This window comes from Onychomys torridus, chromosome 6 (genome assembly GCF_903995425.1).
Source record: "Onychomys torridus chromosome 6, mOncTor1.1, whole genome shotgun sequence".
NCBI classification, from domain to species: Eukaryota; Metazoa; Chordata; class Mammalia; order Rodentia; family Cricetidae; genus Onychomys; species Onychomys torridus.
This window is the reverse complement of record NC_050448.1, coordinates 68,609,885-68,681,973: the sequence shown is the minus strand read 5'-3', so window position 1 is coordinate 68,681,973 and position 72,089 is coordinate 68,609,885. Positions and strand designations below refer to the sequence as shown.

The window sequence follows — 72,089 nt, the reverse complement described above, 5'->3', positions numbered from 1 at the left end:
AAGCTTAGTGTAGCAATACACACTTGTGATCTTTAGTATTCGGGAAGCTGAGGCAGGGTGGTTGCTCCATTCCCTCAAATCCAAGTCTAACCTGAGATGCATAGTAAGACTCTGTCAAAGAAGGAAAAATGTAATTGCATTTCTATCCTATTAAAATTCCAAATTGATTGGAAAATATGCCATCCCTCACACCCCAACTCCTACCAACCTTGTGCTCAAACACCCACATTTTAACCAAGTGGGGTGTGGTATTGTCTCTTATGTTCATGACTTTTTACAGTCCTTCCAAAGCCAGCCTGGGGCCAGGATCCTTAATAGACGGTTTTTATAGTGCAGAGATAATGGGTGAGAGGCTGTACACAAGTGGGTGAGGCATGGCAGAAAGTAGAGAAGATAGGGACAGAGTGGATATGTCTCAGGGACACTCCTATCAATACTCCAACTAGCCTGGAAAAGAGATGTCTTTTCCCTCTAGGGGGTAAACTCCCTGCTTCCTACACAGACTCTATTTATTTAGTGTTCCAATCTAGAGAGCTATTTTCTGAGGGACATTCTGGAATATTTCCTTCTCCATGCTTCTTTCATGACTATCCTCCCTTGGAGACCTAACAGCCTTCAGCGGGAAGAGTAGAGGAAGTAGATCAGGGCAAACCATCATCTCCCAGGAAAGTTCAGAGGTCGGGGTACTCTGACCCCCCCCCCCCTTGGGAACAAAGTCTGAGGTGATTCTGTTGTTTGGGGCAAATGAATGAAGAGCAGTCCTGCCTCATGGTATGGTACCACACTCACTGCCTTGCCTGTCAGGAGGCAAATTCCCAGAACCCAAGACAGACGGGAGAATCCTGGAGATGAAGAAACCAGCCCCTTGAGAGTCCCTGAGCATGCCACAGGACCAACCTAGCTTCATGCTGAACTCTTGCAGGAGTAGAAGACAGTGGGCTTCTTGTTCTTCAAGGCTGTAGTTGCAGAATGCCTAGAGAAGAAGGCCAGAGTGCTCTTGACAGATGCAAGCTATGGAGGTGGGCACTTAAGTAACATGAGACTTTACGGAAGATGGGGGGTAATAGATTGCTTTAGACTGTTAGGATCTGTCTGTAGTCCTGAAAGGGAAACTGTACCCCAAAAGAATGATGATGCCCACCAGGCACAGTGCTAGTATTAAAATCTTGATTCTGTTTATTCCTTAAAACAGCCTTATGTGGTGGGTGCTGCCCTTCCATGCTTTATAACAGAGGACAGTTAGACTTCCACAAGGCTTGCTATCCAGACTTGGGATAACAGAAATGTGTTGGGAGTCTGAGAGAGCTATGGGATGATGGTGTAAATGAAACCTTCAGGTGACCTCATTCTGGAGATGCGGCTCCCCCAGGGAGATGCCCTCAGGTAGAAGGGTGGCCAGGCAAGGAGTAGGAACCTCACATGGGATCAAGAAAGGGTATAACAAAAGCCCCTCCCCCAAAAAATGTGAAAGAAAGATCTAACTTATAGAGAGACTGAGTTGGGGCTAAGGAGTGAAATCTTACTTTGGACTGTGAAAGTGTACTTTTGTAGTCCAAAATGATGGGTGAGGAATGTTTTGTGTTCAAGTTAATAAAAGCTTCCTGGATCCATACCAATCTTCCATATTACTCATGAAATCTAGATAAGAGTGAGTAAGCCACATACCTGATTTTGGCACCTGGGTGTACAACAGTCTGCAAATATATCTTCAAGAAGGCACCTGTTAAAACATGCACATTGTTACCTAACACTCTGTATGATTAGTTTTTATCACAACAATTTGTCATTTACCCAAAACAATATATGCAGTGTTGAAGTCAGCATTTTGATCACAAAGACACTTTGATTGGCTAGAACCTTTGTGGAGAGAACTGCTTGGCAATAGCTTCTTGGACAAGAAGAGTAGAGAGCATTGAGAGAGAGTGATGTCTCCCCACGGAATGATGTCGGCCAAGCTTGGGATTCTGTGGTACTCTGGCTCCCTCTTCAGGGAACGTCCTGAAGTGCACAATCTTTCATCAAAGGTTGCAGATTGGAGGGAAAAATCAAATGCCTGCTGGGATGAGCTGGGTAGTGTCCACCACTGTGGCTGCTTTTCAGTTGTAGACATCAGATTCAGAGTTAGCCATGATCACAACTCAATGGTGCCAGCGTTGGGGTTGACCTCTGTGTTTGCTACTCTGAGATGAAGGAGAATCTCAGGGCAATGACCAGTTTTGACCTTCTTCCATCTCACCAGACTATAGCTAAATCCAGTTGACAGAGGCCCTGCCTAGGCACCCTACCCTTGGAACTTCTCACCAGAGCCAGAACTCCAGAACTAAGCAAATTCCCATCCCACTGCACAGGGTGAGTCTTAAACACAGAAGGTGTGTGTGTGTGTGTGTGTGTGTGTGTGTGTGTGTGTGTGTGTGTGTTTTGGGGGTGCAGCCCTTCTGTTCTGCACTCATTCCATGGTGTCAGCTTGACTTGCTCTCCAACCTCATTTGTGTTCTTGGAGAGCAGCTGGAAACTGTCTTTGTAGGCACTGCTTCCTCTTCCTACTGCCTTTCCTGCAGGCAGTCAACTTTTGTTTCACACTTATTCTCTGTTTGACAGGTGAGCAAATCTGAATTCTAGAGATGGAAGAGCACCTATACAACCATCAATTCATTTCTAAAACCAAGTAAGCCTTTAATGTGTCTCTTTGTATTGTCCCTACAGTGTTGTTGACAGGAGGTAAGGCTTGGGTGGCAGCCAGTGAACAGCAAACCCAATACATAAATACAAAACCTAAGGAGACAAAAATGACTGTAAAAGTAGAGCCACATAAAAAGGCTTGGGAGTGTGAGAGGCAGAGGCTAAATTTTAATTTCAATGGGCTAGAGTGATCAGCTTTATTAAAAATCCTGCTTTGGGGCTGGAGAGATAGCTCAGTGGTTAAGAGCACCAACTGCTCTTCCAGAGGTCCTGAGTTCAATTCCCAGCAACCACATGGTGGCTCACAACCATCTGTAATGAGATATGGTGCCCTCTTCTGGCCTGCAGGGATACATAATAAATAAATGAATTTTAAAAATTAAAAAAAAAAAAAAACCAAAACCCTCTTTTGAGTGGATCCATGAGTGAGGTCAGGTGTGATCCAAGCAGGTAACTTGGTAAGTGGATTCCAGGAAGCCAGGCAGTGTTCTGTCGTGAGAGTGAGCCTAACTCACACAGGCAGCGAGTTATGGCAGGCAGGCTATGGAGGCTGGGAGGCAGTGAGAAGGAGCAACAGACTTTCATTTTCACTACTGGAGTATTTATTACAGGCTTGGCCTCACCAGGCACCTAAACATGCTCATCTATCACTCCTCTGGGATGGTTTTGAATCCATTTACAAGTCGAGAAGTTGAGACCCTGCAAGAGTGTGTTACTTGCTCATGGTCAATGGGCTAATAAGTTAGATGTTCTGTGTCCAAGGACCAAGTTCTAGCTACATCTATTGCCTTCATGTGTATTCCTCTTGTGGATGAACCACTCTTGCTTCCAACAGCTGCCATGCTTTAACTGGCCTCTCCTGGTGTGTGTGATGCATGGCTTCATGGCTATGGACGGGCCCTGAGAAATCACAGGCTTCCACTGTGTGCTGATTTCTTATATCTGGTTTTAGGTCCAGCTTCTACGCTAGCTACTCTGAAATCAGTTATTACATTTCCAACTCTCTTAGCTGGATGGATGTGCATAAGGTAGATTTTTTTTTTTTAGTTTCTGAAAGATAATGTACAGAAATTAAACTCTTTTATAAAATGGAAGCAAATATGAAGCTGTTAAAACTATACTGCTTCCTACGTGCACCTGCTCCCATGGCTGATGGGGGGGCAAGAGCTCGGGAATATTTGTGGAAGACTGCACATTGTGTTGTGTGTGTTGGATGTGCTGAGATGTACAGTAGAGTCTGGGTACAGTAGACAGGGTCAGTATTCAGTTCCTTCCGGGCCTTTGTGCCTGGAAAGGATCCTGCCAGGCTGCTTGTGGGCACCACATGCTGTTTACATGTAGAAGCTACCTTTGCTTTTCTTTAGGTCTATCTCAAAGTGGCATACAGAGTCCTCCTGGGTATATGAGTCTAGCAAATCAGTTCTTGTTTGCCTCTCAGAACACTTTGTGTCTATAATCCTTTGTGGTGTCATCATTCGAACGTCCTTTGCTTGTGCTCCCCACCATCAGCTAAACTATCAAGACTCAAAACATACACTCCAAACCATCCCCAACAGTACACAAACACCTTGGTCCTTCTCATGCCCAAGATGCCCTAGTTCCACCTGTTCTGCATCCGCTGTGTCTGTCTCCCTCCAGTGGAGGATCAGGGAGCCAGCACCATTTGTCTCTGATTTCTAAGATGTGCCCAAGGCCGAGGGTATAAGGTGTTGGGTACTGTTTTGAGAAAGAGTATGTGGGAAAATGCAGGAAAGTCCTACACCTCTGTCAGTGCAGTTTGTACAAGTAGAAAACGTCTTCCTTTAATGACAACCTTCTAAAGAATGATTGCATCTGCAAACTTCTGCCACTGAAAATTGTTGCTGGCAATGCAAGCGCATCCCTTTTTAAAAAGGCTTCATAAATATCAAAATTCACAGAGACACTCTAGGTGTGAAGGTGTTGACTTTCATATAGGACATCTGCATGCATTTTGAGTTTTGCTAACACAGGATCACCTTGTTTTTCCTTTTATTCAAATTAATACATCCTGATTACAGATTCCCCTCCCTCTACTTCTCCCACTTCCTCTCTACCTTCCCTCTCTCACTCTCTGCATAATGTTTGGCTGGGTCTCCGTGTTTGTTCCCATCTGCTGCAGGAGGAAGTGTCTCTTATGGTGAATGAGATAGGCACTGATCTGTCATCAGGAGTCATTTTATTGCTACATTTTTTTTGAGCATTAGTATTGGTTTTTTTATCCTAGATCCCTGAGCTATCTAGTCTTAAGTTCCTGGTCACCATGCAGTGAGGGGTGTGGGTTCCATCTCATGGAGTGGGCCTTAAGTCAAATCAGAGAGTGGTTGGTGACTCCCACAAGCTTTGGGCCACCATTGCACTCACATATCTTGCAGGCAGGACACCAAAGGGTTGTGGCTGGGTTACTGTTTATGTTTCTCCTTAGTAGCATGTAGAGTAGCTTCCTGTACCCAAGATGCTAGCACACAGGAGTGAAGGCTCTGTATAGGCACCAGCTTGACTTCTTCATGTTCAGTGAGCTGTATAGGCATTGTCTTCAGCCTATATTTGGGGCCTTGTCATCAGTTTGTGGAGAGCAACCTATGATCTTGGCAAAAGCCTGGGTTGTTTTGGAGATTCTAGTAGGACCCCTTTGGCCAACAACTCAATTATACATAACCCAATCCTAGTACTGGAAGCTTCATTTGGTGACAAGAGATGGCCATCTGAGGCTCTGTCTCCACCATTTTAGGAAGTTTCTACTATATTAGGTTTCTTCTATACTACTCCTTAAATGGCCCTTACTTTTAACTGTCTCTTCTTGTATTTCCTCCCTTGTCCTCTTCTACTCACCCCATCTCTCCTTTCATAATTTCATTTTTAATGGCTGAGTAATACTCCATTGTGTAAATGTACCACAATTTTTCTTTATCTATTCTTCCATTGAGGCACATCTATGTTGTTTCCAATTTCTGGCTTATGGAAAGAGCAGCAATGAACATCGTTGAGCAAGTATATCTGTGGTAGGATGAAGTGTCCTTTGGGTATGTGCTCAAGAGTGGTATAGCTGGATCTTGAGGTAGATTGATCCCTGAATTTCCTGAGAAACTCCTGTACTGATTTCCATAGTGGCTATACAAGTTTGCACTCCCACCAGCAATGGATGAGTGTTTCCCTTACTTCACATCCTCACCAGCATGAGCTGTCACATAACTTGCTTTATTATCTTAGCCATTCTTATTATGTTTCTCCTTAGTAGCATGCAGAGTACCTTCTTATTGGTCTAAGACAAAATCTCAAAGTAGTTTTGATTTACATTTCTCTGATGAGTAAGGATGTTAGACATTTAAGTGTTTCTCAGCCATTCATATTTTATCTCTTAAGAACTCACTGTTTAGATCTGTACCCAATTTTTAAATTGGGTTATTTTTTCTTGAAATCTAGTTTCTTATTCTTTATGTATTTTGTACATTAACCCTCTGTCAGATATGTAGTTGGTAAAAATCTTTCTGTAGGCTGCAGCTTTGTCCAAATGACAGTGTCCTTTGTCATACAGAAGCTTTTCAGTTTCATGAGGTCCCATTTATTAATTGTTGATTAATTGTGCCTGTGTTAATGGTATTCTGTTCAGAAAGTCTTCAAAGTTCAAGGCTTTCTCTTCTATAGATTCAGTGTATTTGATTTTATGTTGAGGTGTTTGATCCTTTTGGAGTTGAGTTTTGTGGAGGATGTAAGTACAGATTTATTTGAATTCTTCTACACACAGACAGGCTCACATTTTGCATAGGCAGCTTATCAAATATTACCTAATTATTAGATTTCCTTCCTTCCTTCCTTCCTTCCTTCCTTCCTTCCTTCCTCCCCTCCCTCCTTCCTTCCTCTTTTTCACCTCTAACTATATGTCATTGTGAATGTGTGGCAATGAGTTTCCCATGAGTAGTACTTTCATAACTATGAGGAAATGTTTGAAGAGCCAGGCTGCAAAGGCAAGCATTAGGTGACTAATACTCACTCTTTGAAAGGGCACCCTCTTGTGGATAATCCAAAAATGAAAAACTTTAAAAATACTTTTTACTGTATGGAATATCTCAATGTCAATTAAATCATCTATGTTTTAACCATTATACATGCACACACACACACACACACACACACACACACACACACACACACACACATCAGTACTCATAGATACTTCCCATGAGCAGAGATTTAAATATGTACACACTCGTGTAATCACACTTAGGTTAGCATACAAGGTATTTTCAGTGCCTGAAGAAGCTACTTCATGCCCTCTTTCCTGTAGTACATAGGAGAACCACTGTCCTGGAATTCATTTCCACAGATTTGTTTTATCTCTTCTTCAACTTCATGTAAGTAGAAATAAATGGAGCCATAGGCTCCATGCTATTTTATATCTTAATATTGTACTGGTGATTCATTTATGTTTTGGAGTTTGTTCTTAGTTAACTGGGAATATTTTATTTTATGAACACATCACATTAAAAATTCCATTTATCCTTTTATTATTTTACTATTGGTACTATAATAGATTAACACAAAGTCAGTGACTAAATGGCCACATGTAGTGGATAGCTATCCCAGCATTGGCCTAGAAGTTCCAACCCCCACTGAGGCTTCGGTAATGGTCACACCCACAAGGCAGGGCGGAGGAGGAAGCGGAAGACCAAGGATCGGGAGGAGGTCTCTCTCTTGGTTCCGGGACCCTGGACGCTGGAGGTAGACCGAGCAGAGTTTTCCAGAGGACACCGCCGGACTATGCTATACCTTTGCCAGACCCTGCAACCTACCCCTTCATTTGTAAGTTACCCCACAAAATAAACCTTCCTTTTAACTACATTGAGTGGCCTTAATAATTTCATCAATACCCACATTTATTACCTTTCAGCTCCGTGAGTAGAGACCACAGACTCAGTGTTAGCAGGATTGTTTTAGGGAAGCCTTGTCTCTCTAGCTCCTAGAGGATCTGTACCTGCACTACATCTCCCTCCTAGCACAGTCAGGGAAAGTTTTCTTATATAAAAGATCCATGTAGCTCATCTGGATAATCCTAGAAAATCTCACTCCATCCCATCACACTCTCTTTCTCTCTCTTCTTTAGTCTTCTTCTTCTTCTTCTTCTTCTTCTTCTTCTTCTTCTTCTTCTTCTTCTTCTTCTTCTTCTTCTTCTTCTTCTTCTTCTTCTTCTTCTTCTTCTTCTTCTTCTTCTTCTTCTTCTTCTTCTTCTTCTTCTTCTCCTCCTCCTCCTCCTCCTCCTCCTCCTCCTCCTCCTTCTCTCCCTCCTCCCCCTTCTCCCCCTCCTCCTCCCCCTCCTCTTCCCCCTCCTCCCCCCCCACTTCCTCCTCCTTCTTCTTGAGACAGGTGCCCAGTGGGCCACGCCTGTGCACACAGGCCCATGTGGCTATTCCACGCATGTGTGTAGATCACATGGTTGTGCTGTGTGCTTTATGCAACCATGCAAAGCCACGGGGTCCTAGTCACGTCAGACGTTTTGACCCAGAAATGACTAGGCAGAAGTGACTAGGTTCTGCCAGGCATGCCCAACCATGGGGGTGTGTTGTGAATCCATATCAAGAAGTACAGGTAAGCTTCCTGAGTCTTGAGGCTACATGTGGTGGCTAGAGAGCCCCTCCCTGGTAGGGATCTGCCTGGCATCTGGTGAGTCTCAAAGAGAGGGAAATGGGCCAAGAGGACAGATGTGGCATTCACTGGCAAATGGGGTGGGGTGGGGGCTGGGAAAAAGAGAGCAGATAGCTTACCCGGGTCTCCAAGCCACTTGCTACAGCTTACTTTAGATTAGTGTTTTATTACTTTCCAGATGATTTCAGAACTTTAACTCTATGCCTTTTGCTATTATTTAAAAAACTTAGTTCCTTGTGTTGTGGGGTATCCACCAAAGAGGACTACTCCAACACGGGTTTAAGCCGATAGAAAGTCTTCGTTAGCCAGTCGGTGACTACATTGGATAGTGTATATAGCAGTAGGTAGTGGGATCCCAGTGTAGCTCTGAGCCTTTCTGTGGGTGAGCTTTTAAGCAAAAAACCATGTCCTACTTGACATACTTCAGTTAACAAGAACAGTAAGCCAGAAGCAGAGCTACAGAAGCCAAAAATCAAGGTTAATTCATGTAGGTATTTTCTCAGAACTACGGCCTTTGATAGATTAGGTCTTTGTTTTTGTTTTAGCAGGTGGTGCTATGTGCTGAATTTTAAGGCCTGAATGGTACTTCCACCATGGAGTCAGTTGTGCTAAGGTCTGGGGGCCTGTTACATTGTTGGCATGTTTTGAGCAATGTATAATGTATGTCTAATCATGTAATATAATTGCTAATGATCCAACCATGAACCTAAATTGAACTTGAATATCAAATAGTCAGGTGTCTGGAGAGAAATGCCCAGAGGAATGTTCCTTGGTTCCTTGGAGGAGGGGCCCAGAAAATGTCTGTAAAATGTCAGTACAGCAAATTACCCAGACTTGAAATAAAGCCAGATCCATCCTTTGCAACGTGTTTAAAATCTCACCATAGAACATCTCTAGCAATATTTTGGATGATTCATGATTTTATGCCAGTCATTAAAATGTAGTCCTTATCAGGCCTACCCATTGATATACCATCCAGATATCACAGATGTGAACCAGACCTTGGCTATTTCTCCTGAACCTCCCAAGCATCCTGTGACCTTCCTCAGAAGAAGCTCTCATAGGAAGAAGAGAAGCAGAAATTGAAACAGATCGGCTGGCTGGTGGGGGAAGGGAATGAGATGGGGGCACTCTTGAACCCCCTTAACATATTGCTCCCTCATTAGGACTGCATGTGCATTACAGCTATAGCTAAGCACTGACTACACAATAGGCACTCTCTTGGTATTTACACTGTCTCATGTAATCCTCTAAACAGTTCTGTGGGAGGATACTGTGATTTTTCTCATCTCTTATGGAAGAAACTAGGAGTCCAGAGCAGGTTATGCTACAGCTTGTGGACCAAAGCTAGCCTCGATCCATAAGTAGTTTTATTGGGACATAATGCTATCATTTGCATCATCTGGCTGCTTTCATACTACAGTGTGGTTGCTGCAGAGACACAATGGTTTGTTGAGTCTAAACTGTTTACTCCCTGATCCTTTACAAGAAGAGCTTGTTGACTCCTAACTTGTTTGTGACATCTTTTTAGAATGAAGTTGAGCTTGGATGGGATTGAGACTGGACAAATGATCGAGCCTATAACCACATGCTCATCTGCCTTAGGTCAGCACTGACTTCTTGGGTATGCACTTTGCACAGCCACAGATACCCTGTATTGAAAAGGTCTCTCACTGCTCTCAACTGTTTGGAAATTCTGGGTCTCTTTATCTTGTTTTCCCTTTTCTCCTTTGTCCCTTTATTTCTTTTTTGACACAGTTTTATGTGGCTAAGCCTGGACTCAATCTTGCTATATGTCTGAGAATGATGACATTGACCTCCTGATCCTCTTGCCTTTACCTCCTGGGATGACAGGTATGTGCTATCATACCTAACTTGAAATGCTTAGTGATTTTTAGCACAGGGTTTTGGGTTATATTATCATTTACACTGGGCCCTGAAGATTACAGAACGATCCTCCTGCTTAATAAACAACCACTTTTATGGAAAAAAATGGATGAGAAAACTGTCCCTTAACTTCCAATTCTCTTTTCTTCTATCTCTGAGCCTGGATAATGCTTATGGTCCAGAAAGACCACTCACTGCCTCACTCCTTCATCCTGAGCCCATCCTGAAGACACCATGAAGGCATGAACTCTGATGCCCTCATTGATCCACATATAGTCATCTGGGGCAAGACTGGGTTCTGGTGTGGAAGAACCTTATATCTTTCCTTTATACTTATTTCTTCCTTCATCACTTTTGAAAACGTATAGGGGTCCTAGTTCCTTAAATACACCACAGAATTGCTTCTCGGCCAGCTTAAATATTTCAGATTATTACAGTTTCATGGTCCTCCCTTTCATATTTGCCTCATTCCTCATAGTTGGTTGTCACCACTGTGGCATTTCAACACAGTCAGAAATGTCAGAAGGGAGGGAGGGGCCAGAAAGATGATACAATTTAGAGTCATGTGCTCTAAAGTCATCCATGCCAGAGAGCAATTGGGGATCTACATATGAGGGAAGTCCAAAGGAGAACTAAGATTTTTTTTTTTTAAAATTCTAGGTGGGTTATTATTTGAACAAGAGTCAGATTTATTATCAGTGGTTGGACAGGTGCAACTGTGCTGTGGGCAATGGGCAGAGGCACAATATAATGAGGAAGAATTTTTGAACATATTGCCTCAGAAGAGCAAGATGATGATGTCTTGGGAACTGTCTTAGAGTTTTATTGTCGTGAAAAGACACCATGACCATGGCAACTCTTATAAAGGAAAACATTTAATTGGAGCTGGCTTACAGTTCAGAAGTTTAGTCCATTATCATCATGGTGGGAAGCATGGCGGGTGGCATGCAGGAAGACATGGTACAGGAGTGGTAGCTGAGAGTTTTACAACTGGATCAACAAGCAGCAGGAAGTAGCTACCATACGGGGTATGGTTTGAGCAAAGCCCACCCCCATAACACACTTCCTCCAATAAAGCCACACTCCAACAATGCCATGACTCCTAATAGTGCTACTCCTTATGGGCCTATGGAGCCATTATTATTCAAATTACCACAGGAACTATGAGCCTTTTCCCACACCTGGGAGATATTCAAGCAGAAGATGGGAAGCCAGAGGATCAGGGATGTCTGCAGAAAGAGGAAGATTGCTTTCAAGGACTCTGAGCTTCAGAGGTCCCCATCCTAATCTATAGTGAGCTCTGAATGATGATGAGGCCTCCATGTGATCAGAGACTGCACATATGTGGCACTACATTCTATCTGCTGTCCAGGACAGTCTTTAAGCAAAAGGAGATTTGGTTCTAGGGTTGCCTTCCACTTTCCCTGAAGCATAGACTCCGGTTGACCCTGCACTGTCACCTTGTGCCATCCTAGCCTGGTTCCTGTCCATCAATCACTCTGCCTAACTGAGGAGGGCAGAGAAGCTGTAGTATTGACTCTCTCTGTTGCCACTGCCCTTGCTGGCTACATCACCAATTCTAGCAACTCTAAGGCTCTAGTCTTTGTGGTTTTCTCATATCTCATACTCAGGGAAGCATGGGAGAAAGATGAACGAAGGAGTGGAGGCTTCCACTCCCACACAACTGCCAACCAGTTCTGCGCAGCCTCAGTTGGTGTCTAGAGCTGATTCATAGCTGCTCCATGTGGATCTTTGAGGGATGCTACTGTCCTCAGATCTTTCTTCTCAGGGATATTCTTCTTCCCAGGTCTGTGAAGCACCTATTTATTCATAAAGTGCTGTTTGCTGCACACCAAGGCCAAGGATCTCTGGACTGCAATACCTATCTGGGAGCATGCTCATATGGTAGAACAGTCAGTGACAACAAAGCTGCACAGGAGGTGCCCAGAGAGTGCCCAGCTGAGCTTCTAGAGGTTGGGGAAGGCTCTCATGGTTTATTTCCAGAAGTAACATCAAGGGATGCTAGGCAAAACAGAAAAAAAAAAAAAACCAAAACAAACAAACAAACAAAAAAACCCCAAACTAATTAAAGTAAGGTAAAGGAATGGTGGATGGTGTATCAAGGATGAAGAAGTTAGAGAGAAACAGAAGGGAAGGGAAAAGATAGCAAAGCCAGTGGAGAAAGGATTGACAAACAGAGAATGAGAACGAGCAGGGGAAGAGAGAGAAAGGGATAGGGAGAAGAGAGAAAAGAGAAGAGGAGGGGGTAGGAGGGAGGAGAGGTAAGGGATTAGAACAAGTTCTGTGGGATGAGGGCTCACTGTGGGGTCTGTGCTTGTTTACCAGCCTGACACCAGGCTCACACAAGGGTCTTCAGAAATATTTGTTTTAAAAAAAAGAAGGGGGAAAAAAGAAGTGACGGAAGAAACGGTGGGAGAGGAGAGAGGGAGGGAGGTAAGAGGAAAAAGAAAGAAAGAGGAGGGTGGAAAGAATGTATAAACACACAAATAAGTATACCCCGAGTGAGTGAGAGGAAGGAGGCCTTTGCAGGAATCCAGTACATGCTTCTATACCATCCATCTCCCCTATGACCACAGGACACCACTCAGCGCCCCCTGGTGGTAATTTTGGCTTTCTCTCTTTACAGGGGTGCTCCCAAGGTTTTCTGACAGGACTATCCTAGGATGCTATGAAAGTTAGAAGTTAGTCTCACTTCTCACATCTTTATGCTGTGTTCCTGAGAATGAGGTAACAGCTACAGAATCTCAATAACCTTTAGGGGCAGAGTACCTGATCAGTAGTTTGAAGCTTAGTGCCTGTTTCTGGGACTTTCTACTTTCTCTCCCCATGATGGAGTAAACTTGGGGATGAAGCCTAAACACTCAGAACTGCCTGGATTAACTTACTAGATATATCCCAAAGGGTGAGACCTTGGAGATAGTCTTGCCTTTGTGTTCAGCTAATTTCTTCACACACTTGACCTTATTTCCTTGCAGAAGAGGAGAGAGGCAGACGGTGTTGTGTTGTGGTCACACTTGCTTCACTGATGGCACCACAGGAAAGCTCTCTCCAGAACACAGTAAACATCTTGGGCCCTGATTTCAACTCCATGTCTCAATTCATACCATTCACTTCTCTAGACACTGCATGAGCCCAGGGCTCTCACCCAGAAGCAGAACCTTGTCTTGCCATCATAAGATCTATTGTACCATAGAAATTTCCTGTATTAGTCAAGGTTCTCTAGATAAACAGAACATATATATATATATATATATATATATATATATATATATATATATATATATATATATATATATATATATGATTTATTAGAATAGTTTACAGGCTTGCAGGCTGTGGTTCATCTAGTCCAACAATGGCTGTCTACCAACAGAAGGTCTAAGAATCCAGAAATTGATCAGTCTATGAGGCTGGATGTCTCAGCTGGTCTTCAGTATATACCAAAACCCCAAAGAATTAAACTCTAATGCCAGTGAAGGAATGGACTTGCCAGAAAGAGTAAGGGTAAGCAGGCAAAGAGAGTAAGCTTTCTTCTCCAGTGTTCTTTATATAAGATGACAGGTGAAGGTGTGGCCCAGATTAAAGGTGGATCTTCCCACCTCAAAAGATTTAAGAAAAAAAAAAATCCCCAAGAGGTGTACCCAGATGCTTGGGTTTTAGTTGATTCCAGATGTAGTCAGGTTGACAATGAAGAATAGCCATCACAGCCTCCCTGCTACCATTTAAACTGCTCAGTAGCATCATGGGGTTGCTGAGGCCATATTGGGTAGAGAAGAGCAGCCAGCCTTCCGCTGTCCGACACTGACAGGCAGAAGACTTTAACAAGACTTTAAACAAGTATGCTAGGGCCTATTTAGAAGGGTTAAAGACAGCTGCTAGAAAGATTTCCTTTGTCATCCAGTCAGCCCCAGATTTAAAAAACAAAACAAAACTGTAATGTTAGAAAAATTTAAAGGCATAAACATGTCCCAGTTGCTGGAGGTAGCTCAAAAGGGATTTAACAACAGAGACTCAATTGAGAGATGAGGCCTTTTGCATACATTGAAAGTTGCTGTCACCTTCTCTGATGATGAGGCATAGACTTACAGATACCCAGCAAAATTTTGACCTTTTGCTCTCTGTCAGAAGAATATCTCCCGGCTGGAAGTTCTCTCAACCAAAAGATACAGTTGGACTATCTCTCAAATTTACAACAAAGATTCCTGGGGGTATGAGCAGAAACCAACCCCTCAAGGTTGGCCCAACACAAAGTTCCTATAATTGTTCAACTAACTCGTTCAGCTATCCCATCCAAATTAAACAATACCCAATGACCTTAAGAGGAAATTGCAGTCCATATTGCCTGGCTTAGAGAGACAGACATCTTGGTGCCCTAGCAGTCACCTTGGAATACACCTTCTGCATATGAAGGAATCTGGGCCCTCTGCTTCTCATGAGTCTGATTCCTCCAGAGAAACAGGGATATACTGTCTTGGACGTGGGAAAGATAAATTTTTCAACCTCACATTGGCAGAGGTGAGTCAACCCGTCTTTGCTTTTGAGTTGACAGAGGTTACAGTGGGCAACTTACATGGGCCAGGTCACCCAAAGGATTTAAAAATTCTTCAGCCCTGTTTGAAGAGACAATAAATGCTGACCCCTGGCCCTTCCAACTGAGTTTCCTGGAACCATACTCTTACAATACATAAATGACCTCTTCCTAGCCTCTAAACATAAAATAAATGATAAAAGGGCCACTGAGGGACTAATGCAAGAGATACAGGTCTTGGGCTACAGAATAGTGGCCAAGAAAGCTCAATTTTGTACATCAGAGACTATCTATTTTGACTATCAGCTAAGGGGAGGCAAAAGAAGCTTGCATCAGAATATGATTGCTGCCATCCTTTGGATACCAAAGATGAGTTGAGATCTGAGATAGGTTTAGGAGTTCTTAGGTATAGCTATGTATTGTTGCCTCTGGATACCAGAGTTTCTGGAACTATATAAACTCTGTACATCTATATAAGCCTCTATACATCAACACAAAGGGAGGCACTGAGCCCATAATCTGGACTGAGACTAAACAAAAGACATTTGAGACTTTTTTTTCAAAGAAACACATTATTTTAAATAGTCAATCATATTTGTAAGAGATTAAAGTAAAAATTTTAGACATAAAATATAACAGTTGAGACACACAACTAAAATGTGACAAAAAGTGACAACTCTAAAAGCTAACATTGGGAGAAAGATCATGAAGCATATGCTGTCTCTTTAACATTGTCATTTAACAAAATAAAAAAATAAACTTTACAATTGAGATATTAAAAGGTTTAGTATTTACTCTAATATTTGCTATTTTAAAGTTTTGAAAAAATGCATTTTTGCATATCATACAATGTAAATTGAAATTGGCACTGTGTATTTAAACCATTATACCATCACACAATAAACTTATTTGAATTACACATATGTAATAATTTGTAATATTAAATATTTTTATTGAAAGTAAATTTTTCCATACACTATATTCTGATCATATTACGCTTTCTCATCCCCCCTAGATCCTCTATATCTCCTTACTCATCCATTTTCTTTCCCCTTTTTTTTATTATATTTGTGTTTTAATTTTACACATCAGCCATGGGTTCCCCTGTCCTCCCCCTCTTGTCCCTCCCCCCACCCTCCCCCCATTCCCTCCCCTCCATTCCCATGTCCTCCAGGGCCAAGACTCCCCTGGGGATTCATTTAAACTTGGTGGATTCAGTACAGGCAGGTCCAGTCCTCTCCTTCCAGGATGAACAAAGTGTCTCTGTGTAAACTCAAGGTTCCAAACAGCCAGCTCATGCACTAAGGACAGGTCCAGGTCCCACAGCCTGGATGCCTCCCAAACAGTCCAAGCCACTCAACTGTCTCACTTATCCAGAGGGCCTGATCCAGCTGGGGGCTCCATAGCCTTTGGTTCACAATTCATGTGCTTCCATTCGTCTGGCCTTTCATCCCCGTGCTTTTTCCAATCCTGGGCTCAACAATTCATGCTCCCACAGTCCCTCCTCCTTCTTGACAACTGGACACATGGAGCTCCACCTGGGGCCTGGCTGAGGATCTCTGCATCCACTTCCATCAGTCACTGGATGAGAGTTCCAGCCTGACCGTCAGGGTGTATGGCCATCTGATCACCAGACTAGGTCAGATCAGGCTTTCTCTCAACCACTGCCAGCAGTCTACAGAGGATGCATCACTGTGGACCTCAGGGGACCTCTCCAGCACTCTACCTACTCCTGTTCTCATGTGGTCCTCATCCATCATGGTCTACCATTCCTTGTTCTCCCTTTCTGTTCCAGATCCAGCTGGGATCTCCTGCTCCCTCAAGCCTCCCTTCCATCAAATCTTGCCCTTCATTTCTCGAACTCTCGTCTAGGTTGTTCATGTAGATCTCATCCATTTCTCTGTCATTGGGTGATCCCTGGGTCTTTCCTAGGGTCTCGTTTTCTAGGTAGCCTCCCTGGAGTTCTGTAGCCGTCTAGTCATCTTTGTTTTACATCTAGTATCCTCCTATGAGTGAGTACATACCATGTTTGTCCTTCTGAATCCAGGTTACCTCACTCAGGATGATTTTTTCTACATCCATCCATTTGCCTGCCAACCTCATGATGTCATTGTTTTTCTCTGCTGAGTAGTACTCCTTTGTGTATATGTACCATATTTTCTTTATCCATTCTTCAGTTGAAGGTCATCTAGGTTGTTTCCAGGTTCTGGCTATTGCAAACAATGCTGATACGAACATAGCTGAGCAAATGCCCTTGTGGTATGATTGACCATTCCTTGGGAATATGCCCGAGAGTGCTACAGCTAGGTCTTGGGGGAGATGGATTCCCAATTTTCTAAGGAAGCACCATATTCATTTCCAAAGTGGCTGTAAAAGCTTGCATTCCCACCAGCAGTGGAGGAGAGTTCCCCTTGCTCCACATCCTCTCCAGCATAAGCTATCTTCTGTGCTTTTGATCTTAGCCATTCTGACAGGTGTAAGGTGGTATCTCAGGGTCATTTTGATTGGCATTTCCCAGATAATTAGGGATGTTGAGCAATTCCTTAAATGCCTTTCAGCCATTTGAACTTCCTCTGTTGAGAATTCTTTTTAGTTCTATAGCCCATTTCTTAATTGGACTGTTGGGCATTTTGATGTCTAATTTCTTGAGTTCTTTATATATTCTGGATATCAGCCCTCTGTCAGACGTGGGGTTGGTGAAGACCTTTTCCCATTCTGTAGGCTGTCGCTTTGTCTTGTTGACCGTGTCCTTTGCTCTACAAAAGCTTCTCAGTTTCAACAGGTCCCATTGATTGATTGATTCTCTCAGTGTCTGTGCTACTGGTGTTATATTTAGAAAGTGATCTCCAGTGCCAATGCGTTCAAAAGTACTTCCTACTTTCTCTTCTATCAGGTTCAGGGTAATAGGATTTCTGTTGAGGTCTTTGATCCACTTGGACTTAAGTTTTGTGCATGGTGACAGATATGGATCTATTAGCAGCCTTCTACACTCTGACATCCAGTTATGCCAGCACCATTTGTTGAAGATGCTTTTTTTTTTCCATTGTACATTTTAGGCTTCTTTGTCAAAAATTATATGTTCATAGGTGTGCGGGTTAATGTCAGGGTCTTCAATTCAATTCCATTGGTCCACATGTTGCTTTTTATGCCAGTACCAAGCTGTTTTTATTACTGTAGCTCTACAGTAGAGATTGAGGTCGGGGATTGTGATGCCTCCAGAGGTTGTTTTATTGTACAGGATTCTTTTGGCTATCCTGGGTTTTTTGTTTTTCCACATGAAGTTGAGTATTATTCTTTCCAGATCTGTGAAGAATTGTGTTGGTAATTTGATGGGGATTGCATTGAATCTGTAGATTGATTTTGTTAAGATCACTATGTTAATTCTGCCTATCCATGAACATGGGAGGTCTTTCCATTTTCTGACATCTTCTTCAATTTCTTTTTTCAGGGACTTAAAGTTCTTGTCATATAGATCTTTCACATGCTTAGTTAGAGTAACCCCAAGGTATTTTATATCATTTGTGGCTATTTTAAAGGGTGATGTATCTCTGATTTCCTTCTCAGCCTCTTTGTCTATTGTATATAGGAGGGCTACTGATTTTTTTGAGTTGATCTTGTATCCTGCTTTGTTGCTGAAGGTTTTTATTAGCTGTATCAGTTCTTGGATGAATTTTTGGGATCATTCGTATATACTATCATGTCATCTGCAAATAGGGAAAGCTTGACTTCTTCCTTTCCAATTTGTATCCCCTTAATCTCCTTATGTTGTCTTATAGCTCTGGCTAAAACTTCAAGTACTATATTGAATAAGTATGGGGAGAGGGGACAGCCTTGCCTTGTTCCTGATTTTAGTGGTATTGCTTTGAGTTTCTCTCCATTTAATTTGATGTTCGCTGTTGGCTTGCTGTAGATTGCCTTTATTATATTTAGGTATGTTCCCTGTGTTCCTGATCACTCCAAGACCTTTATCATGAAGGTGTGTTGGATTTTGTCAAATGCCTTTTCTGCCTTTCTAGTGAGATGATCATGTGGTTTTTTTCCTTGAGTTTGTTTATATGGTGTATTATATTGACTGACTTTCGTATGTTGAACGAAACCTTGCATCCCTGGGATGAAGCCTACTTAATCATGGTGGATAATTGTTTTGATGTGTTCTTGGAGTCTGTTTGCCAGTATTTTATTGAGTATTTTTTGCATCATTGTTCATGAGGGATATCAGTATGTAGTTCTCTTTCTTTGTTGCATCTTTGTTTGGTTTAGGTATCAGGGTAATTGTAGCCTCATAGGAGTTTGTTAATATTCCTTCTGCTTCTATTGTGTGGAACAATTTAAAGAGTATTGGTATTAAGTCTTCTTTGAAGATCTGGTAGAATTCTGCAGTGAAACCATCTGATCCTGGGCTTTTTTTTTTTTGGTTGGGAGACTTTTAATGACTGATTCTATTTCCTATGGGTTATTGGACTATTTAAATGGTTTATCTGGTCTTGATTTAACTTAGGTATGTGGTATCTATCCAGAAAATTATCCATTTCTTTTAGATTTTCCAGTTTTGTGGAGTAGAGGTTTTTGAAGTGTGACCTGATGATTCTCTGGATTTCCTCATTGTCTGTTGTTATGTCCCCCTTTTCATTTCTGATTTTGTTAATTTGGATGCTCTCTCTCTGTCTTTTGGTTAGTTTGGATAAGGGCTTGTCTATCTTGTTGATCTTCTCAAAGAACCAAGTCTTTGTTTCATCAATCCTTTGTATTGTTCTCTTTATTTCTATTTTATGGATTTCAGCTCTCAATTTGATAATTTCCTGGTGTCTGTTCCTCCTGGGAGACTTTGCTTCTTCCTGTTCAAGGGCTTTCGGGTGTGCTGTCAAGTCACTAGCATGAGATTTCTCCAGCTTCTTTATGTGGGCATTTAGTGCTATGAATTTCCCTCTTAGCACTGCTTTCATAGTGTCCCATAAGTTTGGGTATGTGGTGTATTCATTTTCATTGATCTCTAGGAAGTCTTTAATTTCTTTCTTTATTTCTTCCTTAACCCATTGGTGATTCAGTTCAGCATTATTCAGTTTCCATGAGATAGTAGTATTTCTGTAGTTCTTTCTATTGTTGAAATCTAACTTTAAACCATGGTGGTCTGACAGAACACAGGAGGTTATTCCAGTTGTTTTGTATCTGTTGAGATTTGCTTTGTGGCCAAGTATGTGGTTGATTTTAGAGAAGGTTCCATGGGGTGCTGAGAAGAAGGTATATTCTTTTTTGTTTAGGTGGAATGTTCTGTAGATATCAATTAAGTCCATTTGAGCCATAACAGCAATTAAGACCATTATGTCTCTGTTAAGTTTCAATTTGGCCGATCTGTCCAGAGATGAAAATGGGGTGTTGAAGTCTCCCACTATTAATGTGTGGGGTTTTATATGTGATTTAAGCTTTAGTAATGTTTCTTTTATATATGTAGGTACCTTTGTGTTTGGAGCGTAAATGTTCAGAATTGAGACTTCATCTTGGTGGATCTTTCCTGCGATGAGTATGTGATGTCCTTCATCATCTCTTTTGATTGATTTTAGTTTGAAGTCTATTTTGCTGGATATTAAGATGGCTACACCAGCTTGTTTCTTAAGACCATTTGATTGGAAAGTCTTTTCCCAGCCTTTTATTCTTAGGAAGTGTCTGTCTTTGAATTTGAGGTGTTTCTTGTATGCAGCAGAAAGATGGATCCTGTTTTTGTATCCATTCTGTTAGTTTGTGTCTTTTTATAGGTGAATTAAGTCCATTGATATTAAAGGCTATTAATGACCAGTGATTGTTTGTTCCTGTTATTATTTTTATTATTTGGTGGTAGTGTGTGTACTTCTCTTCTTTGGGGTTTACTGCTGTGGTATTATCTATTGCCTGTGTTTTCATGGGTGTATCTGACTTCCTTAGGTTGGAATTTTCCTTCTAGTGCTTTCTGTATGGCTGGGCTTGTGGATAAGTATTATTTAAATCTGGTTTTGTCTTGGAAGGTCTTGTTCACTCCACCTATGATGATTGAGAGTTTTGCTGGGTATATTAGTCTAGGCTGGCATCCATGGTCTCTTAGTGTCTGCATTATATCTGTCTAGGTCCTTCTGGCTTTCAAAGTCTCCAATGAAAAATCGGGTGTTATTCTGATGGGTTTGCCTTTATAAGTCACTTGGCCTTTTTCCTTTGCTGCCCTTAATATTCTTTCTTTATTCTGTACATTTAGTTGTTTAATTATTATGTGGCGAGGGGACTTTTTTGGGGGTCTAGTCTGTTTGGTGTTCTATAGGCTTCTTGTATCTTCATAGGCATTTCCTTCTTTAAGTTTGGAAAGTTTTCTTCTATGATCTTGTTAAATATATTTTCTGTGCCTTTGAGTTGGTATTCTTCTCCTTCCTCTATCCCTATTATTTGTAGGTTTGGTCTTTTCATGGTGTCCCAAATTTCTTGGACATTTTGGGTCATGACTTTGTTGGCTTTAGTGTTTTCTTTGACCAATGATTCTATTTCTTCTAACGTATCTTCAACACCAGAGATCCTCTCTTCGATCTCTTGCATTCTGTTGGTTATGCTTGCATCTGAAGTTCCTGTTTGTTTACTCAGATTTTCTATTTCTAGCATTCCTTCTGCTAGTGTCTTCTTCATTTTTTCTATTTCCCTCTTCAGGTCTTAGACTGTTTCCCTTGTTTTTTCCTGATTTTCTTTCAGGGACTTATGTTTTCTTCTGCTTTAATTGTCCTTTTCTCTAGTTTTTTTTTTTTTTTTATAACATTCTTCCCATTTTTTGTTTGTCTGTTCTTCCACTTTATTTTTGATTTCTTCTATATAACGCTCTAGCCTCTTCATGATGTTACTTATAAGGTTGTTTTCTTCTGCTTCTTCCATTCTGTGATGTTCAGGTCTAGCTGTTGGAGAAGGGCTAGGTTCTGGTGATCCTGTATTGCTCTTTATTTTGTTGTATGTACTTCTGCCTTGGTGTCTGCCCATCTCCTCTTGGGTTCGTTCTTGGTCTTATCAGTGTACTTGGTCCAGACAGAGCTGACAGATTTAGGCAGCCTCTCTCTGGTCCATATGGAAGCTCTGGGCCAGATGGGAGCTCTGGTCCAGATGAGAGTGCTGGCTGGATGAGAGCTGGGGGCTGGTCTCTGAGTCTCAGGAAGTCCCTGGGGCCTCCTTATCTCGTCCAGACGGGAGTTCCGGGACAGGATGGAATACTGGACACTGGTCTGTAAGTCTCTGGAAGTGGCTGGGGTCTCCAGCGGATGGGTGTGTGGGCAAGGCGTTGAGGTTGTAGTGTCCACCAGAGGGCCTCTCTGGTCTCTGGTCCAGATGGGAGTTCCAGGGTGGATGGGAGCTGAGGGCTGGTCTCTGAGTCTCAGGAAGTGCCTGTGGTCTCGGTCAAATAGGTGAGGGGGCAGGGTGTGGAGACTGCACGGTCTGCCTCGACATTTGAGACTTTAAAAACAGCTCTGACTTCAGCCCCTAGCACTTCTAGATGTCTCAAAAACATCTGTTTTATCAAAAACAGAAGATATCACAAAGAGGGTTTTAAACACAAACTTTTGGGCCATGGAAATATCCTGTGATATACCTGCCCAAATGATTGGACCCTGTAGCAACAGGATGGCAGACCTGTTTAGGAGTTATGGCAGCTAATATTAGTCTAATGAAAACAAACAAGTGAACTCTGGGTCAGGATCTTATACTCACAGCACCCCACAGCTTTGAGGCCCTCCTCCAAGGAACACTCCAAGGAACACCGGAACACTGGCTTTCTAATGCTGTGTAACCCAGGCCCTACTCCTGGATCACCCTCGAGTCTGACTTGAAAAATCCATTTCCATCAATCCTGCTACTCTTGCCTGATAATGACCCAAAGATGCACATCCATGATTGTAATGAGATGAAAGATGAAACTAGGTACATAGGAGCTGTAATAGTTACCTTAACTGAAATGATTTGGGCCCAAGCCAGGTAGTTCAGCCTAGAAAGCAGAACTGATAGATCTGACCCAAGTTTTCAGGTGGGGAAAGGGAAAGTCCACCACCACATACATGGACAGTTGCTATGCTTTTACTATGGCATGTGCCCACAGTATGATCTATAGAGAAAGAAGGCTTCTTGACACTGGGAAAGGGCATTTGGCTTCGCTTATGATTTGCTATCCCCAACTGCCAAGAACATCACAAAGATGACTCCCCTGAGGCAAGAGGTAACTGGGCCACTGACCTGGCTGCCCAATAGATGGTCCTAAGACCAGTGGTATCTATTGATATTCTGGTACATACGCCAACCTGGTGTTGCTTGAGATTCCATAGTATAACCAAGATGAAAAAAAAAAAAAAGGACAGCTAGACCCCACTGGAGGACACCAGAAGGAAAGATCATTCTCCCAGAAACAAGTGGCAGGACTCTGGTAACTCTCTTCACCAAGATAATCATCTAGGGTCCACAAAACTTTCTGAGTGGCTCAGACCAAGATGTCTCAGCCAGATGCCAGGTTTGTGCTCAAGTAAATCCAAAACAGTCCTTACCCAAGAAGGGGTCCAAATGAAAGACCAATACCATGAAAGCCCCATGTCTCTGCTCAGACCCTGCCCCTCCAAAAGCCCTGACAAACATGGCTCCTCCCCCAGAGATGCTCAAGACCATTCCCATAGGGTATTTAAACTGCACCACAGAAAACAAACCGGGGGAGGGGGAAGTGTAGAATGCTTTATTCATTCAATCAGGGCTTTTTCTAATTCAGCCCAGTTTGGTATAATTGGGATTGCTGCATTGGCAGAGAGGATTTTCAGGGTGCAAAAACTGTTCAAACATCCCAGCTAACTCTGGGAAAACTGACTTCACTGAAATCCCACCTGCCAGGGGAGGATAAAAGTACTTGCTAGTTTTTATAGATACCTTTTCCAAGTGGGTAGACGTGTGCCCCACCTGGACTGAAACTGTTCAAATAGTAGCTAAAAAGCTCCTCTAGGAGATAGTCCCGTGATTTGGCCTCCCCTTAGCAATGAGGTCTGACAATGGCCTGGCTTTCATAGTCAAAACCTCTCAATTTATATCTTTAGTTTTAGATATAGATTGGAAATATCATTGTGCATATGGACCTCAGAGTTCTGGCAGATAGAATAAACAGGACATTAACAGAAATTCTAACAAAACTCTCATTAGAGTCTGGCAAAGGATGGATAGACCTTCCCTTTGCTTTACTTCAGGCCCCACTGCATCGCACAGAGGGAGGAATTCACCCTCTATAAAAGTATGTTTGGAAGTCCTTCCCAACTGCTTCCCTGGCTTAGAGACTAGCAGTTGGTAGAACTCTAACCATTCCTTTCTCAAGTCACTATAGGCCCTCACAGTCCTCCATAAAGGCTATTCATTAGACTATCCGAGATACCTAGTTCTAGTCAACCTCCCAGTTCACCACCAGTTTCTTCTTGTTTGAGACCAGTGACACTGTCTCGGTCAAGTCAGTAGCCAAAGGGACGCTGAACCAACTTGGAAAGGACCCTATGCAGTAATTCTGTCCACTCAACATAGCTAGCATAATAGCATGAATCTGTCACAACCAGGTGAAGAAAGCAGACTCCACAGACATTGCAAGAGGACTGTCTCCTGGACTATGGACCCATCAACATTAAGGTTTCATCAGGTCCTGGACTCTTCCACTTCCTGCCTTTCTACCTCCTCCTGAGTTTTGTGTTTTGCACCATGAATATGAGTGTAGAGTCATGGTCCAACCCCCACTGCCCTCAGGCCTGGACCTGAGAACTAAGGAAGAGATACAGAAAAGGTATTAGCTAATATGACTACAACCTAGCAACCTATATTCATCTTGACCTATGCTCTCTGCTGCCCACTTTAAGTGTTGGAAAAAGGAAACATGTGGGGGTTTATTTTTTGAGATAGAAATAGAGTTTACAATTCTATGTATGCCCTGTGGCTGGGCCCCCTACTTGCCCAAAACAAGGGTGTTTACATTGCAAAAACTGGGGTTGCGAAACTGAGGCTTCCTGAAAATTTTCTTAAGAAAAGTTCTGGCCTTTGGGAAACAGGGAAGACCTGGAAATCATACTCTATTCCACAGGAAGGGACCTTGAGGATAGATTTACTATCCAGAAAATACTGTTCAGGAAGTCTCTAGAACTTTGATTTCTAACAAAGATCTCCTTCCTGTGTGAAGATCCCAAACAACTCTCCCTTCCAAAGCACTTAACACACCCAGGGCCAGAGTCCCACCTCCACTGTCCAAGGATCTGAGGGGGTCCCTGTTGCTGCCATGGGGACCAGCCTTCAGCAGCTCAGGGATTGTGGGGGAGCCACAGAGATAGCAAATCAGTCAGCTTGACTTTTCTATCTGAGGGAGTAAAACCTAATTCTCTGAGGATGGTGAAGGAGGCACAACTTAACTCTCTTGGGCTGGTGAAAAAGGGAACACACACACACACACACACACACACACACACACACACACGCACGCACGCACGCATGCACGCACGGGCACGCACACACACACACACTTAGGGTATCTCTATTTTCCTTCTCTATTTTTTTCTTTACAGCTTATATATCCTGACAAAATCTTTCAGGTAATATAAAAATTACAGTGTGATTACATTCTATTTTTCAAGTGAATGATTATAATGAATTTAGGTGAAAAGCAACATATTTTTCATTTCCCCTACATGATTAAACAAAACCATCTCAAGAACCCACATGCATTTATACCCAAGCAATTTTTTATAGATTAACAAGCAAACAAGGTATTTTTCTCAGCCAGTTCTTTTCTGGCAGGCTGCATTTTGCAGTTACAAAGAAAGGATCAATCACTTTACTATTTATCTCAAAAGGTAACCTTATAAAGAATCTTAAAAGAATCACAAATCTAAACTTCTATATCTGAAAAACAGTTAGTCATCTCTACTTTAAATCCTCAGGGTACATACGAACTCATCAACAGGTTTTTTTTTTTATAACTTTCATTGTATTTATTCTTTGTGTCTTTCACATCATGCATCTCGATCCCACTCATTTCCTGACCCTGGGTATTCGTTGCTCCTTGCAACACCCCAATCCCCATAAAATTTAAGAGAAAAAAGAAAAGAAAAAAAGAGGACAAAAATGTGGTGGTATTGTGTTCCCCAAAATATTGTGCACGCTGATAAACTTATCTGGGGTCAGAGAACAGAACAGCCACAATATTAAGCATAGAGGATAGGCAGTGGTAGCACACACCTTTAATCCTAGCATTCCAGAGGCAGAAATCCCTCTGGATCTCTGTGAGTTCAAGGCCACATTGGAAACCACCAGGCATGGTGACACTTGTCTTTAATCCCAAGAAGTAAGCCTTTAATCCCAGGGAGTGATGACAGGAAGCAGAAAGATATATTATGGCGTGAAGACCAGAAACTAGAAGCTTTTGGCTGGTTAAGCCTTTAAGCTTTTGAGCAGCTGTTCAGCTGAGATCCATTTGGATGAGGACTCAGAGGCTTCTAGTCTGAGGAAACAGGATCAGCTGAGGAACTGGCAAGGTGAGGTGCCTGTGGCTTGTTCTGCTTCTCTGAAATTCCAGCATTCACTCCAATATCTGGCTTTGGGTTTGTTTTTATTAAAAAGACCCTCTAAGATTCCTGCTACACAAAAATCTAGTCATGGAAGCTATAGTGTGACATAGTGAGTCACACAGTAAACCATTTTGTCCACATATCTTTACTTGCAAGTGTTCATTGCAAAGAGTCATTGGTCTGGTTGAGTCCTCTGGTTTCTGCTACATTACTGATGTTGGGCCCTTATTGGAACTCCTCTTGGTTTCCCTGTTGTTGCCCTGTGTTGTAGAAATCCTGCAGCGTTGGGTCTGCAGGACTGGTCCCCTCATGTGCTCCAGCAGATCACAGATGGGGTAGATGTTGGGTTTGGCCAACCTATAACCCTGGTTCTAGGCCTTTGTAGTTGCAGGGTTGGTCAGCCTACCAGCTCTCCTTTTCCTCACCACCAGGGTGAGCTCTCCTGCATTGCCTTGGTGGGTCCACCCTTTGATGCAATTAGTAAGTGGTGGGGCCAGTTCTCCTGCTTTCATGTACTCGAGTCAGATCTCCCACATCTACGTTTAAGGCAAGCTCTACTGTGTTGCCTAGGCATGGCATATGAGGTCACTCTCCCCAGTGCTGCAGCAGATGAGGGGCAGGACTAGCTCTCCTGCTCATACCATTTCAGGGCTAGCTCTCCCATCTGCCCCAGGCATTGATGGGTAGGGGACATCTCTCTCCAGCCCATGCTACCACATGGCAGTTGAGTAATGGCGACAGCTCTTCCATGTTCACAATATCAGGGCTGGCTCACTTATACCTCTGCCAATGAGGTTGGCTCTATTGAGCTGCCCATGCAAAGTGCAGGGCCTGCTCTCCAGAGTGTAGCAGCTGGTGGCAGCAAGCAGCAGCTCTCCTGCCCTTTTGTTATCAGGGCCAGTTCTCCCACCTGTCTCAGGCATTGATGGGTGGCAGAGGGTGGGTCATCAACAGTTTTTCATATAAGGACGCTGAGGGCAGAAATGGGTACAAGGAGTTAATTAATCATCATATTTGATCGCCAACCCATCCTAACAAGAAAGACAAATCAGCTAATAATAACCAGTCTGCTTTTTTTCTTGTTCCCTGACCTCAAGGAGTCCCTTGCTCAACTATGTGCCTTCCTATACTGTATAGACTATTACCCCAGGTTTTTCACCACAAAGCTATGAACAACAACGTCTTAACCTAACTTTAAGTCATATTTAAAGCTTTGTTTCAGCTATGGTGAATACCGAAACCCGTGAACACATCTCCCAACATTAAGATGAAAAGAACTTGAGCTAGTTTGGCTTCTGGAACTCAATTGTTTTCCTCAATCATTAATCTAAGACACAGTCTATACCACTTTTCAAGAGAAACTCCTAAGTCTCAGCTGTGTGACACTTCCTTGTTCTTATTTTCTATCCTCTGCAGCCCCTGCTTTATCAGGGACAGTGGCAACATCATATCTTGCTCTTACCTGTATTAGTCTTCCCACTAAGCTAACCTCTATCACAATCCCTTACTATATTTATTAAAAACACTAAATCATCAAAATCCTATTTAAACTAGCACTAGTATTGTGTAAAATCATTGCTTCAGCTAAACAGTACAGCTTAGGAGGAAATCATCTTCATAATAATCTACAGGTAAAAATGCCCAGTAGGATGGGAAATTTCCATGATATAATCACATTAAGCACTACACTAAAGTCAGTGGGGATCTCCCCATGCCCATTCACACCATGCCAGATACCAGAGAAAAATGGCAGTGGCAAACATGCAAAGACACAGCTGTAGTAAGAAACATTTTGGGGCCGAAGCTCTTGGGCCTCTTCTATCCAAGATTCACCCATCAGTGTCTTGTTTCCTGGTGGGCCGATCTCCTGAAGCTCAATTGTCACCTGCTGCTTCTCTGACATAACCACTGACAGGTCTCCATTCCTACTTTCCACTCTTGACAAGGTCCACCATTTAGTTAATCATTACCAGTCAAAAACCAACCAGGATTGTTGGCTATGCTTGGACCCCAGCCCCTATACTACATAAGGACAGGAGCTAACCAGACTGTCAGCCCAATGACTGACAGAATTCTTTATGACTGGGGGTAGCGCAGATTAACATCAGAGGACTTACAAAGGGGGTAAAACTAGTCTATTATCCAAAACCTTTAACCTAAGCATGTCATGACACCTGCTGTCCCTCCTTGAAGATTAACTCACCTGGAAAATAGCAGTATTACCAAGCTCCTGAGACTGCTTGGTGGGCATGCTCTAATGGTTTAACTAAATATGTCTCCTCTGATGCTTTGAGAATTTGAAATTGAGAAACTCATTTTATGCATCTTAGTACACATTCTGCCCTAGGTATACATACTTATATAATGGGCGAGTGGGGAAAATACATTTTAATATGGATCCTGACCAGAAAACAAAAAAGAAAAATAAAAAGAACTATACCTGTTCTCATCCTACTCATGGTCAAAGCAGGGATAGCTTACTCAATTCCATAAACACATCAGCCTTTACCACGGAATATATAAACTTCAAGAAACTAGTAGGCACGTTGATCAAGACCTACGGGTATTAAAAGTTTCCATTTCTAAATAAAAAAAAAACAGATTCTCTTGCAGAAATAGTCCTACAAAACCAGAGAGGCTTAGACTAACTTCTTATGATCTAGGGGGGACTATATGGCTTTGGTGAAAACCTGTTGTTTCAATACCAGCCTATCACAAGCAATTAGAAAAAAAAAATCCTGGCATGGTTGGGTAAAACCCAAAATAGAGAGAGGCAGACATGAATCAGATCACTGATACCATCTCTGTTCTCTTGGTCCCCTGGCTAACTGCTCTGCTATCAGCACTGGCTGGTCTTTAATTCTCATTCTGATTGGATTATGTATCAATTCAACAGAACAGGATGGGTACACAATTTGACCCATTCACTAAGACCAGTGGGAAATGTAACAGGCCCCCCAGACTTTAGATCCCTGGACCTTAGCACAGTTGACTCCATGATGGAAGTACCATTCAGGCAATAGAACTCAGCATGTAGACAACATCACCTACCAAAACCAACAACAAAAACTTAATCCATCAAAGTCCATAGTTCTGGGAAAATCCTTAAATGTGTTAATCTCTCTTTTTGGCTTCTGTAGTTCTGCTTCTGGTTAACTGTTCTTGTTAACTGAAGTATGTCAACCCAGGACATGGTTTCACTCTTAAAAGTTCACTCCAAGAAAGGCTCAAGGCTACAGTGGGACCACAAGCACCCAGGGTAGTTCTGGCTTATATCTTCTATTGGCTTAACCCATGTCCCAGCAGTCTTTTCTAGTAGACATGCTACAACAACTGTGCACCTCTCCCAAGCTTTCCTGGTACCCTGGAATGAAAGGGACTCAGGGATTCCATCTTCCTCCTCCACAGGGAGGAACTCTTGGCTGGAACTTCCAGCTCACTCTTGCTTGATCCAGAAAGTCCTATTCCTCTATCTCCAAATCCCACTCTTTCAGAGAATCTCCAACAAAGAAAAGGCACCAAAAAGCTCAGTTCCACATTCTTGGTGGCTGCTGCAGCTCTTCTCTTGAAGTTGCCAGAGGCCCAAGTCCCCACCTAAAGCGTTCAGCTTTTGATCATACTTGGGCACAAACCTAGACACATCATTACCTCTTGTCTACAGGGTATATAAGCTCCCTGCTTTAGTTCAGGCATGTGACTTCTCCAGCCCTGATCTCTGGGACTGGAGAACCCACCTGGGAGTTGCTTTGCTCAAATATGCCTGTTCTTTTGCTTTTTTAATTTTGCTTGATCTGGCTTATTGCATCTGTGGAGAAACCTATTGTTGGGGTCCAGAAAAACTATTCGTCTCCCCTTCCTGGGATGGAGGTAGTAGAGGATCATGTGTCTCCATAGTGAGATAAACAGAGTACACACTTCTGTAGATGAAAGCTGTAGAGTAAGTTTCTGGGCGAGGCTTCTTGGAGCCATGCATACTCTGGTTGCAGAGGGTCAGTCAGAGCTGAAGTGCTTGGAGGGACCCTAGAGGCTAGTGTACAGCCAGGCCATGGGAGCACAGCACAAGAACAGAGCTCACCAGTTCCCACCCCTAGAACACAGTCTATTCAGCTTCTGAACAGGAGGGGGCAGCAGAACACCAAATTCCAGTGGAGGAATCCAAGGTCTGTTCCAACCTGTCATCAAAGATTGTGTGCTTCTAAGCCCGAGGACATCGTGGGAAGAACAAAGGAGGAGATTTAAAAAGAAAAAAAGAGAGAGAGAGAGAGAGTGTGTGTGTGTGTGTGGGGGGGGTAATAAGGAAGTGAAACTTATATTGGCTGATTTCCTAAATGAATATTTTCTTAAAGGGTCAAAAATGTAGACATCAAATCAACTATGCTAATTATCTTTCCCTTTAATACTGCTCCAAGTGAGTTCTTTACAAAACAGGGTTAACTCCATCTAAACCAAAGCTTATATATGTTCCTTTGTGTTTGAGTTTTGGGTTACTCTACCACAGTTTGTGAAAGGCATGGTCTCTCAGCATCCAGTTAAGAAAAATCTCACTAGCCCAGAACTCTTGTGGTTTGGCCTGCCTCCTGTCCCCTACTCTTCCCCACGCCCTGCCCTATGTCACGACTTGCTGTGCCTCACTGTGTCAGCACAGTACCTCCTTGACATCCACCAGTGCTCATCTGCCCCTCAACTCCATGGATGCTTGGCCGCATTAGGAGCCAGATCAACCTTCTAGGAGACCTTCCAACTTCTGCCCGGTTTGTTCTCCACTCAATCCTGATGCTTTCACCTTTCTAACTAGCCTAAACACTCTGTACTCTGTAACCTAGCCCACCACCTGGCAATATTGTTTTGAAATGGTATTCACCTAGTATAAGTTAATAAATGTTCTTTGGTGCAATGAACAAAATGTGTTGTTAATATAACTCTTCATCTGAGATAGCAAAATGAAGGTTTTGAACCAGACCCTGCTAGACCTTAGTGAGGCCCTGGTGTCTTCATAAGACTTGAAGTGAAGTTCCCAGAAGAAAGGCCACAGCAATATTAAACAATCTGCAAGGGTGACTGGCAGCCTACAATTGCAGTGAATGTGGATAGGTTGGGAAGTTGTGGGTCCACAGCCAGACTCTTTGAGCCAATTACTGCCCACCTTTCTGTGTCACCTGCCATCTTTGGGACTATTAGTCAAATGACTATTAGGCCAAAAAAATAAAAAATAAAAATCACAACTATCTGTCTCTAGAAAACATCCATCACTTCCAAAGAAAACTGTTAGCATCCACTAACTCCCTGACACACCCTACTGCTGAATTTTGGGAACCTGGATTCTCCTTTATCCCTATGTTTCTGCCCCTCTGCAGAATGGAATGTGTGAACAGACTTCCAGACTCCAACCCCAAAGCTAAGATCATCAAGAGATGGCACCTGAAGCCTATAGCACAGGCCTCCCGGCCCTGCCATAACTGCTTACCTCATGTTTCTACCAATGTATTTTGAAAGTGTTTCAATCTACAGTTTTATTTTTCCTATTACTATAAAAATCATGGCATTGTTACTTCATTGGAACATGATGTTGGGGGATAACCTAAGTTTGTGTTCCCAGGCCATGGTTATTTATATTTGGCTCTAGAACAAACTGTCTCTTATCCCATTTGACCTAAGAGTTTGTCGTTTCTTCTTATGTCAATAAGACATAATTCATGGTCTATGGAATTCACCCTTTAAAGGTGTGTAATTCATGGGGGTTTAGTATATTCACCAGGTACTACAAACATCACAACTATCTGGCTCTAGAAAAATTTCGTCACTTCAGAAAGAAACCTCTTAGCATCCACTAGCTCCCTGATTCACTCTATCGCTGAAGCTCGGGAACCTGGGCTTTCCTTTATCCCTATGCTTCTGCTGCTCTTCATACTTCACAGAAGCAGATTAATAGTGTGTTGCCTTCTGTATCTGGAGCCTTTTATCTCCCCATAATATTTAAAAGTTCATCCAAGTTGGTGCATGTATCCATACTTAGACCTTTTTGTGACTGAGAAATATTACATATATGGATGTATTACATTTTGCTGATCTATCACTAGCCACATTTTGGAGTGGCTGCAATACATATCCATTTATATGTGTTTATGTTAATATATGAGTTTAGTTCTCTTGAATATATATATTGGATACACATATATACACACACACCCATAAGTGTAGGATGCTGGGTCATGTGCTGAGTCTTGTTTAGTTTTCTTAAAGAAACCATGAACATTTTTTTTTCAAATGGTAGCACCATTTTATGTTTCCACCAGTACAAGGTGAAGGTTCCATTCCCCCCCACCCATATCCAATACCCCATACAATCTGTTGGCCAGAGAGAGACCAAGACACCCCAAGCAACACAGGTCAGTGCCATGGGCTTGGTTTTCCATTGTAACTGGATAGTAAAACTTTGTCATTGAAGACACTACTCACTTTAGATGCAGAACATAAAGAAATCAACCTCAACTGACCGGGAATTTCTTCCCTGATGACTCACTAGCATAGTATCAGAAACTACTGTGTAGAGTTCTGGGAGAAAAACTACATTAGTGATTTCCTCTAGTTCTGGACCCTGCATGCTGTAATAGCAACTTGCCTGGCAAGATGCAGTAGTACCCAAGATGCAGTAGTGACATGATAGTTAATGGGAATAACTAACAACTCTCTCACTGGATATCAGGCCTGCTCCACAGGAGAGATTTCATGCATGGTACTATAAACCTGGTCAAAAGAGATCATAAGAACCTGCTGTTGTCATTATGTCAATCATGCTGCCAAATGTCCTTCTACACATTTATGTTTATACACATAGATATATGTTGCTCTCAACTCTGGTCAGAGAAACTTCTTTGGACAGTTGGTAGCTGATAATGCAGAGACTCATATCTGGTCAAAGTGACAAGTCTAAATAATTGTGAGAACTGAGTTGTAGATAAACCATCTATTTAAATACCCTCTGCTCCTACAGCCAAGGCTCATCAAACTTTGTGAAAGAGCAGGTGGAAAAATGTAAAACCGATGGGTGAGGAACGGAGCTGTCAAATGCAGACTTCTGGACGTTACTTGACTACTGAACATATCAACTCATAGCAGCTGCAGTTACCTGCGTGAGACACACACACGGTCAAGCCAGTCAGAACTCCAAAATGAGTCGGGGAGGGGCTCCTAAGCCACATGCTTGTCTGAGGAGCTATTGGAAACTGATGATTACTGAGGAAGGGAGAGTCTCTCTTTTTTGGGGACATGGCCACCGGTAGGTTGCTCATGCTCCAGTGAATGGCCCTGCCCCCATCCACATAAGGAGAGCACTAACTGGACTAGGGGTTATTAGCAACAACAACAAGAACAGCAACCAAAGAGGAAGACAGGAACTAAGCTAGGAAGGTTGTGGAGTGGAGGTGGGGTACCTGAGAGGAGCTGGAGGGAGGTTTGATCAAAATAAACGTATGAAATTTTCAAAGAATAAGTAACATATTTTAAAAAATGAAGATAAACATGTTGTTTTGTTAATAGCATCCCTTTTTTCCAGCTTTTGTCAGTTGGGATACAGTGGAAAAACTACAGTTCAGAAATATCAAGCATGCATTTTGCTTCATATTAAATTACACGATACATTAACCACGTTTTAGAGTTTTGTCTGACAAATAATTTTGTTCATGAACTTAATTACAGGTAATTTTCACCTATTTAAAATCAAGTCATTGTTATTTTATGCTTACATAAAATAACAATATTTTTATTTTATTTTTTATTTTAGACACAGGGTTTTTCTATGTAGCTTTGGAGCCTGTCCTGAAACTTGCTCTGTAGACCAGGCTGGCCTCAAACTCACAGAGATCCTCCTGCCTCTGCCTTGCTAGTGCTGGGATTAAAGGTGTGCACCACCATGCCCAGCTGCAAAAAACAAAACAAAACAAACAACAACAACAGCAAAAAAACAAGCAAACAAACAAACAAAAAAGCCCTAATTTTTAACAAACTTATTTGGCCAACATGGAAATTTTATGCAATTCCATCCATAATAAGTTTTTCTAATGGATTACTCATTCTGAACTATTGCTTTAAAATGTACATAAAAGGAAGAAAATGAAACTGGAATAATTATTACAAGGAGACAAGTTACTTGGAAATTAGTCTTTACTCGGTCTTTAATATTTCAAACACTAGGGTATGACAATGATTCTTTCAGAAAAATAAAGCCATAATAAATTCCTGGTACTTTATTGGATATTTAAAGTTGGGCTCTAGGGCAATTATTTAAAGCAAGCAGTGTAGCACATTTGACATCACATTTGGATTCTTTTAAAGTGGAGATAGATTTCAACAGCACACACCTCTGGGGCTGTGGAATGAGTGTGCACCACAGTAGGTACCTATGGCAGACAGTATTTGCTTTGCTGTGAAGGACAATCAAGAAAGTGTCTTTTCTCCTGTGCAAAGAAGAGAAATTAATATTATTCTTACAAATGAAACAAGGTAAGATTAATTAAAGAGGGAGTTATTGATCTTTATTAACAATCAAGCATTTCTCTATTATTAGGAATGATGTAATCTCAATCTTATGTATTTGAATTAGTATGTGTATAAAAATACATATTTTAAAGGCAATGCATAATAACAGAGCCACAAAGAAGTCATTGTATTCATAAATTATTTGGTTATGTTGTTTGTTTAGGAAGGGTCTTTTGTAGCCTAAGCCAGCCATATACTTATCATATGTCTGAGGATAATATGCATACCTGTTTGCAAAGAGCTTTAAAGTAAGCCAGACTTGACTAGATTAGAGCCTTCTCTGGGCCTCACTGAGCTAGCTTCTGATTTAAAGCCTTATTATTAGTCATCTGTCTGCTCCCACTGTTCCCCACTGTATTACACAGCCTGGAGTTAATATACTGCCTATAATGATGTCAATGATTATCTCCAGTTCCTTGGTAAGAAGACTTTTCCCATTGGATGAATTCTAAATCAGGTTAGCTACAAGCAGTCTTGCTGACTGGGGCTTCTGAAGAACCACCAGTCAGGTCAAGTGATGCTAATGTTCTAGAGATAAAATTTAGTATCATTCATCTCTGTTCTTTTCCTTCTTCATTGCTAGTTTTTGGTGTGGAAATCAGTTGTTCCTTTTCAAGGCTATCAGGAAGCTGTAGAGCAGTGGTTCTCAACCTTCTTTATGATATGACCCTTTAATACAGTTCCTCGTGTTGTGGTGACCCCCAACTATAAAATTACTTTCGTTGCTATCTCATAAATATAATTTTGCTACTGTTATGAATTGTAATGAAATATCCAATATTCAAGATATCTGACATGTGACCCTGTGAAAGGGTTGTTTGACTCCCAGAGGGGTTGCAACCCACAGGTTGTGGACCACTGTTGTAAAGGGAGTCACAGAACCAACAACTTTTGTACCATAGATAGGATGTGACTAACTATGTGGTCCTCAAAATGCAGGATCTTCAAAGCCATCCTCTGGGAGTGACCTAACCTTATTGCTCCCTTGAGATCTTGGTGATTTCTAATCACCCTGAACCCTTCATGGGCCATAGTTGGAGGATACTAGCCTACTTGTGCCCATCTATATCTCTATCTCTCATAGTCTCTGTGAGAATAAGGATCAGATTTGTTTCCCTAAGTAAGCTATCTCTCTTATCTATCATTGTAGGAGGAATTGTGGCCTCCTAAAATTTGCATGTTGAAATATTAACTCCAGTGCTACAGAACATGCCTGGATCCCAAAACAGAACTGCTAAAAGTGATTGAGTTAAAATGAAGTTATTAAGGTGGGCTGAACCCTGATATGATTGTTGTGCTTAAAAGATGTTTGGGATACAGACACAGATGGAAGATCTGCAAAGTTATAGGGGGAAGACGAATATACAAAATCCAAGGATAGAATACCAGGAAGGCACCAGACCTATTAACTTCCTGATGCTGGACTTCCAGACTACAGAATTGTGAGGAAACATCTCACAAGCTTTGTTATTTAGGATACTCTGTTGGTGATGCTTGGTTTATAGCAGTCGTTGCAAGTGAACTCGCTCACTGTTCCAGAGAGATCGCTACACAACCTCTCTTCCAGCTCTGATCCTTTATACTGTTCCTTCTTATTTCGCAGCCATGTTACACACTCCTCCAAGTCTCTAGGAATTGCCTGTAAACTCTCTGAATCAAGAGTTTAACCCGTCGTTGAGCACCTCATTTGCTTTGCATGCATAGGGGCACTAGGGGCACTAGGTGGCGACAGAGTCAACAACATGAGCCGGAAATTGGCACTGCGTCTTAGATTATGGGTCGGGGAGAAGGTTCTAGTAGCAGAGCTGCACATCAGGGCAGGAAGCTGTTGCTGGCCTGTGCAAAGCTCCTCCTCTTTTGAGATCTGATGTAATGCTACCAATTCCAAGGAATCAGAATTCACCATGCTTTTTTTTTTTCTCTATGGAAACTTCAGATTGCCTTCTATGTAGCTAGCATCTTGAAAATGAGTATTGATATGGTGATTACTATGTACCAGATACTATTTTAAATGTTTTACTTGATATATTTCATAGAATGTTTATTTTTATTACACTTTATATAAGTATATATACATTTACACAAATAAAGCAAAGGTGAAGCTTATCCCTATAAAATACTTCACATTCTATCTAATCTGTTTATTATCTGTCTGTCATCTTCCAATCTACCTACCAACAATCATGTCAGCTGACTCATCATGCCATTTTATGGGCCTCTAACCCTAGAGAAATTAAATATCTCACCCAAGGTTGAGCTGGGACTCCACTGGCTCCCAAATGTGTCTTTTCCACAGCTCTCTCTCTGTGTCTTTGTCTCCACATTCAGACTGTCTGTCTGTTCATAGGTAGCGAAGGTGGCAGCTTGTCCATGTTCAAGCTGATTCCTTTGGTCTTTCTCCTCTTGTTGTCCTTCGGGCTTGAGATTGGAAGACTATCAATTTAATAAATAGTTACTGGATTACTGACTTCTTATTTCAAAGACAAGAATTGAAGATGTAGGAACAAGGGCTTCAAGCACAAGCCCAGGACCCAAAGTCACCTACTCTCAGTTGCTGTAGAGAAGTGACTGGGCAGGTGTCTCAATCCTAAAGCAGCAGGGGGCTATTTAAATAGTTCCTCAGTGCCTTCTCTTTTGATATCGCCTCCAGTATATCTTGTCTACCTCACACCTTAGCTTTTTAAATTTTAATTAATTAATTATTTTTTAACAGACTCAATGAACAACAAGGGGTTATAGAAAGGAAGGGCAAACACTGGCTGAATGCTTTTCTTGTTGGGCTCCATGCTGGGAAGTTCAGACTTGAAGTCACCTTCTTAGACCAAACCCTGAACAATAGGCAGTATTTTTTTTTCATTATGCACACAGAAAGTGAGGTTCAGACATATTAAATAACTCCCCTCAAGATCCAGGCTCAAATGAATTTGACTTCAAAGGTGGACTTTCCTACCATACCATCAGGGCGCATTTCAATCAAAGAACGACACCTTTAGAGAGAAACCAGTATTATAGGGTCCTTATTATCCGTGTTTGTACTCAGCTTTTAGACATGCCATCTTGGGTGAATTTACTGGTTAGCCCTAGATGGAGACCAACATTCACACTCAATGCCTCTAGTCCTGGGAGAGTAGGCTGTGTTCTGCCTTGGTGTGTGAGGCAGGATTGTTGCCCCATGAGGAAGGATGTGATTTATTGGGACAGGAATTCAGAAAACACAGATTCCATGTTGGTAGCTTTCTATTAGTTTCTCTACTCTGGATCTGGTCCCCAGTTTACTAAAATGATAGAAATCTGCCTTGGTAGTCAATGCATTGCCTTATAGGACTCCTCCATCTATCTCGATGGTCACTGAATCACTGTGGAGGGTTCCTTTTGGAACCTAAATCCAAATCTGTCTTGGTGGTCACTGCATCACTGTACAGGACTCCTCCATCTGTCTTGGTGGTCACTGCATCACTGTACAGGACACTTCCATCTGTCTCCGTGGTCACTGTATCACTATAGAGGACTCTTCCATCTGTCTTGTTGGTCACTGCATGACAGTGAAGGACTCCTCTTGGTACCTAAACCCAAATCCCAAAGGTCTTTGCTTTATTGGGAAGTATGGCATGTAACTGCAAGTCTCAAACATCTTACAGAGGAACAGTAGATTCTGCCAGGGCAAAGAGAGCCTGGGGAACTCATGGAGTATGAGAAGCCCAGACATCAGCATGGGAAATTTGACATTATGGAACCATTCTACACTGTAGTGATGCCAGCAGGCCCAGAAACAGAGCCCTGGCACTCTTCAGTTTGTTGCCTCAGATATGCAGCTCCCCTCTGAACCTCAGTTTTTTGTTTTTTTAAATCTGTCCACCATAGCTGAGCTACACTCAGCTCATAGCATGACTGTACTTGTCTCCCATCAAGACACAGCCTTTGGAATAGGGATAAACATCAGAGGAGGTGGAGATGGGACTCTTTGGTACAGGACCACTCCCCAACTTATTAGCTACTCTTTCCCAGTAGAAACTCTCCGTTCTCTGAGCATCTTGGCTGGGAGTATGTCTAGTCTTTCCCAGATCACCAGAACCTGAGGAGCAGAGTGGAAGTGGAGGACCAAGGGGGAATCCCTGGCTTGTTTACTGGGCAGTGGCAAAGAGGCACCTGGTTGACCTTTGTGTCTGATCCCTGAGCTATGTCATTTGGGGCTTAGTAGTTAGTCTCCAAACATCCCATTCCTGGTCTGGTAAAATAATATTTACATTGGGAGAGACTGTGAAGAAGTATGTGCTGCATGATGCTATCTAAGTGGTTGCTTGTTTTCCTGTTTATCTTTCTCATATTGACTTCAGTTTTTGAGTGGGAGAGGTAACAGACACAGGCTAGATGGGCGAATGCCATTTATACTGTGCTTTGATGCTTAAAGAGCACTTTCACATCTATCTTCCAGCTGAATGCCCACAGTGCCTCAGAAGAGACCATGACTAGTCTGTCTCCCTGCAGTTCTTTAGCTCCTCAGACTTTGAGCTCATGCTATGTCCTTGCTCAGTATTTGTCCTAGTGAACCTTCAATTATGAAGATCAGCACACCCATCTCTACTTGCTACTGTGCCCACAAAGTGTGTCCTGGAATCCTAGCACACGGTTGTTGCTTTCAGGCAAAACAAAACAAAACAAAAACCTTGTCTTTTTATTGTTGTTGCTGTTGTTTTATTTGTGAGAAAATGATGCACCATAATTGTTCCCACTTTATGGATGAGGAAACCAAGGGTCCTAGAAGTTAAATAATTTGCCCAAGGTAACCTAGATACTTGATGCCAGCATGGAGAATCTAGCTCCTAGTTTAGAAAATTGGGGGTGTAGACAGGCTGCAGTTGGGGATGTAGACAGGGTGCTGGTAGGAAGGCATCTGTCCTCTGGCAGAGCAGCATGGGACTCTGAAAGGAGAACAGAGTGTCTTCTGTTGTCCCCACCACTGAGGAATTCTAGGAGCACCGATAGCACCCAGCACATTGTTTCATGTATGATTAGGCATCTGTACACTCAAGCCCCACCTTCATCCAGGGTCTGTACTAAGGACAGAGGCTGTACATTCTTCCCATGCATGTCTTTCAGATCCACATAATGCCTGGCACTCTTGGTACTTCCTTTGTTCTTGAAGACTGGTGAATAACCAGTGGATACACCTGCCAACAGCAGCTTCAGGTGCACTTTGTATGTGATTTGACTTGGTAGGAGTTGCTGATGTTTGGATGTTGGCCATAGTTTCATGGACCGTAGGTTCCCAAGGAGGGACCATGAGGGAGAGACAGTTCCACCAGGTCCACTCCAGTGGGGTGGACCTGCAGGGGTCATCTATCCTGCTTCTTCCTTGTCCACATGAGGTTACACTGGTCTTGGGAGGCAGGGCAACTTCTCAAATCCAGGTTCTCTCTCGCCTGATGTTCTGGTTCCCAAGGGCCTGTAGAACCAGCTACAGAGACTAAAGTGTTCATTCTCCAGCCACCAGAGTCATCTTGGGGGGGGGTCAAGGCTGGGTCACAAAGAATAGCCTCTAGATGTATTATTGCTATCTTTAGGCCAAGAGTTTTTTTTTCCTTAGTGCTGTCTTCTAGGTAGGCACCAGCAACTCCCAGAGTCTCAGCTCTCACCTGTCAGTCTCTTCTATTAGAAGATCTGCTACTCTCTGTCCCCTAGAACCAGTGATGTCACATAAAGCTTCAGGTTATGTGAGGAACACCACAGTTCACAAGTTGATTATCACATCATCATTAGTTGGTTGTGTTTCTGTCATTATTATTACTAGCTTGTATTTTCATAGTCCTTTATGGCTCACCAAGTACGTTGCCATGTGTGATCTCATTTGATTAGATAGCCGGTGATAAGCATTCATTTTGTTGGTGAAATTGAGGTTCAGAGAAGGAATGCAAGATGTTCAAGGTTGTGGTGCTGACAGGGCAGAACTAAGACTGGAGGGGAGGCTCCTCTCTTTCCTATTTAATCCTTATTTTACTATATTTACTCTGCTGAACTGGTTCAGCTTCACAGGTGAGTTGCTCCGCACTGGTCCTCATGTCTTACTCTCCTGATAGGAAAGCATTCACTCTCCCACATCCCGGTTCCCCATGAGAAACGCCACCGTGCTAACTGAGGCGCAAAGTGCCTTTGAGCCTGGTGCTTTGGAAACAAGGTCCTTCTGCTCAAGGGAAGACTGTTGGGGACGACGTTCATGGAAAATCCCAAGAAGGGACAGAGCTGGAAGACATAACAACCGAAGGTTGTAGGGTACTGGTTATGGATCACAACGGGTGCCTAAAGAGTGGCTTTTTCTGACTCTATAGACTTTCTACTCAAGTAAATGAGCATTTGTGCCCAAGAGCCCTTGCGGTTGGTAGGGGGTAGCAGATGTCTGAGAAGTTAGCTTCTGTCTCATGCATGGGTTGTGCCACGTTCAGACAGGCTCACACTGCTCCTCGGCCAGCTTGATGGCAGCTAGTTCAAGTACAGCACCCGAATTAGCTTCTCTTCTCCTTTCTTTCATTCTGTTCCACTTCCTTCTTACTGCAAATACTCTGTGAGTAGATACTCTGTGAGTAGATACTCTGTGAGTAGATACTCTGTGAGTAGATACTCTGCTCCAGGTATCTTCTGGGATTTACTAATACACCATAAATCTATTACTATCAGCCCTCTTTGGTGCATAAAGTTTGGTCAAGGATCCAAGCTCTGTCTTTACCAGAAGATTGTGGTCACCAGTGAATGCTAGGAAGTGACAGAGGTTCAGAAAGCTCATCCAAAGAGTGAGCACACAGCAACCTCCTCAGAAGAGTAGTAACAGAGCCACCAAATTGGAGGCCCATTTCTTGCTCACTACAGGCATCTGTCTGAAGTGTGTCGGGGGGGGGGGGGGGGGGGAGAAAATTCAGGCATTTCCTGCTTACTTCAAGCATCTGTCTGAAGTGGGTGTGTGTATGTGTGTGTTGGGGGGAGCAGATTCAGGAACAGAAATCTTTCAGGTTTTAATTTTCCCATAAGACTTCCCTAGATCTCCCCGACACTCAAATGGGTGAAATGGAAACTCTTTTGGGCACTGCAGGGTTTCATTTCATGTCACACCCTCGACTGCCTCCATCCTGATATGCTCAGTGAGACAGGGAGTTAAGAGTGGCGGTGGAAAGGACATGTTTGTGGGGGAGCACCCGTCCTCACTTCTTGAGCCAATCTCTAGGTAAAGAGAGATGGCTGAGATACCTGAGGGACTCCAGATGACCTGAGAAGTCTAAGAATAGCTCAAGCTGGACCTGATGTCACCTAATTTACCGAGGAAGAATTCAAACACCAGGTGTTTCCCCAGCATCCCTGGGAGACCAAGGCAACATGCTGAGGAGAAGTGACTTCAGTCACAATTTCCAACTGAATCAGGCTGAGTCAAGGTCAGAACCTGCTGTGCCACAGCCACACTGGCCCCATGTGGGCCTCCTCCCTCTGTGACAATGACGACAAGCTCTCATTCTTCCACTGGTTCTTTCTTCATCTGAGAACTATCTGCTGAATGCTATGAGCTGTGTTTGGCCTTGAGGATACTGTGATGAATAACCCAGGGCACCTGTCCTTAGCAAAGCCGAGGTCAGACCTTCATAGGATCTCTTTGGAGATTTAATGACATGCTAAGCCACGTGGAAGTAACAAGCCGGCCACCCTAAGCTGGGAAGGATCTGAATTCAACAAGAAAGGCTGGTGTGTACCAACTCTGACAGGCATTCCTCCAAGGCACAATCTGTAGCAGTAGTGCTGGCGTCTGCCTGGGCAGGTTTTCTAGATGCAGTCCTTGGTAGGAGCCAGAAGAGCACATTAAGAAATCAAGGCTATCCCTAAGGTGTAGATGCATTTGGGCTCATTTAAGGATGGCAAAAATTTGATCAGGCCATAATACCTACATGGTATGGATACTATAAGAGTAGGTTACTAGAAGATGTTAAATCATTAAGAACCTTGGTACCATTTGGAGGAATTTGATTTTTATTTTCCTCTGGAGATAGCATGGGAGCCATCAGAAGTTTCAAGTATGCTCAGACTCCTCATCTTTTAGAAATATGGGAAGAATCTGGAGAAAAGAGGGAATAAAAATGGGAGAGGAAAATCCATGTGTATCATTAGATGTGGGAATGAGGAAGAAGGAGAAGCTAAGATGGCTCCTAACCTTGGGTCTTGGGACCATTTACTGATAGAGTTGAGGCAGCTTGCAGGGAGACACTGGTAGTGTTGTCTACAACGACGGCAGCCAGCAGTTAACTGCAACCACAGCATGTCCTTTCTATCAATCTTCTTTTAACTGCCTACCCTATTGACCATATCAGAATTGAGGAGCCTGGGGGTGTGGCATGAAGTCGGAGCCTTGGAGAATTTAACAACTTGCCCACTCCACCCAGCTGAGAGGCAGTGGAGTGGTTCATACCATCAGAGGGTGGGGGGTAAAAGATGGGGACCTGAGAGGAGGGGAGAGAGGAGCTCATCACAGAGCAGCAAGGGGGTGCCTTAGGAAGACATTAAAAGGACTAGGAAGATTAGTGGATACTGAGGCAAGTGTTTGCATGAGTGTGTGTGTGTGTGTGTGTGTGTGTGTGTGTGAGAGAGAGAGAGAGAGAGAGAGAGAGAGAGAGAGAGAGAGAGAGAGAGAGAGAGGAAGAGTCGAAGGGAATAAAGGAAGAAGCTTGGACTCAAGCTTGAGTTCTTAGGTGGAATAGTTTGCAAACCCAGGACAGGGACAGTTCTCAGTAACTCTACTGGATTTTGATGGAAAGGATTCGAGCAAAGACAGCAGGAAATTCTTGGCCATTTCATCATTAATCCAAAGCCTTCAGGCATCTGTGAAATTGTCCAGATGCCTAAAACATGACTCACCCACACTCTGCTTGTGCTCCAGAGGCAGAAGCATGGCTGATCAGGCCAAGGAAGGCCTGGCATGGCAAGACAGGTTCAGCCTTGAGTTGGAGTGTGCATGGTGGGTGGGTAGCATCTGACACTGAAGGAAAAGAGGTGAAGAAAGAGCAGCTCCAATTGCAATTATAAGTCCTGGTGCTGGGATCTATGAGTATTTGTCTTTGTGTCAAGCAAAAGTCACTTTGGCTCACTTCTTAAAACCAACAGACTCTCCACTACCTGAAGTAGAATGGTGCACGATGGAAAAGCTGCTTGTCACTCCATTCCATCTGTTGTGTTCTAGCTTTCCTCTTTTCCCTTTTTCTTCTTTTCTTCCCCCTCTCTCTTTCTTCCCTTTATGAAGCCTGCCATGTACTCTGGAGATAGGCTTCAGGTGTACAAAGTCAAATTAAATATCTTTAACTTCTGGGGTGTGAACATAATCAATTGAGCTTTGGGGTCTCCAGGGAAGATGCTATCTCTGCGTGGGTTGAGGTGGAGAGCTAACTTTTCCCACTCCTAGAGCCAATACTTTAATTCAATCAATAACAAGCTCCTAGTATTATATAGCCGCGATTGGATGTACAAGGAGTTGGACCCAGCATCCTCAGTCCCTAGTCAGAGTCCAGGGCTAGGTTACATGAATTATCATCAGGTTCTGGCACCAACACTGCTCTTCTTGGTCCTCACACTCCTCTCTCCAGGTCTCTTTCTTGCAGCATTGAGGTTGTCTTCAGCAGGTGTTCCTAGGGTGTGTGCTGCATTTTAGCTCCATATTCTGGTACTCAACAAAAGGGCAACACACTAGAGGTCAGCTAGGCAGGGAGAGGGGTTCTGACCATGAGCGGCATGCTGTGGGTAACAACTCCACCCTTGTATTTCCAGTGGCATGCATGCTGTCTTGTGCTAACAGATACGCCAAACAAAAACTGAGTAGAATCTCAAATGCTAGTCTGGTGGGGACTTCTCTAACTTTTTTGATTGGTGCAGTATTTGTATGCTAACTTAAAAATTAAATAAATAAATTTATTAATAAATCAATTGAATAAATAAAGATCAGAAAACACAACTTAAGCAAAATAAAATAAAATAAGATGCATGTGATTTTCCACTCTGAAATAGTTACTGTTGGCATCTTGATATAGCTCCATTTAGTGTAAATGCACTTATATATTATACAGACATATTTAAAGTCTAAAACAAATAGAACAAATAGTGTAATATTTAAACTATTGTAACTCGCTGTACATGACACTTGTTTAATTCACCTTGCCTGGGTTTTGTTCTCTATCCTTCAGAGTCTGTTCCCATTACAGTTCAGTGGGAACTCTCCACTGGATTGTTGACTCTTAGGATTCCTAGTGGGTGATGGTTGAGGGTACCATCCTGCCACCTCACTGCCTACCCCTGCCTGGCTTTCTGTAGGTTCTCAGTGTGATTTGAGATAACTATATATGTGTATGTATGTATGTGTGTGTGTGTGTGTGTGTGTGTGTGTGTGTGTGTGTGTGTGTATAATCCCAGCTATTCCTCTAACAATGGCAAATAAGGACACAGCTATGTACAGTTGTGAGAGTCAGCTGAGCTCCCCAGAAGTGTCACCTGCTGGACACTGGAGCCTTTGCAGCTGCCTTGGTGCACTCGGTCCCTGTGCAGCCAGCCCCTCCCCACTGCACCTGAGTATGCCACCTCATCCCCAGCTGGGAAAACAAGATGCCCCAGTACATGAGCTCCCTTGAACCTCGCTGGCTATTTTTGTTCTTTCTGGCTGCCTGCCTCATGTATTTATTTATTCTCCAAGAGGAGGGAATCCTCCTTTCTCCAGTTACTCATTCTAGAGGATCCTGGGGGCATTCCTGCCTCAGGCTCCAGCTGTGGGAATGTTCCTCACAGAGAAGATAGACCACAGCTGGCTATGAGCATCCCAGAGATCAAGGACCAGGCACACACTGCCGGGCTGAGCTGGACTGGCTTAGGGCCTGGAGGTGGGGCTTTCTCAGGAAGCACTCATGCATACACCTGGGTCTCCAAGAAGGTGTGAGTCAGCCTCTGGTGCCCCTGCTTTTGTCCATGTCTCATTCATTTATCAGAGACAGCAGTGTCCAAGAAGGAAGGAAATAGAGTTTGTAGCTCCATAGTAGAACTTCTAGAGGCCCTTCTACCCAGGTATCCATTTAGCTGTGGCAAGAGGAAAGCTCTCTGTGTATTCCAGTTTCTAGAGGTAGTCCACATTCTTTGATTATGGACCCTTCCTACATTTCTGCCTCATTCCAACACCCACTTCCCTTGTCGTATCCTCTGTCTCTGACTCCCATGCTCTTGCTTGCTTCTTAGGGGGACCCTCATAATGACATTAGGCCCATCTATGTAATCCAAAAAGGTCTTCCCATCTCATGACCCTTAACTTAGTCAAATGTGCCAAGTCCCTTTTGCTATAAGGTTTGAGGAGGTCCCCATTCCTCAAACTCCATTTGAGGGTTTGAAGAATGGGGGTGGGTGGGCATCACTGGCTATCAGATTCTATACTAAGGCAATCAAAAGTACTGAAAATAAGACAGACATGATCACCTTTACAATGGCAGAGCCTGGATCAGCATGTGGAGGGTGAGAATAACATTGTGACCAGCCCCTGCTCCCTAGAATCAGTTCCTAGGGCAGGATTGGCACAGAGGAACACAGAGAAAGAGAAGCCAGAGGACAGGCTTTCCAGGACCACCCTCCATATCTGCTCAAGAATGGAAGTGTTCATACAGCGGGATGGGACTGTCTAGTTTTGTTCATCCTTTGCCACCTCCTGTTCAGGCGTCCAGATTGTTCTTCCACTTCTGCTTCTTCCAGCTTTCCTCCAGGAAGAAGGTGTTCTTGTCAGGCCCACCTTTGAATCTCATTGATGGCACTAATCTCTTGTGAGTTAGATGTAGTGATAAGTCAGGTGTGGGCAAGGCTGGACTTCTGGGCTACAGAGGAGTCATTACAGCGGTGCTGCCCCGGGGAGGCACCCTGGGGCCTGCCAGATGGCACCTCCCTGGCAATGCCTGACAATCCTTTTCAGACAGAGACTTCATTCTTAGTTGTTGAAGGGAGTAGAGGTCACAATGACTTTTCAAGACATGCAATGCAGGCCATGAGTCACCATAGTTATTACTATTTTCACTCCAACTTCGATAGCCATGTTTAGTTAGATGCAAATTCCAGGCATCTCCAGGGGTTGTTTCGAGGATTTCCTTTGGATTCCATTTTGCCCCCCCCCCCAGTACCATGTTCAAGTCTCTTTATACACAAGGAAAACTATTTGTATTGACCTATGTTCTTCCTCTAATATACTTAAAACCACATCTAGGTTGCCTAAAATATGAAGTACAGTATAAAGGCTGTGTATATCACACTGCACTGGTTCAGGAATAGTGATTCAAAGGAAATTTTCCAAAGAGATATTTCTCCCCCGCCCCAGATGTTTTCAAATGGCAGCTGTAGAACCCACACATTTAGAGGGATGACTATTTATAATATAACTCTTGTTAGAAAAAAAAATCACATAAAGGACTAACTTTTCATCTAGGAGGCAGAGTGCTGTGATGGTGGCACAGTTGATAGTTGGGTTCAAAGTTCAACTCCATCTCCAACCTTGTATGAATCAGTGGAAGCCTCTTCCCATCTCCCAGTCTGAGTTTTCTTTTGATCTAAACCAATGATTCTCGGACCTGATTAGAACCACCCTGTGAGCTCTTGTAGAATGCTGTGGTCTCTAGAGTTGAGAATCACCATCTATGAATGGCAGTCAACATCCTACCCAGATAGTCTGTCATTCCAAGAATTGTGTGGAAGTTGTTAAAAGAAATCTTAGTCCTGGTTTGTTGGAGGCATCTGTCCTCTCTTCTGAATGGCAAATTCAACCTCATGAATAAATAAAAATCGAGCATCTACTGCTGACAAAATACCAGGTTAGGTCACTCAGAGATTTCTGAACTCAAAGACCTTACATCCAAATAATGGTAAGCTGATTGGCATTGTCCTTTTAAACTTCTCCATACTCATGTATTAAATCATATATCATGATTCCTTTTGCCTCTATTGAGCTTTTTTTTGTTGTTTTTCCTAGAAATTGAGCTGTCTTCTGCATTTTCTCATATTTCTCAGCAGGGGGTGGTGGTGGTTCTCGCCCAGACCTAGCAACTGAAGCAGCCTCTCTGGTTCCCTACCTTGTAGCAAGCCTTTAAGCCTGACCTGTCCCCTGTGTTATGAACTTCAGAAGTAGGATGATGTTGGGTTTCATTTCTTAGTATTTATCAAGTACTCCTCATATACGCTAGTTAGTATTCTAAGAGGTTTGTGAACGTTAGTCACTTACTCTGCAAATGACCCTGGGAGACAAATGAGGACAGTGAGGAAGAGAGCTAAACTAGCTTGTTCCAGGTCACTCTGCTGGTAAGTGAGGAGCTGAGACCTCGAACGTGGAGCCTGTCTTAGAACTTAATGCCGCCTACCACATGGACAGACTCCATGCTGTCTGTGAAATGATCTCCTGGCCTTCACACTTCAAATGGAGTGCATGAGGGAATGTTCCCAGTAAAACATTAATTGAAAATTTAATAGGAAAGCCCCTTACATAAATAATATGATGACAACTATGAAAAATCAACGCAAAACACAACTCGCTAAAAATGACAAATAGTAAATTAAAGGAAGGAGAAAAGTGAAATATTTGGGGGTGGAATTGCAAGTGGATTTATTTTCATCAGTATGATCTCTATATAATCTCATCGGTCACTGATGTAAACACTCTTAATCTTTTGTTCTCAGAAAACACACTCAACATCACAGCTGTTGTGTTATGTGCTAGGCATTATTCCAAGAGCTTAATGTCTCAGTCTGCAAATGGCCCTTAGAGATAAACATTCTTTCTTCATCTCATATAGTTTTGGTGTTAAAAGAAGGCAGATCACTAATTTGATATTGAGAATATACCTACTTATAGAAGTAATGGGATCTATAATGATCTGATTATTTTTACTTCTGAAATTCCATTGTTTTTCATCAATTTTTATATTTTAAACTGATACATAAAAACATAGGTATCGATGGCTGTCATTTGGCACGTCAGCTCATCAATGCAGTTTATTTCTAAAGTTATACTTTATACTCACAGGTCTAGCTCTGCTCTGAGACCTTTACTCAGATTGCCTTACTCAGTGGGCTAGGAACTGTTATTAGCCTGATTTTACAGAGGCGAAAAAGCAAGTTGCTTGAGAATGCATGGGTGGAGAGAGCAAAGCTGGAAACTGGTCCTGGAATATGGGTTATGACTGATCCATGGCGCTTCTCACAACAGCCCACATATCCAGGCACGGACCTTAGACACAACTGTTCTCTCAGTCTTCAGTTCTCCCAAGGTACCATTCACTATGAACTTGATACTTACTGAGCACTCTCCCAGATCAATAAATGTTGTCTTTCCTGGGGTTTTAATCTAACCATGGAATATTCTTTGTAGGGAAATAAGTTTTGTATTTCATCATAGGTGCTCAAAAGCTTGCACCATCCCTCAGCCCCCTTCTCTACCTAAGGTCATTCATGAAAAAGGATTTCTCAGCTTTTCCCTTTGGGATGACCACCGCTGAAGGTCCACTTCTGGCAACCTCAGCTGAGTTGTCTCCTCTTGCCCACCCTCTGTATACACCTGGTCCTTCTACCTCTGGTCAGCCTGAGGTGTATTCTTTAGGACAATTTGTGGAAAGACAGAGCCTTCAACAACTTTTAAACACTTGAAGGTATCTGTCAGTGCAAATGTTCATGGACATTTTTGGTATGTCAAATTCAGACAAGGAGAGAATCCCAACTACCACATCATCTGCACTAGACCTTCCTGAAATAGCATCATCAGAATATCCAGCATTCTTGGTCAAGAACACGGCACCATCTAAGAATGAAAAGAGCCATATTAGTTCATTGGCTCCAGCCAAGAATTCTTGTTCTTATCTAAAATCACCATTTAATCCCCATTTGGGTAATATCCTCGTCCATTTCCTATTCTAAAGAACAAACCGATCTTATCTTTACCCTTTGAGGCCTAGAATTGGACTGGCTCAGCTCAGGAAATAGGAAGCATAGCAGAGCTGCTTGTGAGATTGACGGATGGGTGCTTTATGTAGTGTGCAATGTCCCATCACCATCCTACAGGTTTGCAATTCTCAGAGGCTCTTTCTGTGCATTAATACCTCAGATGCTTATAGAGGGAGGAATTGGGTCCTTGGGATGCAAGGGGAGGAAGTCATCCATACCCCTCATGAAAGATGCTATCAATATCCCACACATTGGGAATCTCAGGTCAGAGCAGAACTATATAAAAGGCAAGAGCTTCTGATAGCACCTCAGACCACTACTTCCTGAGCAATCTGTTCCAGTACCTGAGCCAGGTAGAACATCTCCCAGGCCAGAGAGACTCTGGTGCTGGTTTTCTGGTCAGAAAGGGGCTCTGGGTGGAGCTGAGGGCAATCTTGAAGACAAACAGGGGATGAAGAGGGTTTGGAGGGAAGGGTCCATCTGGAAAGAGAAGGTAACGGAAGGCTGTGATTAGTACCTTTTTGACCTTCGAATGAATTCATTTGAAAAGATGAAATGCCTATATTGGGATCATTTGTATTTTTTATTTTGGAAATGAATTTAGGTGATTGGGTTTTAAAAGCTCTAATCATCATAGAGGTAAAATATTGGGCTTGTTGAACTTAAAATTTCTGCATCATCTTTCAGTTTTATCCAGCCTCTTGTGAGATGTCCTGCCAGCAAAGCCAGCAACAGTGCCCACCTCCTCCTCCCAAGTGCAAAGCCCCTAAGTGTCCCCCTGTTTCTTCCTGTTGTGGCTCCAGTTCTGGGGGCTGCTGCAGCTCTGGGGGTGGCAGCTGCTGCCTGAGTCACCACAAGCCCCGATTCTCTCTCCGTCGCCGACGTCACAGCTCTGGATGCTGCAGCAGTGGTGGCGGCGGCGGCAGCAGCTGCTGTGGTAGTAGCTGTGGCAGCAGCTGCTGTGGAAGCAGCGGCGGCGGCGGCAGCAGTTGCTGTGGAAGCAGCAGCAGCAGCGGCGGCGGCAGCAGTTGCTGTGGAAGCAGCAGCTGCTGTGGAAGCAGCAGCTGCTGTGGAAGCAGCAGCGGCGGCGGCGGCGGCAGCAGTTGCTGTGGAAGCAGCAGCTGCTGTGGAAGCAGCAGCGGCGGCGGCGGCGGCAGCAATTGCTGTGGAAGCAGCAGCTGCTGTGGAAGCAGCAGCGGCGGCGGCGGCGGCAGCAGTTGCTGTGGAAGCAGCAGCAGCAGCAGCGGCGGCGGCGGCGGCAGCAGTTGCTGTGGAAGCAGCGGCGGCGGCGGTGGCAGCAGCAGCAGTAGCAGCAGCCAGCAGTCTAGGGGCTCTAGCTGTTGCCCTGGAGGTTGCTGCTGACCTGGAAAAGAGGATCGCAAAGAGCAGCGCTGATGGAAGACCTGCCAGCCAGAGTGTCTCCTCTTCTCTGGCTATTTTGCAGACACACTTCTGCAACTCTCTCTGTGCCCTTTTTTTCATCCCCCACAAAGCTCGTCTACTGTGAGGTCTTATGGTCTCACCTCTGAGATTCATTGGCTTTGCTTTTTTTCCTCTCAGACACAACAGTCTGGGAATGAGATGTTGAAAATCAGCTCTGCAGCGCTTTTCTGGGTGACAATAAAGCTTTGATTCCCGATGTCATGGCCTCCCAATGCTGTTCTGTTTTAGCCCTTCCATTCCCCACCTTCCACATCAAGCCATATTCCCTCTCTTTATCTAAAGTGCATATTTTGGCACTGAATCCATTTAAAAACTCTGGAAAACAACATTAACTTGGTGTTCTGAATTTGGGAACATCAAGCTTGAAAATAAGAATCATTTCTAAGACTGGTGCCCCTTAGCAATCTGCACAATGAGGACGGGGATGAGACGCCAGGCACTACCCAGAAAAGCTCCATTCTGAGAGGGTGTCCTTCAAAAGTGAGCTGCCATTTGGAAAAATTTACCTCTTAATCATGGAGAATAAGATTGCCCAAAGTGCTCATTGTGGGCTCTAGTGTAGACACACTGCTTCCTGATGACTATTAGTGGACATACAGGAGACTTGAGTGGGGAGCACTTCTAGAGGAGTAAGCTGATGAGATGGGTGTGAAATGCTGGAGCTCATTTTTCTTGGACTCTAGAATTTTAGGTTTGGGTATGACTAGAGAACAAAGACATCATCTCAGCCAAACACCCAGAGATTATCCCCACATGGTAGTGGTTGTGGTAGTGCTGGTGGTATGGGAAATGGTGGTGGTGGTGGTGGTGGTGATGGTGGTGGTAGGGGTGGTGGTGGTGATGCTGCTGGTGGTGGTGGTGATGGTGGTGGTGGTGGTGGTGGTGGTGGTGGTGGTGGTGTGTGTATACATGTGTGTGCAACAGAGTCAAGGATACTTCAGCCACTGAGCTTGGGTAGTGATGTAATATCCCTTTGGGATTGAGATTGTGATTGTTTTTCTCAGAAGATACTAAAAATATTTATGATAGAAGAGATATCTGCAAGTCAACTTTCCAGTACAAGATAAGCAGCTACCCCCTCCTTTGATATGAGTTAACAGTGATGCATAAACTTGGTGTAAGAGGTCCATTCAGTCAGTAGCGACCTGATCTCTCTTCATATTGATTCCTATCACCCTGTTTTTTCCTTCACCTTTTGCATAGTTTTCTAGAGGAGAACCGCGTCTACCTTATTACTTCATCACTTCCTTCTCTTTTCTAACATTGATCTCATTTCTTGGAATGTCTCACCTCTCCTCGCAGAGAGGTGCTCTACTATGTACAGTAGGCAACCTGTTAGTCAGGCTCTAAAGCCACGGCAAATGAAACGGGTATCGTCTATGACTTGTCTTTCCTTGTCTGTTTCCTCATGACACACCTAGCAATGCACCCCAAAGCCTGTCTCTCACTCTTAACCCCTGAATTCTTTGTCTTAGACCCTCATACGTCTCACACTCACAGTTGTTGTGACCAGGTAGTTGCAGTGGCTGAAAAAGGCTCTTCAGAGGCAGTTGACCCCCAAAGTTTAAAAAATCAGCTAATCAAAAGCAACAATTAATGTGGAAACTCACAAGCCGTCCTCTCTTTTATTCTCCTCCTCTTTCTTCTTTGCTCTTTTATTTTGTCCCTTTCTTTTTCTTTTTCCTCTTTGACAGTAGTGCCAGGGGAATTCTATCCTCGAGGAAGATGAGATCAGAGAGAGGAGGTCCATGAGCTCACTTGCTATTTTACAATAGGCCCACACCCCGCACCCATTTTTGTCGGAGATCCACCGGGGTTGCACTATGGGAATATGGTAAAGTGACTTCTTTTGGTCTTAATGATCCCTTAACCTTGCCTGGGTTTCTCTTTTGGTCAACAGTGACAGGAAGAAACCACCACTGGGATTCCTTCCCCACCATCTTCTTCATTCAACTATCTCTAGAAGCATCTAGACAAACCCACAGGGTTTATCACATAGCCTGCAGCGTGTCGTGTAAGACTAGACAAGAACCAAGGGCCATAGAGATGCAAATAAGACAATAAACGATAAGGTGCAAATAAGACAATAAATGAATGGTGTGTGAGAAAGTGGAAGGGTGCATGTGTTCTCTTCCCCTCATAACATGGTGTGTGTGTGTGTGTGTGTGTGTGTGTGTGTGTGTGTGTGTGTGTAGTGTTTAAGCAAGCAGACAGGACCCCAGACCTCTCTTCTTTTGAGCCTCAGGCCTTCTCTGAGCACATACACAGCCCTCCCAGCTATGGACAGTGTCCTGTTTGGAAAGTAAACACACACGGCAATCCTGGCACCTCTGTGAAGTGACTTGGATATCCACGTGCACCACCTACAGTGCTATCTGAGTGATGAATGCCTCTGGGATGTAAGTGTCAGCTGAGCACCTCTGTTGAGAAATGGGCCCCTCCCAAGTACCTGGAAGTGTTGGAATCTTATAAAAGGTTCTCTGGCCATACACTGTTCAGTCTTCTGCCTAGCAGTTGGCAAGTTCCAGTTGGAGAACTGAGTGAGTCTTCCCGTGGAGCCAAGGTCTAGTAAGTATCTAAGCAAGATCTGGGGAAGGACGCTGGGAAGAGTGAAAAACAGAAGGGAGGAGGTAGGACACAGCCAGAATGTAGCTGTGGGAAGACAGCCCTGGAATTGAGCTTCTAGTGGGCCAGCCTTTCATGTTGCCTAGGAAGATACAAAAGCCTGGCATGGAGCTGACTTTTGAAAGGTTTTCTAGTCTGTAAACGAGCTGTGACTAGAACCCAGGTTTTTAGGTTCCCTGGTTATATATTATTGTTCTCTGCCATGACTAGCCTTTTCCTTATAACGCGAAGAACAGGCAAGAAAGATTGTGCAGGGTATGCTTTTGTGTTTTCCAAGTTTCTATACCGAAGAGGAGATGGGAACACAGGTGGTTGCTGGGTGTTTTCTGAGGGATGCAATGGTTATACAACATTAATGGAGATTATCACTTAGAAGGCTGTGTGGTCCAAATACATTGGGGCAAGAGTTAAGAGAAGATTTTTGATTGATTCATGCAGATACATTGCAGCCATATCCTCATTTTCCACCATGGAGACCTTGGATGGTCCTTATGCCAGTTAGGGAAATTGCTTTGATCCTTCGCATATTCTGTTTCCTGTTTTGTGCCTCTGTCACCAGAAGCACCAGTTTGGGGTTTGTTTGTTTTTTTTGCTTCCCTTCTTTTCTTTTCTTTCTCGCACCCCTCTTGCCCCCAGCCGGACTGAATTGTCTTTGACTCAAATGTCGAAAATTCTGACTTCCGCTATTGGAAAGAAAAGGCGGGCTTTTTGAAAGGTTATCTTTCTTTCAGATTCGCCTTGACAAACGCCGCGATGTCTCAGCAGGGCGCCAAAGGCTTTGCCAAAGGGTCTTCCCAGGGCTCCGCCCCCTGCTCCGCCCCCTGCTCCGCCCCGACGCCCGCCCCCGCTCCCTCCTCCTCCTGCTGTAGCCGCGGCTGCTGCGGGGGCGGCGGTTGTGGCTGCGGCGGTGACTCCGGCTGCTGTGGCTCCAGTTCCACCGGCTGCTGCTGCTTTCCCAGGAGGCGCCGCCGGCAGCGCACTAGCGGCTGCTGCTGCGGAGGAAGCCAAAGGTCTCAACGCTCCTGCAACAACCAGAGCTCAGGCTGCTGCGGTGGCTGCTGAGAGCCCGCAGAGCTGCGTCCAAGCAGCAGGCAACCTACAGCGACCCCTCTGCTCCTCCCACCCTGTCCTCCATAGTAGTAACAGGCGGGACCGGTCTCGGAGTTTGGTCCCCTTAAAGCTAACTGCCCTTGGATGTTCAGAAACCTCACGCTCTTCTCAGCCCTGTCCCCTCATGCTGAATTTCTTCCCAGGGAATACAAGTCAGGGGTGGGACCTCAGACCATGCTAAGGGCAGTGGCTTGTGCACATTAGTGTTCAAATAGATCTACTGATTTGATTGTCCTCTGAAGACGTCATAATAAAGCTTCTACCTCCTGTGAACGCTTCTTTTCCTATTTATTCCTTTATCCGTGCCTTCATTTTTATTTTATTGTCCTGTATACTGTCCCTCAAAGGCTCAGGCCTGAAGAATACACCGACTGCTCTGCGTAGTCTAAGGAGCCTTATCTACCTCGTATAATGACTCTCTGAGGTGGGCTCTGCTGTGACTGTTTTACCTAAGGGAAACTAACGTTTACGCTCAGAGTCACTTCCGTATTCCTGAAAGACTAGAGGATTCAGAGATCATTCCCCTAATTGCTCTGCTTAGCTTGGTCTGCCTAAGTGGTAAAATCTTTGTGTTCCTCCCCAGAAGAGGCCCCTTTCTTGTCCTCCATCCCCAACTCCTCCTCCCTCCACTTAGCATTTTCCCACCAGGCTCGGGGAGCTGAGGGATTCTGCTTGGGATTGGCAACTTCTAGAGCTTTGAGTTCAGTCCTGCTGAAACTTCTTTCTCTTCTTCCATTTTTCCCTTCCCCCCTTCTTCTCTACTTTCCTTCTTCCCTTCTTTCCTATCCCTTCCCCTCCTCTCCTTTCCCTTCTCCATCTCCCTCCTCACAACACTGTAGTTTTCTTCTTTGGTGGAAGACCACTGACCTTCGCTTGCTGGGTGAGAAAATTATCTGCGCCTACCAGGAGCCTGGGACTCGCCCTCTTTAAGGTCTGATCTATGCAGCTGAGGCATGACCAGAAACTATAGGTCTCCCCTGGCTGTGGCAGATGGAGTGAACCACACTAGCATAGGAAGCCCTGCGAGCATAGACTTTACTATTCATTTTAGGTAAGACCCCTTGTCTAGTGTCTTTTAGGTTCAGAAGGGATGGTATAATAATGGTAAAAATAATAGCACAAAAATAGCTCACGTGGTTGAACACTAATTTTGTTCCAGACACAAGGTATAGCACAGAATGGGTGTGTGTTTATATATACTTAACTCTTAGTAACCTCAAAAATAGCTTTTAATTTCCCAGAGACTTCAGGGAATTGGCACAAGGTTTCACAGCCAGTGACAGTCCTAGGTCCCTGACAGTGAATGATGGAAATGAGACTAAAATTGAGATCTAGAGCCATCAAAGTCCATGGAATCCACCTTGTGCATGCTCTACTGAAATCTTGGAAACTACCACCACCCAGAAGAAGGGACACTTGGGCTTGTGTGGACACACCCAGGCTCTTATGAAATTGTAGCTTGACTGCTCTGCATCAGTGACCCAATGACTGTTGAGCTCTGTGGTGGCATCTGCCCAGCAACCAGCTGCGGAAGGTATTTGCTCAGAGGCAAAGTCATGAGTTCACCCTTGGTTCAGTCATGCTGTTTAAAGCTGACTCCAGATGACATCCCATGTTGGGGAAGCTACAAAGGACAGTCCTACTTTGCCTCTCATTTCCGGCTCTGAGATTCTGTGATTCCCAAGAGGTAGTGTGTTGTATGTACTGTTTGCAAATAGATGATGTCACTGAAGACCTGCCTCCTGCATACCAGTCAGTGATGTGTAGTGAAGCAACAGGCTTCTCGACTTGTTGGACAGCAAGGCAGGAAGGGTAGGTTTGCCTGACTCAGAACATACTGGAAAGCTGGTGTGAGGACAGAGAATACAAGGACTGAGTTTTGGGAGACATGTGAGTCAGTAGGAGTACATGGCCTTGAACGTGGGTGCATTGATGTCCATTAAATGACCAACTGTGAGATGGCTGCCTCTCTAGTTTCCACATCTATGAAATCCAGATATGTGGGAGATGTGCAAGAAAACACATGGTTATGGGTTCTTCCTTTCCAGGCAAGCTGAGGCTTCAGGTACATAAGGTGTTCTTCCAGTCATATTGGCACTTGAACATTGTCTTCACTAGAAAAGAAACCTAGAATTCCAGCTTCCTGTATACAGGTTTGCTACAAAGATCAGTCCTTCACTGTGAACTTGGCATTCTTTCATTCACAACATAAAACTCTACTGCAAACCAAGTGTTCCCAGTTTCTTGGAAAGAAAACTAAAGCACAGAGCTATCCTAAGATGGCATGGCACTGCTTCTAATCAGAGGACAAAGTTTTGAACAGAGTGTTTCTAATTTCAAAATCATCATTATGGACACCATTTTTTTTTTTACTATGCACTTCTGAGAAGAAGAGAAACCTTGTATAGAAGTAAGAGAAAGAACCCAAGGAATTATTGGCATTAGAAATACATCTCTGAGAACATATACTCAGAGGAGAGAGGAGAGGCCAAATCACAGGTGGCTTCAAATGTCAATTCTTAGAGTTTAACAATGTTGTGTTTGTGGCATAGAAAAATGGCTCTTAAAGGAGAATTCAGAAAGACAGAAGTTGACCTACAGAACATCTACAGCAATGGTAAGGGTGCTCTAGAAACCTGGAAAGATTATGTTAATAGGCAGCTACGGTGACCCAGGCTTGAGATAGAAATCTGAACCTGGCATTGGGCAAGAAGGAAATGACAGATGGGAAAAGCATTTGCCCAGAGGAAAGAATAGAAAAACTGGGTACAGCATTGGGGCTTTGGGAGATGAACCAACTGAGGTGGCATTGGGAATTTGTGCCTGGTCACTAGGAAATGACAGTAACACTGACAGAAAAGTGGGGAAAGAAAGAACATGTGGGGCTGGAGAGATGGCTCAGAGGTTAAGAACACTGGCTGTTCTTCCAGGGGTCCTGAGTTCAATTCCCAGCACCCACATGGTGGTTCACAACCATCTGTAATGAGATCTGGCGCCCTCTTCTGGCCTGCAGGGATACATGCAAACAGAACACTGTATACGTAATAAGTAAATAAATCTTGAAGAAGAAGAAGAAGAAGAAGAAGAAGAAGAAGAAGAAGAAGAAGAAGAAGAAGAAGAAGAAGAAGAAGAAGAAGAAGAAGAAGAAGAAGAAGAAGAAGAAGAAGAAAGAAGAAGGAAAAGAAAAAAAAAAAAAACATGTGAAGGAGGAAGAGGGCAAGTTGCCTCCATGATGTGCTGGGTTGGAAAAGCTGCCAGAGCATGACCACAAGTCAGTGATGTGGGGCTGGAAATGCAGATAATTTCTGAAAATTGACTTAACAATATCTAGATAAAGAGGAGTAGACTCTGTGGTGGTGGGATCTCAATCCTTGGCAATGGATGTGGTTTCACTTCTGCAATGAAAGTTATGAAGTAAAACAAAAACAGATCTATCTGGTCTGTCTTACTCAACACAGAAAGCCTATGTAAAAATAGAAAATTGTACACTGGAGATGCCTGATCACTATGCACTGGATTAATGACCAGGCAAAACAGAAGCCCAAGAGGTGAGTTGAGGGGACTGGGCAGGAAGGAAGAAGCTGAATTCTGAAACAAAGATGAAGTCAGTAAACTCAACGCAGGTTTTGCCTGGGCAGCTCTTCAGTCTGGGAAATCCAGGCTGAAGGGAAGCAGGGCAGAGCAAGATTGTTCTTTTCCATTGCCTGCTCAGTCTTCCCACCGACTAAGCATTAGACAGAATGAGAAGTTCCATGTGAGGGGCAGCAGTTCCTCCTCAATTTGGTAGAACAGGTTAAACAGGCAAATTGGTATCACAGTGAGTAAGAGAAAACAATCCTCTCTGCTGTGGAAGACGATGCAGCAGATTCGAATGATTTGGCTCTGATAAATCTGAACCGTGTCAGCTTGCCTCAAGATGAAGTCCAGTCAGCCCTAGAAAGGCGGTATCACCTCCTCTTTTATAAATACTGACCAGGATGAGGACAATGGCTTCTAATCTATCTTATTCAGTGATGCACCTTGTTAAGAATGTTGTTAGAGGGACCAGGGAGAAAAGAGGAATTGAGTTCAAATCCCTAACACCTTTGTAAAAGAAAACAAAAAGCAAAACCTGGGCGTGGCTATGCATGCCTGTAACCCCAGCACTGGTGAGCAAGAGACAGGCAGATCCTAGGAGAGCTTGCTGGCCAGCTAGCCTAGGTGAAATGGTAAGCTCCCCGCTCCCAAGGCAGTAAGAAGAAAGCAACAGGGGAAGACATCTTATGACATCTAGCTCTGGCCTTCACATTCATGCATGGACTCACACATACACACACTCATGTGTGTACCACACATACATCACAGCACCCACACGCAGAGAGACCGTGTGCATTGGTTTTATTGTCAATGATGTATCTGTGTCAGCTCTGCTTATTTGTGAACTGAATTTGTAGTGTTAAAAGGTCATTTTTTTCTTGCTTTTTCCCTAAAGACCTTTTTTTTTTTTTTCCCTTACCAGTTTGAAGTAATTCTATGTACCAGAAAGCTAGAAGGAATTATCCTGTACTTTCTGTTCCATTCACTTACAGGATTTTCTGTTCGTCACTGTAATCTTTCATTCATTAAAAGCTGATTGATTGCTCACCACACTCATGGCTCTTTTATGATGCCAAAATGTCTTAAGGAGAGAGTCCAACACAATGTAGTGTGATAAGGGCTTGAAGCCATCACATGAAATCAGCACTACACAGAGGTGACAGTTCACACTGGTAATGACAAAAAAGCATTGTTTGGACGTAATGCTGAATGTTGTGTTGATCAAGCTGAGAACGCAGAAAAAAAAAAAAAAAAACATTGAAGTTAAAATAAATGACACCAAGGGTCAGTGCAGTGAGATGAATATGTGACTCATAGCAAAACCATTTTGCATAGATGGACTTCGAGGAGGTCAGAGAAGTGAGATTATACATATATATAGCTGGTCAGGGAACAGATGAGGCAGACCCTTAAGTGGTTTCCTAAAGCATCTGGAGCTTTATCCTACAGGCATGGTGGATCGTGGCATTTTAAAATATAATATTTTTATTTATTTATTTAGAGTGTCTCATATGTATACAGAATTTTGATCATAACTTGTCACCATTCCCCTTGTCTCCACTTCCCCTGGGCCTCATCCTCCACACATCCCCCACCTAACTTCATGTACCTTTTTTATTTTGTGAATAACGCACTGAGGGTAATTTGTGCAGTTCATATGAGTATAGGTGTGTGGCATCCACTGGGATATGAACAACCTGCCAGCTGCTGTACTTTCAAAGGAAAAGGAACTTTCCTCCCTCAGCAGCCATCAATTGCCACCTAGCTCCTCAACTAGGGGTGGGGCCTTACGACCCTTCCTATGTTAATGCTGGAATTCTGACTGCCTTGATGGTGTGCAGGTGACCACAGCTGTTCTGAGCTTACAAGGCATTTAAAAACTGTTAGATCTCTCTGCTCTTTTTGAACATATTGAAAATGCCTTACTTTAAGGAGCCAGAGCACCAACATCGTCTCTTGCTACTACTGGTCTTTTTTTTAGTGTCTTCTCCAAATTCCCAAGTGTCATCCACAGTTCACTATTCCTTACCATACTGAACTCCCCTGAATAATTCTCATCCCACCAACCATTATGCAATATCATATCATTCCAGTCACCAGAGCATCTCTCAAGCTCTACATCCCATACACTTTCCTCATTCTCAGGGTCTTATAGGCCTCAGTCAGGCACTGCCCACTTCTGATCAAAGTTTACCTTTCCATTCTGGACTCTGCTCTTCTATCAATTTTCTCATTCACTGGTTCACACACTCTCTCTCTCTCCTTCCTAGTTTCTCTTTTAAGTCTGAGTATTATACCCAAAGTTCTGATTTTTTTCTTTCTATGGAACATCTCAATCATTCATTTATTCACATATGGCATCATGACATCAGGTGTCTGTCTCATCCACTCTCTACCTTTTATTTTGAGACTGGACCTCTCACCAAACCTGAGACTCAACAGTTTGACTAGACAGGCTGACCAGAAATCTCCAGGAATCCACGTGTCTCTACATGCCGGTGCTGGGGTTACAGATTTATGCTGCACCTGGCTGGAGAGCTGAACTCACATCCTCATGGCTGTGAAGCATCCCCCCCCCCACCAGCCCCTGCTGCGGAATCTTAGACACTGGCCTTCATATTTGTTTTGTGTTTGCACAGGCTGCTTTTTCTTCTTCAGTAATTGTTCTTCTGCCATTTCTTTCCTATTTTGTATCATCATCACCATCACCATCAAGACAATGAGCAGAGAATTTGGAAGTAAATCGTCCAGGCAAGTCACCTATCATGTGACACCAGAAGGGTCTAGTGTTGGGTAGATATCTTAATCTAAGCCAAGTTTTGGTGGAAACAAGCCATCCACAGAGAGGTTGGAGTTCTGTATAGTATTTCTTACTAGCCTTTTATGCATTATTGCATAAGGTAAAAAACTAAGAAGTAAAGTATAGAGTATAAAGGTCACTTCTCTCTGGAGCAGTACAATGAATCTGAGAGTACTTCAGCTCTGAGCATTCTCTCCTTGTCTTCCATTTTGTGGTTGTCTGTCACCAAAGCGTTGTCCTAAGGCCCTCCGAGTAGTCATCACTGTTTCTGCTGCCTTTTTACTGTCAGTGCTTGTTATTCTATCAAGATTTTTTGTTTTTCCTCTCCTTGCCTTAGTTACAGTGCTGGGATAAGACACCGCAACCAAGGCAGCTTATAAAAGAGAACATTTCATTTGGGGCTCATGATTGCAGAGGTACAGTTCACGACCATCCATCATGGTGTGGGATGTGGGAGCAGGCAGCCATGGTGCTGAAGCAGTAGCTGAGAGCTAGCCTGAGTGGCTGTGTTTACACTGTGTCTTGATCCACAAGCAGGAGACAGAGAGAGCTCAGTGGGAATGGTGTCCACCTCCAGTGAGTGACACACAACCTCTAACAAGGCCACAGGGGCACACCTCCTAATCCTGCCCAGATGGCTCCATAAATCAGGGGCCAAGCATTCAAATATATGAACCTATGGGACCATTCTCATTCAAATAACCGCATCCTGCTTACCATTGCTTAGATCAGTCTTTCCTTTGAAATTCAGTTTTTAATCTTCCTGAATTAAATATTCTGCTAGTTTGTTTTAGCCACTGTTAACAGTAAGATAATTTTTAGCTGAAAAAATTCTTGGTCCTCAACATTAAATGGTATTTTAGGTGAATACAGAATTCTAGGTTGGGAAATTTAGCCTTGGATCATTGGTGATATGACTACACTGTTTTCTGACATTAATGGGTTGAAAGGGTGCTGTAAGCCCAATTTCCTTTTGCAGAGGTAATCTGATGCATCTCCTCAAATGTTTTACATTTTCCCTTGAGATTTATGTTTCTGAGGATTTATGACTTTCATTCTGTCTTGAAATTTTTAGATGTTTCTTCGACTATCTTCACTCGGTCTGATGTTTCCTTCTGGAACTCTCATCAGATGCATAGGACTTTCATACTCTCTATTCAAAAAGCCACTACATTCTAAGTCATTTCGTCATACAGTCCATCCTATGTGGATCTTTATCCATCCATTCAGCCAAGTGTGGATTGAAAACATGAATGAAAGCACCCATATTAAACATGTACAGATTTCCCCTTGTTATTACTCCCTAAACAGTAGAGTATAATAACTGTTTGCACTGCATTAACATAGTAAGTAATCTAGAGGTGACAACGTATTTAAGAGGATATGCATACTTACATGTTAATGTTGCACTGTTTTTTGAAGAGATTTGAGTGTACTTGGATATCAGTATCCCAGAGATCTTGAAACAAATCTCCCATGCTGATGGAAGATTATAGTTAACTTTCAATTTATTCTTTTCAGCTTAACAATATAGATATATTGTTAGAACTGGCAAGATGGCTCAGAGTATAAGGGTGTCTGCTGCCAAGCCTGATGATCTAACTTCAGTCCTTTGTACCCATATGGTGGAAAGAGAAAACTGACTCCTATAAGCTGTCCTCTGACGTCTATACATTTTCCATGGTATACATACTCACATACACATACACACACACACACACACACACACACACACACACACACACACACACAAACAAATAAATAAATGTAATTTTAAAAGTTTTTTTTTTTCTTTTCAAGATAGGGTTCCTCTGTGTAACAGTCCTGGCTGTCCTAGAACTCACTCTGTAGCCCAGGCTGGCCTCGAACTCACAGAGATCCACCTGCCTCTGCCTCCCAAGTGCTGGGATTAAAGGCGTGCGCCACCATCGCAGGGCCAGTTGTAATTAAATTTTAAAGAGATTGCTTAGAAAAAGAATGCCACAAGTCTGCCTTAGCTCGGGCTTATGTGGAGGAAAGAGAACCATCCCTTAAAACTGATAAGCACAGCCCACACGTCAGAGCTGCCTGTCATTCTCTCTGTAGCACACTACACAGGGGGCTGGGACTAGCCCCAGCTATGCAGTTAACATGAAATGGGTCTCAGACAGGTTGCAGGTTACTTTGGATGTCCAGGAAACAGATCCAAGTTTAATCTAGAGAGACTGCTTTTCAACATAAGCCCCATAGATAAACGAAGTGCCACTGGGATGAATCTGTGTGGAATGTGTTTTAAAATAAGTTTATAATTTAAAGTATGTTTGTAACTTTTAACTATGAATTTAACTTCCAAGAGAATTAATGCTAATAAACAGTAGAATGAAACTACCAGAAATTTTCTGAGGAAAGACCTATTAGATAAATATTTTAAGACACTTTTTGTGCATGTAATAGTTTTTAGGTGATTGTAATATGTCACTATAAATTCCTGCACTGTAACAGATGCATTACTATGGGGTATTGATAATAGGGCACTACACACACAGACACACACACACACACACACACACACACACACACACATATTTATGTCGGAGCAGAGAGTATGTGGGCATTCTTCTGCTTTATTCTCTATTTTGCTGAATCTACATATTTTCTAAAAATATAAAGAGCTTTAGAAGTATTATTAAAATGCCCTAAATACAGTAAATAAGAATTTAATCATAAAATATAGAGAGATTAAAAAGAACCAAACAGTCCTAAGAAAAATTACATTAAATTGTACTTGAAAAAAAAAAGAATGAGTGGTATAGAAAAAGATTAGCTTTGGCTATCAATAAAAGACATAAAATGATAATTACAATTTGCATGTATAAAAGTAATTTACTATATAAGATTCTACAGAAATCTGGGACTGGCTCCTCTACCTTTTCCCAGTTGTTAGTAACATTTATTATTATTAATAATATATTAACATTTATATATTTATTAATATTTCACATTAGTCAGTAACATTTGTTCTTGACAGCCTATTTGGTAGCTGTAGCTGAGAAACTAGAACTCATAACACTAACCAAAGATCAGTTCTCCTTTGTTTGGGAAAGCCACTCTCTTTTAAGAGAGCAAAGTTTGGGGGCAGTGAGGCAAGGACAGCTGCCTACCCAGCTGGAGCAGCTGAACCAGTCCTGGCAATTGATGGGGTGAAAGATGCCATAAACAGATCACCCTTACATTCAAGATACTAGTTCTTTCACCTCAGTATATATTTCCCACCAACAATGTGCAGTCCAAATCAGGAAAAGAAAGGGACAATGAGTATGGATCTATTCTTTAAAAATGTCTTAGAGGTATGCCTACATTGCCCAGGAGTAAGTGACCACACTCACCTGAACAAGTAGCCAAGAAATCTGCTAAGATTTATGTGTTTTGTTATTGAGAAGAAGTAAGTTATAGATACAGAAGTAAGTCAATAGCTCAGTGGCAAACAATACATTTTTTTTTCTTTTATTGCATTTGTTTATCCAGCGGCACAGTTCAGGTCAACAGTCTTTGGCGACAGGCACATTTATGTTAAGCCATCTGACTGGCCTGCTAATCCATCTTGTACTCAGTGAGGATGCCCATTCTTTAGTTTCAAATTTATATCCTGGTCTTCACAGTCTTGGATCCAAAATTTCTAGAAAATTATACTCTCCACCTCCAGACAGCTTTGGCTTTATTTTCCCTTCTACTGGAATGTGGGACATTTTCTTACTTTCTTGAAAGCTTAGACATTCTTTAGGGTGCACTCTAACACCCTTTCCCCCTAACATTTGAAGTGAGTAAAAATGTAAATGCTTTTTAGTAAGATCTGTCAAAACTAGTAGTTGACTCTTTGGAAGTCCTAAACTGTCTTCACTGCTGAGGGAAACCAGGGTGAAGGACTGCTGTCAGATGGGGGATAATATGCCCTGGAGACTACTGTGGACAAAGCAATGATACAGATAATGAGAGTTAAAAGAAAGCCAAGGTCCCAGGGAAGCCTCTGGACCCCCTGCTTTGCTACATGCCACATCTCCTCCACCATTAGCAGCCAGTATGCTTCTTGAGGACAGTGATTGTGTCCTCTACATCTTGTTTCTGTCCCGTCTCGGCACTATGGCTTGTACATGGAAGTTACTCAACAGAGCTGTTGATTGATTGTTGACAGCACAGACTATGCAATTTGATCCTTGCTTTGTACTTTATACTCATCAGAAAATTATATCAAGGTGTGGTTCATTTCAAATACAAAGTAGCATATTAACCCTCTACTCCACCCATTCCAGAAACATGGGGAAAATACCTGGACTCATTTTTGGCATTATATCCATTCCATAATTAAGTTACAAGCAATAGGAGAGCAGAGATGATTTAAAATATTACTTCTTTAATCTGAAAAGTGTTTTGGAAAAGCTTTCAGGAATTTGTAGTCCCAAATTTCCTATACTTTCAGTCTTTGGTGGGGTTATTACAAGCCCTGTAATCCGCTCAATTTCGGTCCCTCTGCCATGACCAGGTTAACACTGACTGTAGCAGAGATGGGGCATTAACTCTACCCCACCTGATGGTTTATTTCACTCTGCAAGTTTTTTTTCTATGAAAATATATGTGGTTTCAATATTGACCTAAGTTTTCTATTTTACTGAATGATTGTACTCACTGAAGACAAGAGCAATTATAAATAAGCAAAAGATACCTTATACCAGTATAACTATTTTATGGCTGTGTGTTTCTCTGTACTATTCTTTATACTTCATTTGTTAAATAAGCCTATTCAGGCTGCAACGCTGTTTTTCACCTGCCTGGTTGTGCAGTCCTCTGTATCTTCATGCTGACTCTTTTTGTTTAATAAAGCATCCAGGCTGTGGTGCAGTTTCCCTCACCCCCTTGATTTTTACTCAGTAGTGTTAAACCATCTGTTTATTATAGTAAATATACATAGCATGCTTTGCATGCCTGCATAGTTTTCTATTTCATGGCTATCTACTGTTTACTTGGCCACCTCCTCATTATTGGGCATTATCTTGCCTCCAAATCTTTACTATAATTAGGCACAGTGTAAAGCACATAGTTCATTCATTCAACAAATATTTATGAAGTATGTTAATTCTGCTCGCCATTGTGGAAGGGATTGAAGAGTCAGAATAGGGGGCAAATTTCCTGCTGATTTCTGCTAAGGACAGAGACAAAAAATAAATATCATCAGACAGCAAATAAGATAACCACAAACACTAAAGAATAAAAACAACAACAACAACAAGTAAAGAGATAGAGAGTGATGGGCTTCAGGCTGTAATTTAGGCAGTGGTGGCAGACTGTGTCATAGAACCGCAGGATAAACCTCAGATGAACCTGCAGAGGTGGAATGCTACACTGGGTATTATGCAAACCCACACCATGTGTGAGGGTTGGCTGCTTGACATGCTGACCAGTATGAGCCTGTCCTCAGCCTGGTGTCCACCTTTCGGCCTTCCTGCTGTGCTCTGAACCAACTCCAGACCATCAGCTCCCTGCCGGCCTGATGACAATATGGTCTCTTGTATGTGCAGGTTCTGGCACTTTACAAAAACCTTTCACAGGCTAACTGATGTAGTAATCATTTCTAATTAATTAGCCAATTAGTTAATTGAGAGGAAATCTTCAGATTTGAACAAAAAGAGAAAACAATGATCCCTCAATTACTCAGCATTTATTTCTTCTACACTCAATGATTTCTCCCTTGACTATTTTAAAATAAAGTCCAGAATAACATCTTTTTCCACCCTCAAATACTGAGGTTCATGTCTCTAACATAGTACGTTTTGAATAACTTGCTTGTCATCACTATTTCTGACAGAACAAACAATAATACTTCAAATAACACTAAATAGTTTGTGCTCACATTTTTATAATAATCTTAAAAGTGTGGCTGAAGAGTTGGCTTGTTTGAATCTCACCGCAAATTTAGCCACTCTTTGGCTGCTGTGCCTCTGAAATGTCTTCAGATATTTTCCTTCCACATCATTTACTTTGTGAAACAGTAGCTTACTTGACAAGAGTTACTCGAATTTTGAGTTAGATTAATCACTTTTTTTTTCTTGTGATGCCCTCATATTCCCCAGTGATTCTTTCAAACTGGTAATTATATATAGGAGCTTAAATTAAATTCAGGCTCAATATTTTTAGCAAGCATGGATCCAGTGTTACCTTATATGCTTGCTAAACCATACAGCAGACTCGAACTGCCTGGGTCCCACTTGAGTGAAGTTGACTGAGACTAACCTGTAGATTTAGATGCTGTCAGTACTATCATTTATCCATCTTAAAGCTGCCCATAAACCTTTCACTTAATAGTATATAAGTGCGTCTCAGTGATTACTTCTTGGGACATTATTTCATTATGGATTAATACATGGAACTTTTCTGCCATTCATTTATCACTTACTACCTGAAATTAAGGAGCTTTCTCTCCAAGTACTTCATAGCTTGAAATATAAATTATATAGGAAGTATAGTAATATATATTAATATTTATAAATAATATCTAATTTATATATAAAATTTATATAAATATATATTACATATATAATTTATAATTAAATCTTCCTGTGGCCAATTTTTGGGGCAACTAGTTGACAGCTTATTAATTCCTACAGATAACTCTTAAATCATGACTATTTCTGGGTCTCTGTTTTAATGTCCACTGATCAGGTGTGGGATATTTGTCATATTTTCCATCCAATGAAAATCCTTTAAAATGGTATCCCATGTGTTTTGACACAGTCTCAGAGACCTTCCACAGTGTCCCTGATTTCTGGTACAACATGGCAGTTCATCTTGTGTATTATTTGCATCAGAACTAGACAAGTGTTTCTTCAAGGATCCTTGCTTTCTTTTAGTGGGAAACAGCATTTAGAGACCTCAATGTGGCCACCATAAATGCAAAATGCTACTATTTTTCTAAAAATATTACTAGATCTTTTTAGTGAACAACTAGAAATATATTTTAAGGAGAAAATTATTAGTTAATATTTTAAATTCAAATTTAGTATTTCAGGATACATACTTAACTTGTTGGATTCTCTTCTTATATCCAATTATATTGAAACAATTGATATTTTTATTTACTTTATAATAAAGCTGTGTAATTTTATAAATGATAATGATATTATTATGATTATTATTATTGATAAGATCATTCAATACTTTGTTTTCGCTGGGACTTATTTGGTCCTTCAAAAAGGATGTATGGTACAAATATTTTAAAGTTGCTTGGAATAATTATTTTTTCTTCTGTGTCAACTTGATACAGCACCGGCTAACTCCAGCCGTTTTAGTTTGATTTTGGTATTTAGAGAGTTTAACTATTTTATTTTTGTTGATACATGTAACATTTACATGAACCAACAGACAAGGCACACTCAACATGGTCTAGTTTCTTTTCTTGGCTCCTCTCTATTCCATAGTTAATTATTTTTTATTGAGGTTTATCTCACATTTTCTTTGTCATTATCCTTTCTTCTTATCTCCAGTCCTTTTATTTAGGCAGCAAAGCAGTGATTATAGTAATAAAGGAAGTAGCACCGCCCTGTGTGAGCCCAGCTTTCCTGTCTCACACTGCCCTCCACAGACTGCTGAAAGCATGTCAAGGGAGGAGCCATTAGCTCACACTTAGTGCTAGCTTGATGCCCAATTTCAGATGACTTCTTGCTTCACTGAAGAGTCCTCCCACTCTAGGATATGCAAAATAACTATGAGAGTTATTTTTGGATTCTACATACCGCTGAGTGTACAGACAAAAATGTGTGACTGCACAGGTGTGTGTCGCCACTTCCTGCTAGCACTGCTCTGACGAAGGGCTGAGGGATGCAAAGACGTTGAGTGATTCCTGAGGCAAAAGTGGGGACAATTCACCCAAGGAAAGTGGTTCTCAAATAAACGAAAACCATAGTTCAGGGAACAACTGTGGTTTCTTGATGTCTTGATTGTCACTTGGGACCTTCTAAGGGCAAAAGCTGGTGAAGTGTTTTCCAAATGTAAATGAAAACAGGCTCATATTCTTTTCTTTCTAACTTAATTTAAAGTGGTATTGGCAATGAGGCAGGAAATAGGGACCACAACTCCCTTAAGAAAACTTCCTAATGGGCTAAGTCGCCTGCAAGGCTATTAGATTCCTAGGGTTTTACTGACCACCAATGGAATTCTTCACCAAAGGGGTCCTCAGAGTTCCCTCAGGTCCCCTGGCTTGCCCAGAAGAGGTGATGGACTCGCCATGGCAACGTCAATAACATTCTTCTAACGCCCACTGAAACTTCCACGTCACCTTCCTGCTTAGGTCTCTCACTGTGACAACCTGGAGGTAAAACATCAATCCCCCTGAGACCCTCCCTCCCGGGACCCTGCCTCCCCTCCCTCCAGGGGCTTCCTTTCCCCCCTCCAGCTCCACGCCCACTGTTCTCCTCTCCTCTCCTCCTCAGTTCCCTGACTTCTTCTCTTCCTCCTTTTCCTTTCTTTTATTCTCCCTCTCTCCTTCTCTTCCTTCCCTCTGCTCTCGCACCCCTTCTCTTTTTCTTTCCTTTTTTCCTCACCCTCTCCCCTCCTCTCACTCTTCCCTTTCCATCTTCTCTCTTCCCTTCCCTCCCTCTCCCCCGCCCCCCCCCCCCCCCCCCCAACCCCCATCCCACACCCTCTTCTTTTTTCCTGGACTATTTTGTGGATGGTGCTGGGCATCCAGGCAGGTTTTAATTTCTACACATCTAAAGAATGACACATACATTTTAAAATAAAAACTTCAGTGACTTTTCCCAGTAGTTACCAGTCTGTCAGATGCAATGATTGTTAAGGTTTGGTGCCTTCCCTCTCACCCCCCCCCCCCCCCCACCCCCACCCCGCTCACATTTTCAGTATCCAGAAGCCTAACTACTAAAAGAACTAAATATAGGTGAATACTGTTGTTTTTAATTAAAGAAGTTGAGCCTGAATTAGTTTTAAGACTATTTATGGTATCTTATTATATTGACTTTGTCTTTTTATTGAATTTATAAAAGTTGAGATACTTTGTGTGCCTTAATGTGTTAGGAGCTTTTGGTCCTTGTGAAGTAATTTTGTACCACTTATGCTGTACAGTCATGATAATATCGTTGAAAATATGTTATAAATACTTTAGGTCAGATGGTGGGTCCATTTCCTTAAAAACGAAAACCAAAATAATTTACTAATTTTTACTCCTGGGTATTGTTAACACACCCAGCGGTCTGGCGAGGTCCAAGAGCTCTTTCCAGGGAAGGGCTGAGGAACACTGGCCTCAGGTGGCCGCTAGGCGGCTCTGCGCCAGGAATTTGTCACAGTGGCTGATGCTGAATACAGTCACCAGGCAAATAAAGGCGACTTTGGAGAGATAAGAGACCCATGGGCTGACGGGGAGGTGGGGGGGGGGATGGGGAGTGTTGGGGGCGCTTATATCCGTGAGTTAGTTTCTGAGGATTCAAAGCAACCCTCTCTCAGGCCCCAAGCTCACTGACAGGTGGTGAGTAGGGGAGCAGACAGGGTGAGATGAAGATTTCTGATGAGGGGGGAGCTTTTTATTTCCTTCCTTCTAGCTCCAAGTTCCCTGTTTCTCCCTGGACAGGTGCCTTTTAGAAGAGTTTTAGAAAGTTCTTGTCTGGTGCCACTGCCAGCCATTTGTGTGTGCTGCAGGCGAGGCATGCCAATTCTCTGTTTTATTAGTTTACTTAATGCGCTCACCCTAAAGTCACTGATCTCGCCTTATATAACACCGGCTGTCCTGAGAGAAGAGGATTCACAAATGAACAAAATACAAATCCTTTTACTGAGTGACTGAAAGCAGAGTGAGGCAGACCAGCATCCATGTAACTAGGATCCATGTAATGCACATGAGTGAGGAGTCTTAGGTCAAAGCCTTTGGATGACAGTGAGCCCAAGGGATGATGAATTCCAATCCTGCTACTTGCTATTGTTGGGGATGGTGGACCGAATCACTGTCGTGGTCAACAGCACTTGTCAGAAATAGAGGTGTTAGCCCCATCTCTGTACTAGGGCACTGGTGGAAGCTAATGGCATCTTAGAGGTAAAAAGGGTCTATGAGGAAGAGATAAAGGTGCAGTGACAGTGGGGCCAACTGGGAAGTCAGAGAGCACCATGGACCATGGATTGTAAGAAAAGTAGTAGCTTAATCAGAAGGATAGATATGGGAGGTTCAGATATTCCTAGGATGCACTGATGTATGTATTCTGTTTTGATTTTTCTAATTATGTACTACTGAATGATGATGAATTAGTGAATAAACTCAAGCATGCAATACAAACATGTATGTATGTGATGTATACACACACACACACACACACACACACACACTACACATACACACACAGACAGACAGACAGATACACAATGTGGTCTTGTATAATGGCTGTGTAAAGTCAGGGGGATCTAAAGAAGAGAGACAGCAGTGATGTGATTTCAAGAGAACAAAATACTTCAGAGATATTTAAGGTAAACTCAAGCATAAAACGGTAAGACTTTATATGTGTTAAATAACAAGACTGGAAAATTAAAACATGTAACAAACACTGTGTGACTATCTAGGCACCAGAAGAATCCATTTCAACAGATGTGGGAACTGTATAGTAGTAGGAATAATTCTTACAAACTGAATTAGCTAATGGAGTTTACCATAAATATGAATGGTGGTTGACTATATGTAATGAAG

The 72,089-nt window shown here is 42.8% G+C and overlaps 2 protein-coding genes across 2 annotated transcripts; both read left to right on the top strand.

Annotated features, from left to right (window-relative positions):
* The first annotated feature begins 50,535 nt into the window (after window positions 1-50,535).
* On the top strand, window positions 50,536-51,436 carry LOC118585211 (loricrin-like). Its single transcript, XM_036189452.1, has one exon. The coding sequence runs from the start codon at window positions 50,536-50,538 to the stop codon at window positions 51,187-51,189; it is 654 nt and encodes a 217-aa protein (XP_036045345.1). The 3' UTR covers window positions 51,190-51,436.
* Window positions 51,437-54,648: 3,212 nt separating this feature from the next.
* Window positions 54,649-54,957, top strand: Crct1 (cysteine rich C-terminal 1). Its single transcript, XM_036190165.1, has one exon. It carries the CDS (start codon window positions 54,649-54,651, stop codon window positions 54,955-54,957), a length of 309 nt encoding a protein of 102 aa, XP_036046058.1.
* Window positions 54,958-72,089: the final 17,132 nt, after the last annotated feature.

Coding starts and splice junctions, on each gene's coding strand:
- LOC118585211 (XM_036189452.1), top strand. CDS start 50,536: ATGTCCTGCCAGCAAAGCCAGCAACAGTGCCCACCTCCTCCTCCCAAG.
- Crct1 (XM_036190165.1), top strand. CDS start 54,649: ATGTCTCAGCAGGGCGCCAAAGGCTTTGCCAAAGGGTCTTCCCAGGGC.